The sequence below is a fragment of the Danio aesculapii genome, chromosome 20 (genome assembly GCF_903798145.1).
Source record: "Danio aesculapii chromosome 20, fDanAes4.1, whole genome shotgun sequence".
In the NCBI taxonomy this organism is placed as follows: Eukaryota; Metazoa; Chordata; class Actinopteri; order Cypriniformes; family Danionidae; genus Danio; species Danio aesculapii.
The window spans coordinates 46,948,499-47,020,587 of record NC_079454.1 but is presented as its reverse complement, the minus strand read 5'-3'; the positions used below and the strand labels follow the sequence as shown (position 1 = coordinate 47,020,587).

General features: G+C 35.4%; 3 protein-coding genes across 6 annotated transcripts; 1 reads left to right on the top strand and 2 right to left on the bottom strand.

Moving 5' to 3' along the window:
* Positions 1–1,982: 1,982 nt before the first annotated feature.
* Positions 1,983–14,283, top strand: bmf2 (BCL2 modifying factor 2). Of its 2 annotated transcripts, XM_056445508.1 has the most exons (4): positions 1,983–2,106; positions 4,640–4,983; positions 7,380–7,582; positions 10,807–14,283. In XM_056445508.1, the coding sequence occupies exons 2-4, from the start codon at positions 4,662–4,664 to the stop codon at positions 10,906–10,908; spliced, it is 627 nt and encodes a 208-aa protein (XP_056301483.1). In that variant the 5' UTR covers positions 1,983–2,106; positions 4,640–4,661; the 3' UTR covers positions 10,909–14,283. The 2 variants fall into 2 exon arrangements, with proteins under 2 accessions (XP_056301483.1, XP_056301482.1); XM_056445507.1 differs by lacking the exon at positions 10,807–14,283 and having other exon boundaries at positions 7,380–7,750.
* A 2,159-nt stretch (positions 14,284–16,442) lies between these two features.
* flvcr2b (FLVCR heme transporter 2b) lies at positions 16,443–62,263 on the bottom strand. Of its 3 annotated transcripts, XM_056481129.1 has the most exons (11): positions 61,360–62,257; positions 52,543–52,684; positions 46,520–46,660; positions 42,919–42,986; positions 40,809–40,912; positions 36,764–36,874; positions 35,356–35,461; positions 32,332–32,443; positions 29,565–29,620; positions 18,902–19,012; positions 16,447–17,426 (listed from the first exon to the last, which is right to left on the bottom strand). In XM_056481129.1, exons 1-10 carry the CDS (start codon positions 61,936–61,938, stop codon positions 18,944–18,946), a joined length of 1,488 nt encoding a protein of 495 aa, XP_056337104.1. In that variant the 5' UTR covers positions 61,939–62,257; the 3' UTR covers positions 16,447–17,426; positions 18,902–18,943. The 3 variants fall into 3 exon arrangements, with proteins under 3 accessions (XP_056337106.1, XP_056337104.1, XP_056337105.1); XM_056481131.1 differs by lacking the exon at positions 46,520–46,660 and having other exon boundaries at positions 16,443–17,426; positions 61,360–62,263; XM_056481130.1 differs by lacking the exon at positions 18,902–19,012 and having other exon boundaries at positions 61,360–62,256.
* Positions 62,264–67,077: 4,814 nt separating this feature from the next.
* LOC130213582 (trace amine-associated receptor 13c-like) lies at positions 67,078–68,064 on the bottom strand. The gene has a single exon (XM_056445307.1). It carries the CDS (start codon positions 68,062–68,064, stop codon positions 67,078–67,080), a length of 987 nt encoding a protein of 328 aa, XP_056301282.1.
* Between the last annotated feature and the right edge of the window lie 4,025 nt (positions 68,065–72,089).

Here is a 72,089-nt window from a genome sequence, read left to right as displayed (position 1 = left end):
AAAAGGCTTTAAGACCAAGCTGAATCATCTGTTGGCTGTCGCTTCGGTGTGACTTCAGCTAATCAGTTTTGGCCAATGCTAACAAATATTTTCATTTTACAATCTACCGTACGAGAAGTCATCTTTCGCTAATGCATTGTTTTTAAACAGAGAAAACATTTTACAAATAACTTTTATTCTAAATCTTGCACCTTATTCTTGAAACAAAAAAAATAAGCAATTAAAAGGAGTGAAGCACCAAAAGAGGACCATTCGAAATTGATTTGAAAACTATTTTGGCTATTGCTGTTATCCATGAGTTTAAAACTTTCACAGATTCCTGTTTTTTCTAATGACATATGATGTAATAAATATGTATTTTAAAAATAAAGAATTTCACATTTCTTCATTATAAATCTTTAGGAAATAATTTTGGCATATCAAAAGGTGTGGTTATGATGACCACCCGACAAGCTAATTCAGCAAAAATAATACTTAAAATGTCACTAAAATGCAGTATTTATATCTCATAATTAAATAGAAAACGAGGCGTACCTCGAACCATGCCTTTTATCAGACATTCTACGGGCCTGGTTTATGCAAAAGTCTGCAAGGCTGCCATTTTAAAGTTTCATCATGAGACTGAGGAATCTAACTTAAAGAGTCTGAAGGTAAATGATATTGCAAGTAATGTTAAATTTCTTGCACAGACTGATCATTTTACATTAAGTCAGGAATTTAGTTTTGTTTTGCAAGTATGTGTTTTTTTATTATTGAGGTAAAGTTGGTTTTATATTTGCAGATTCGTTCAGTGACAACTTGTGACACGCTCCTTTTATTGTTTACCACGGTACTTTGAATATTCGCCCTAAAATCACATGCAAGTATGACTTCAAAACAACATTAGCATTATAGGGTATATATGGAAGTATTTGGAAGAACTTTCCAAATTTGTCAGTAACCTGAGTCAAGCGCTTCCGGTGAACTGAATGCCAATACAAAATCGGTGTTTAAGGTCTGTTTTCTTTAAAAAATCTGAGATCTCCACTGCCTGATGACATCCGATATAAAGTGGGTCTTAAAATGTACAAGAAGTACTGCATTGAATTACATTTCCCCCCGCCATGTCTTTAAAATATGAAAATTTATTTTACACCAGCATATTCAATGGAGCTTCTGCGCTATCCTGCTAATCCTGCTAATGGGCGCGTGCGTGTAAACGGCTTTTCATCTCTTTTTACGCTTGAGCAACTAAATGAATGCTAAAGTCTATTTAGCTGATTATATTTTAATTACATTACAGCATCAATGCTGTAAAAGGAACCGTATAAAATGGAAAAAAAAAGTCACATTAACTATTCACCAGAAGTTTATCACTATGGGAAGAAACACTAGCTCTGTATACCCTATTTATTTGACTGTAAACAATGTTATTGGCTACTTTGATAGTCATTGGCTGCTTATATTAGAATTTGCAAAAAAATATATACTTTACTGAAATTATCTTATTAAAGAGAAAGTCCAAATGTGTCAAACCAACTTTATCTTATGTTTTTACTCTCAAAGTAGGCTACTGGAAGTAGGTTAACTTTCGTTTTATGAATCACTAAGAACCACATTTTCAGCTAAAACTATTTTTAATCTTAAAATAAATCTTAAAAGGATGGCTTGAGAGAGAGAAAATGAACAACTTTTCATTTTGGAGTGTACTGTCACTTTAAGATGATTTCGGTCGTGTTAAGTTCTTTAAAAGTTTCTTAATAAACCCAACATCAAAATGACGGCCATTTTAAAACCACCGACACTAATTCCAACACTTCTGATATGACACATCGTCCGAAATGCTGCGTTTGTACTTAAAAAGAGACTGACAAATTCAACACACAAACCCTGACTGACCTTTCCCTCGGGCACCAACAAACCCTTCGACTCCCGCCTCTTTAGCGTAATTAGCATATCATCCCGTGGCGTCAGCCAGGTAGGCGTGGTTTGCAGCGGAGGGCGCAGAATGAAAGCGGAGCGAGTCCGTGTTAGTAAATACAAAACCGAGTGAAGACGGAATAAAAGAGCACTGACACAAAAGCGGAATAAATACAGCACTGACAGACACATATTCAAGCACTGGCGGTGAGTTTCTGTCTTATTTGCTGCAGTTTCATTGTAGATAGCAGGCGTTTGAAAGAACAAGTGAGTCTATTAGTAATAAACAAAGTTTCAGTGATTTTATCTGTGAAAGAAAGTGACTGAAGTGTTAAAGTACAGAATGAAGATCCAAATCTGACATATTCATATTAGATGTTCATGTTCAGTGTAATTTTAACATCAAATATCATATAAAGAAGTCTCATTTGGTCTTGATATTGTGTTTTTACCACGTTAATTGAGGTAAAGTTGGTTTTACATTCGCACATTCGTTCAGTGACAACTCGTGACACGCTCCCTATATTGTTTACCATAGTACTTTATATATGAAGTCTGAAATCACATGTAAGTATGACTTAAAACAACATAAGCGCTATTTAATTGACCAAGAACAATGTGTACTTTGATAGTCATTAGCTGCTAATATGATCTCTCTACTCAGAATGTGCAATTGTTAGCAAAAATTATATTATTAAGGAGAAAGTCTGAATGTGTATGTATTAAACCAACTTTACCTCAATTTTTTACTATGGTATTACCCCGTGGCATATGTTTTAAATGGTTTGCTTTAAGAATTACCTGCTTAAATGAGCTTAAAATAGTAGTAATAGTGAAATACATCATAAAATGGCTTATGGTGGTATTTTAGGCTTATTAGGGTGATCTTTGATTAATCCCTTTCCAATAAACCAGTGTAAACAAGAGTCCATCTAAAACCTCAAACCATCTCAGACTGTTTTATCTGCATAGTTAACAGTGTAATCCTCAATAATCAACTATGATAGTCCGTCTATTAACAGAATCATACCTCAGAAATAGGCTCATAATGAGTTTTTAAATGATTGTTTGTTTTGTTGACTGGAGCATTTGTGCACTGCAAACTAATTAGACATCTGCTCGTGTCTGAAAACCCTCCATGCAATCTGTAAACTTGACTAATTTGGCTGTAGATGCTCCATTTTATAAACAACTATTCTCATCATGATGGCATCTCTACTAATCTGCTCTGTAACTCTCAGCTGATCAGATTATTCATGAGCAGACTTCATAAGCTGATTTGCTTTGTTATGATAGTGCAGGTTTGAATTGTAGTGCTTTCTGGGAAACAACGACAGCAGACTGAAACCTTCTGCAAAGGCCTTAAACTTCCTCTAGTTTGTTTGAGGCTCCTTTGAAATGTTGGCATTTGACGTTTTTGGTGGTTTTGCTTGTGACCATCTTAGTCATCACTCTGTTCACTTGCCAGAAGTTGCACTTAATCGCTGATCTACTATCAGGTTTTATTTGTTCATTGTTAAACCAAATACAGTGTGTATTTAAGCATCTAAATCACTCATAAGCATCTAAATCAGTAGTGGTTGTTAAATGTGGGTGAGCTTTTTCTATGAGATTCAGCACATGCATTAGATTACACACTGATGTGAACTGAAGAAAGAAGAAAAACATTGCTATGTGCACGTTATCAGAAGCAACCAATCATATTGCTGTGCATATTATGGCATGGAAAAATAAATATGCCTAACAGCCTTTAAATATAGAGCACTGACAGAACACTTGGTTTTTACCATCATTTGGTACATATTTAAAGGCACATGGTGGTAGATATTAAATATATAATACATTTAAATTTTATTATGTTGCATTGTGTCGCCACTTCCAATATTTCCAATTCCAAAATAAACTAGGATTGGGCGATATATCACAAAAATCTCATATCATGATATAAATCATCTCATATCTTAATAATTATATAGTATCATGATATAGTACAATTTCTGTAAATTAAATAATAATACATTAATAATAATTCATTATAAATAAAATTATTAATTAACAAATAATTAATTTGAAGTATGAAATCTATTCATTCATATGTGATCATATTTCTCGCTTTATTTAAAACTTCAGCGCAAATGTTTGATTAAAAATGTTGAAATAAAATAAATAATAATAAATAAATGAACACCATTATTACAGGTCCGTCATAAAATAAAAAATATTACTAATTAAAATGCAAAAATGTAAACATTGCATTTTTAAGATTGCGACTTCTCACGATGCTGTTATTTTGTCTGCATGCCCATGATTAATATTGCGCTCATATAAAATATAAAAAATATTAATAAAAACAATGTATTTTAGGACACAAAAATAAACAATAGAGCATAATATCAAACACTATACTTTTTATTGTGTTCATACGATATATATCATCATTCCTTCATTCCTCCTTTTTTGGTTAGTCCCTTTATTAATCAGTCACCACAGCGAAATGAACCACCAACTTATCCAGCATGTTTTATGCAGCGGTTGCCTTTCCAGCCGCAACCCAACAACGGGAAACTATATATCATCATATTGCACATGATAATGTGAACCATTGGTCCTGAAGCCAAAACAATGCACTAGAAAGAAAAACAGAACCTAAACTAAACTCTCCCGAGACTCATTTTTTCAAATAAAACAGAACCAAACGAAACAGCATGTGAACGGTGGCATAATCTGTGATATATTTCAGGGCGGTTTTGCTGACTCCGCCGATGGATGATGAGGAGGATGAACAGCTTCCTCGCTGCTGTGAAACGCCGCTAAGAAACAAGCGCTCAGAGAAGCGAGACGCCCACGGTGGAGACGTGGGACAAACAGCTCACAGACACGCATCCACACAGACTGCCGGCTCTGTCCTCAATTCAGCGAGAGACGCAGATATGGCACCGTTCCAGGGTTCAGAGAGAGAAGCATTATCTCTCTGCAGAGCTGTGGGTGCTAGGACTGCATTCAGGGCTCCCTGTGGAACCGGGAGCCTTGTTTCACTTACTATGGGCCCCGGAGCCCGGGGTGGGCCAAGAGCACTTTTTCATGGTAGGGAAACACAATGGGCATCATTTCCATGATTATGGCAATACAGTTGAAATGATTAACTTCTCTGAATATTTTTTTCACCATTTTCCTGTTTTCTTCAAACATTTCTAAACGTAATAGTTTTAGTAACTAAACTAATTTCTTTCATCTTTGCCATGACAGTCCAAAATATTTTACTAGATATTATTTTGAGATACTAGTATTCAGCTTAAAGGGACATTTAAAGGCTTAACTAGGTTAATTAAGTTAACTCGGTTAAAGTTAGGATAATTAGGTTAATTAATAGTTTGTTCTGTAGACAATCGAAAATAAATATAGCTTAAGGGGGCTAATAATATTGACCTTAAAATTATAAAATAAAAATAAAAACTGCTTTTACTGCTTAAGACTTTCTCTAGAAGAAAGAATATTATAGGAAATAAATGATAGTGTTATATTATTATTATTGTTGTTTTTATTAATATTAATAAAATATATTCTTTTAGAAATACACATTTGAAATGCATTTTAGAAATGACTAATGACATGTTATTTTTATGTTATAATATTTGTATTATTATTGATTTTTATTAGTATAAATAAAATGTACCATTTTAGAAACAGATGTTTAATATACATTTTAGTAATGACTAATGACATGTTATTATGTCAATGCAAAGTTTTATTATTATTATTGTTTTTTTCTTACTATTAGTGCTGTCAAATGATTAATTGTGATTAACTGCATCCAAGATAAAAGTTTGTATTTACGTGGGTATAAATACACACACACATACTGTATATAATATACAAAAGAAATACATTTACATATACATCATTCCCCAGTGATGTGTTGCAGCTAAAAGGGCATCCGCTGCTGAATAAGTTGGTGGTTCATTCTGCTGTGGCAACCCCAGATTAATAAAGGGACTAAGCTGAAAAGAAAATGAATGAATAAATGTATATATTATTTGTATTAAATATTAATATTTATGGCAGCACGGTGGTTCAGTGGTTAGCACTGAGCCAACAAGGAGCAAGGAGGTTGCTGGTTGGAGTCCCATCTGGGTCAGTTGGCATTTCTGTGTGGAGTTTGCATGTTCTCCCCGTGTTGGCGTGGGTTTCCTCCGGGTGCTCCGGTTTCCCCCACAGTCCAAAGACATGCGCTAGAGGTGAATTGAATAAACAAAATTGTCAGTAGTGTAAAATGATTTTTGCCAGTTGTTCATATTATTTATTTAAATTGAGCAGAATCAACAAAATTCTTGAGGGTTTTTTGGGACAACTTAATTTTTTTATATTCAATCCAATTAAATTAGCAAAAACAATTAAGTTACCATAATCGATTTGTGTTGGGACAACATGAAGAAATTGTGTGGAACCCAACATTTTTTACAATGTTTGAGTGTGTAGGTGTGTGAATGATTGTGTATGGGTGTTTCCTAATACTGGGTTGCAGCTGCAAAGACATCCGTTGTGTAAAACATATCCTGGAATAGTTGGCGGTTCATTCTGCTGTGGTGACCTCTGAAATAGAGACTAAGCCGATGGAAAATGAATGATTAAATATTTATATTTAAATATAAACAAGCACTCTATACAATAGTCCTGCACATATTTATAAACGCCACAAAAACACACTACGCACAGATATATTTTGTAAATAGAAACTTTTATTTTGGATGTGATTAATGATTTGACAGCACAAAATTACTATTAATAAAATATACTCTTTTAGGTATACTCGTTTTAAATGCAGTGTTTCTCAACCACGTTCCAGGAGGACCCCCAGCTCTGCACATTTTTCATGTCCCCTTAATCAAACACACCTGATTCAGATCATCAGCAGAGACTGAAACACCTGTAATGGCTGTGACAGACAAAGGAGACATCCAAAACATACAGCGTTGGTAGTCCTCCAGGAACATGGTTGAGAAACACTGTGAGATGCTATTACAATGTTAACGCAATGTTATATTATTACCGTTTTTATTACTGTAAATCAAATTATTATTTTAGAAATACACATTTCAATGCATTTTAGAAATGTTATGTTAATGCAATATTATATTATTATTGTTTTTATTAATATGAATAAAATTATACAATTTTATATGCATTTGTAGTAATGACTAACAGAATTTTTATATAACGTTAATGCAATGTTATTATTTTTTATCTCCATTAATAAAACATTATTTTAGCAATACAGATTTTAAATGTATTTTCCAAATGACTAAAGTAATGTAGAATATACTTGACCAAATATTACATGATACATAAATAATTACAAACTTATACAACGGTAATCCTTAATTATTTATGTAATATTATAATATAAAATAAAATTAATAATATAAATAAACAATTATAATTTGATACACCAAAATAATATAAACGTTGTTTTAATTTTGAAGGAAATGCTGGATTTCGTGCACACTTCCCTGCGCTGTTCGAACCTGCCCTGGATGGCTTACAAAACGCTGAACAGAGAGAGCAGGACGAAGGCAGACCCGAAGAAAAAGAAGACGATCGCGATGCAGGGATTAGCGTGGAGGTTCAGATTGGACGTAAATTACGTGAAATGGGGGATCAGTTTCAGCAAGAGCATCTTCAGCTGGTAAGAGTCATTCACATCAGACTGATTCATTTCTTCAAGGCCGCTGGGTTTCAGATGTGTGTGGTCAGAAACGGGCTTTTATTGTGGTGGTTTCAGTCACGATGCAAAATGACATCATTGTCTGCTATTTCAGTGCTGAATATGCAAATTCTCAAGAGGGAGCAATGACATCATTGTTGATTTATGCGTCCTGTTTACTTTTAGATTATATTAGAGATGAAACCAGATAGAGGATTTAGCCTACTAGATGATGCTTAACTTATTATTCGTGGTCAAATTATTAGTTTATTTGAGTAAATAATATAAGATATATGCGGATAAACTTTTTAAACATACAATTTTATAATATAATTTCAAACAAAATGGTCGGATGAGACTTTTTATAGTGGTAGATATGTCTTAAAATGCCATTAAAAGTGAAATGTTAGTATTATTTGTATATATATTAGACTTATTTATATTCATTCCTGTCTTGTCTTTAATTCAAAGTGACATTAAAGACAAGATAGGAATAATAAACTCACGCCCTCTGCATTATGGTTAACAGGGGTCTAAATTTAGGTTTATCAAGTGTTTAAAAGTATGAAAGTTCAGCATTTACCCATGCCGGCAGCAGTCGGTGTGTGTGTGTGTGAGCTCAGAAAGAGGATGTGAAGTGTGTTTATACTGCCTGCTAATTTTAGAGTCTGACTCAAACTCCACGTCAGCAGACATGTGACCACAATCTGAAATGTAGGCTAATGTAACACCTTTAGTAACACTCTGTGTGTGTGTGTATGTGTGTGTTATATGCTGAGCTGCTACAACTGAGACGTGTTCATGAATATGCAGATTGCACATGTTATAAAATATGAAGTGACATGAGCTCAGAATACAATCCAAAACTGAAACTTCATGTTCCCACAAGAGAGCCTAAGGGATGTTGAATGATTTAAAAACTTGAAAGATGACACTTCAATTAAGAATAAATGGGTCAGATAATAAGTTCATCTAACTCTTTTAGCTTGCCTTTGGTTAGAGAAGCTGCTTATGCAACACGCTGCAATAGTACAAATCCCGCCCGCACCGGACTCCTGATTGGTTGCTTTAACTGTCAATCAAACGGGGTTTGGAAGGAGAACGGAGTTTGAAGTGTAGATGTGTGTGACAGCGCCATCTCATGGTTGTTCACTGACAGTGAACTAAAGACACGAACACAACATTGACCCTGTTGACTTTCTTAAAGGGATAGTTCACTAAAAAAATGACGTACTCAAAATTTATTCACCCTCAAGTGGTTTAAAACAGAAAAGAAGATATTTTAAAGAACAAAATAAAATAAAATGTCTTCTTTTGTGTTTAACAGAAGAAAGAAAGTCAAACAGGTTTGGAACAAGTGAATTATGAGTAAATGATGACAAGAATTATCCCTTTTCTAGACAAATCTGGCATTATCCTTTATGATTTTTTTTTACTATAATTATTCTTTTATAACATTCTTTTATAACTTTTGGGGTTGGAACTGAAATATGCAGGACACCAGCCCTCCAGGACCAAGTTTGGGTACCCCTGGACTAATTTAATGCAACCAAAAATCACTATTTACTAAAAAATAAGTCACATTATTTAAGGTAAAATTATGTGTATTTTCATTAGGACTGCACAATATATAGTGTCAGCATTGATATAAAATGTGCTAGTCTGCAATAGTCACATCGCAGAGATCTGCAATGTAGTTGGGATTGTAATTGACCAGATATTAAAATTAATGGATAATTAGTGGAGTAATTTACATTTTAACCTTAGAGTGGAAGTTTATTACTTGCATGTGTTTTACAGGCCTGACTGTAAGCATTTAACGCCAACTTGAGCCATTTGGGCACAATAAAATAAAGTTTGTAGCTTCAAGATTAATTGAACATTATATAATTACTTACATTGAAAAAAATTATTCAAAGATGACTCCTTGGATTTACTAAATTAAGTGGTTGTAAACTATTTATTTGGGCTGAATTTAAACGAACAAATTAAGTTGAACATTACAATATTTATTCAGTTTGATTAAATTCATCCCATAAATTGTTTGCAACAGTTTTGCAGACATCTTTTTACAGTGCAATTAAAACGATACAGTGTTAATACAGGGTTTCTGCAAGTTTCACCAAGTTAAATTTAAGACTTTAAAGACATTTTTAAGACTATTACAAATGAAATTTTTGACTTATACAGGGCTAAATGCTAAGGATTTTATTTGAATATCACAGTTGAAAAAAGATTTTCTCTTGCCATATCAAAATATTATTATAATTTAATACATTTAATAATAAAACAATAAGAATTTAATAATAAAAATTCTAGCCAGGTCAGTATCTTCAGCAGTAAATAAGTGGAGAAGGTTTAAACAAATGTTACTGTAAGGTACGTAAATGAGACTAGAATTGTTGGTGATTGTATAGGTGTTAATGGCCAGATTGGGTAGCTATACATGAACAAAGCAAAATTAAGAGCTGTAAAAAGATTTAAGCCCTACAACACAATATTTCAGTAGATTTAAGAGTTTTTTAAGGCCTAAACCATAGCTTTTGAAATTTAAGACTTTTTAAGACCCTGCGTACACCCTGTGATATTATTATTATTATACAGTGATTATTTAATTTCTGCTTCTGAATACTGTTTGACTCCCCAGAAAACAATAAATCATTGATTATTTGCATCTTTTGTCTGTTTTACTTAACTATTTTTAATGATATTTAATGCAGATACGCTCCCTTACAGAATCACTCCAATTTATCTAAAATTATGAATGCTTTACAAGCTATTCAAGTAATCTGGTGAAATTGCATTCATATCGCAATGTATATCGCAGTGAATGAAAATATTGCAATGTCAGTTTTTTCCAACATCATAATTTTCATTATAATGCTTTCTCTTGTAAATTAAATGCAATATCTTCATTGGCTTATGATAAAATAGTCAACTTATGTTTATTTTTCTGCAGTTTTTTTCAAAGGGGCCAGATGACGAGAAGTTTTTTCTTTGTTAAAGCTATTGACAAAAGAAATGCAATCTAAAATCATTATTTTCATCATTATCAACACATTTTCAAGTGACATTATTAAAAGTAAACAGTACACATTGTATGGACTTCAATAATAATGCCTCCTCTCACTAATTAAATGCAATATCATTGGTTTATTCACAAAAGTCTACCTATGATTAATTATTTTTGGTTTATTTTTCTGCAGTTTACTCAAAGGGGCCAAATGGGTTTGTTCCAGCTCATGACGTCGATCTACAACTTCCTTTTTCCTCAAGAGAGACCCCAAATTGCAAGAGCCCACAGATGAAAGCACACAACGCACTTGTTCAGGACCCAGTCTGACTTTTGCATAAAGCTCTGACATGCGCAGATCTGGGTTAATGTGACTGAAAAAGAAGGTTGCCGCTGGTCGGAGACTTCTCTCCTTTTTCTGAAGAAGCCATACTCAAAGTGGAGCATTGGTGGAAATTTTCTGCTGGCCGCATATCAGTATGAGCATATTAATATTCTGCCTTATGTTTCCCCCAACGTACATTTACATATGAGTGGATCTCAGAGCAGTGAATGCCTTAAAAATCCCTCAGAAGGAAGAACTGCTTTAATAGGCAAAGAGCTGTGAGAATACTCAAGGTCCACATACAGTGATGTGTGCGTTTGAGTATTTGTGGTGATTTACATACACCTACTGAACCTGGACGCATCTAGAAGACTCCTGGTGTATCATGGCTTGTGCTTGGTTCACTGCTGTTATCCTCAGTCCTATTGAAGGACAGGATGGATAAGAGATGTAATCTAGAGGCCAGTAACACATTTCATAAACAACGGACACACAAGAACTGAAAAGGTTTGCAGAAAACAACTTAAACATCAGGTTTTACCTGTCTATCAATAATGAGCCATTTCCTAGAACAACATGGGGACTAATATGAATTTTGTGATTTCAAAATGTTAAAGATTGTGTTTAGACATGATGAAAACAATTCAGTTTACAACAATTCAGATATATTAGTTTGCCTTAATGAATTCTACTGTCATATATCTCACAGACTTTACATAATGCCATGGTTTCTCTCAGGCACTGAAGTATTACTTTAGAAATCAGTGTTCAAAACATCTTAGTAATTGGTGAAGATCAACTGTGCTCAAAGAGCAATACACCAAATCATCTTATACAGTTCAACTCAAGCGATAAATGCAATCAAAACCAACAAATCCATTATGAAAACCTATACGTTCTGTATTAGTATGTATATGTCAATTATAACTATGAAGAGGTTTATATTAGGCTACTGTAAATGTCTTAAGAGGGAATGCGTTCTCAAAGGGATATTTCGCTAAACTATTATTATTATTTCATCATTTACTCACCTTTATGTCATTTCAAACATTCCTGTATTACTTTCTGTATTTTCGTCAGGTATGGCGTCTTAATTAATTTTGGCGGGAGGTAAAGGAAGGCTGAGGTAACGACGAAAATCGTCTAAACCCATTCAAAACTAATAGGAAAACTTCCATCTAGGACGTTTATACATCCGCAAAAAATTCTATATGGCGTCTACCCAAGTTTGTAAATGATTACAGTTTTTATTTTAACGCGAATTATCCCTTTAAGCACGAGGACGACGATGAACTCAGATGTATTAGATTTATTTACAGAGCGCCCAGAGAAACGGTTAGCTCGCGTCATCACGTGACTTGCTCATGACCTGGCGCGATATGAATATTTAAGAGTTTGTATATGATAAGATTTAAAGCGAGGGATTTTATTTTCCATATATATATTTGTAAACTCACAATGTAAAGTGAAAGTAATATTAATATGAGATTTATAATTTAAGTTATTACAGAATAGATATCGTTCCATGCTTTCTTTTGTGGTACAATCTTCTGAGGTGCCTGTACTTTGCAGTTTACAATTTGACATGGTTTGCTTGTGCAATGCATTATCGATAGATTTAATCACAAATGTCGTCTGTACAATGTTATTAGAGACCATGAAGACGGTGTGAATATCGTCAGAGTCCACTCAATCCACATTATTATCATTCCGATCTACACTATCAGTCAAAAGTATGCAAACGGTAAGATTGGTGAATGTTTTAAGAGAAAGAATTTCATTTATTTGATATTAAAAAATAAAGTAAAAACTGTGAAATAGCCGATGATTACAATTATAAATGTTTTGTAATTTAATGTAGTTTTAAATTTGATTCCTGTGACTCAATGCTGAAGTTTCATCATCATAATAGCTTATATTCGCAATCTTTTTAATTATAAATGTATTAATGATTTAAAAAAGCTTTCAAAATTATAACTTTTACTTGGACTTTCTTTTTATATTGAAGAATCATAAAAGTAAAATGTAGGCCTCTTACAATTTCCACAATATGAATCAGGACAAAAGGTTTTCAGCACTGATATTTGCCATTATTAGAGATTTTGTACCAACAATAACTGATCATAATAGATCATATTACAACGATTTCTCAATGATCACCGAAGACTGGAGTAGTGATGCTGAAAATTCATCTTTAAATCACAGAAATAGATTAAATTTGAATTTAAATTCAATAACAAAACATTGTAATAACATTTTACTGTAATTTTATCAAATAAATGTAGCCTTGGTGAGCCAAATTAGTTTAAAACATTAACAAAATCTTACCGTTTCTCAGAGTTTCATTGATTTAATTCACAACAAGGGACTTTGTACATTAATCAATATTCCTCAAGATTGTAAATGTACCCAAATTCTCCCAAAGACTCTCTTTTTCCATAGGTTATAGGCCTACAAACCAATGAAAATACAAATTCAAATCATAAACAAAACTCTAATGAACAACAGCAAAAGCAAAAAACCCAATGTTCACAAAGTTATTTTTAAGAAGCAATCTCTTAACAATATACCTAACATTCTCTAAGAGATTGTTGTATGAAATTCCACTCATGTGATGCTGTGAAAAAAAAAGCAGTATGACCAAAAGAGGTTTTTCAAAGTGGAATAATGCAATAGCTGTACCTCAAACCAAACTTTTGACTGCTAGTGTATACGATTTCAGCTCATTTTCTCTGGCCGGAGGTGATTTTTCCAGTGCTGTGCTGTGCTTGTCCTGTTGTTCTTCAGACAGGTGTGCCTCATGCTTGTGTATTGGTAACAATGACACTTGCAGACAATCAAAACAGCTGAAGGTGCCTTAGAACAGCAGGCCGACGATGAGGATTTGATGCCAACATTTCGAGCACCCAAACAAACAGACAACTGTGGATTATAGGTCACAAATGAACATGTGGATTTTTGAATACCTCCACCTAAACACCAGGGAGCTCAAATAGACTTTGAATGAACAATGACGGACAGGAACAGGCTGCTGCTGCTGCCTCATTTATCTGAAATGCCCTTTCAAATGCACTTGTTTCAGAAAAAGAAGTCAAAAGAAGAAAAAAAAAAGGTCTAAAACGGCAAGCTGTTTTTACTTTTATTTTGGAATGTGTACGGGACGTTACTGCGGATTGTTTTTTAATTTTGCTACTTAAAGTAATTATACAGTTTGATAAATATATGATAAAATGCTGTTATAAAACTGTCAGATAAGATGTCTTTTTTACCTATATATCACAAATGCTGTCATATAAATGCTGAAACTTTTTTCTGCAACCGTCACTGCATTAAAATATTTATGGATACTCATTTGACCTCACCTTGCGATTATTTTTCCACACATATACACACACACATACGTACATATACATGTATATATACGTAAATATTCGTGAAATATTATTAGTCGAATCATTATATAATTAATAACATTATACTATATTAATATCATTATATTATACTTATATCATATTCATAATTATATAACAACTATAAATCTATAGTTAAAAATTGTGTCGGTGTATGTATGTACAGTTATAGTCAGAATTAATAGCCCTCTTTTGAAATTTATTTTTTACATATTCTGCAAATGATGTTTAAAAGAGCAAAGAAATTTTCACAGTATATTTGATAATATTTTCCCTTCTGGAGAAAGTTTTATTTGTTTTATTTCGGCTAGAATAAAAGCAGTTTTTAATTTTTTTTTAAAACATTTTAGGGTCAAAAAATTATTAGCCATTTAAGCTATATTTTTTCGATAGTCTACAGAACCATCATTATACAATAACTTGCCTAATTACCCTAACCTGCCTAGTTAACCTGAAATTGAAGAATCAAAATAAACAGAGGGGCTAATAGTTCAGGAGGGCTAATGATTCTGACTTCAACTGTGTGTGTGTGTGTGTGTGTGTGTGTGTGTGTGTGTGTGTGTGTGTGTGTGTGTGTGTGTGTGTGTGTGTGTGTGTATATATATATATATATATATATATATATATATATATATATATATATATATATATATATATATATATATATATATATATATATATATATATAACTATAGTTTTAGCTTTATTATTTAATTATAATTTTAGATATCTACAATTAGCTCTCTCTCTCTCTCTCTTTCTCTCTTTCTCTCTCTCTCTCTCTCTCTCTCTCTATATATATATATATATATATATATATCATATAAGTCAGAATTATTAGCCTCCTTGTTTTTCCCAATTTCTGTTTAATGGAGAGATTTTTTTCAGCACATTTCTACACATAATAGTTTTAATAACATTTCTAATATGTGATTTATTTTATCTTTGTCATGATGACAGTAAATAATATTTGACCAGATATTTTTCAAGACACTTCTATACAGCTTAAAGTGACATTTACAGTTAGTGACTTAACTAGGTTAATTAGGCAGGGTAGGGTAATTAGGCAAGTTATTGTATTATGATAGTTTGTTCTGTAGACTATGGGAGAAAAAAATAGCTTAAAGGGGCTAATAATATTGACCTTAAAATGGATTTTAAAAAAAATTTAAAACTTAAAATTAAAGACTTTCTCTAGAAGAAAAAATATTATCAGACATACTGTGAAAAATTCCTTGCTCTGTTAAACATAATTTAGGAAATATTTAAAAAAGAAAAAAATTCAAAGGTGGGCTAATAATTCAAAGGGTGGCTAAAACTTAAACTGTATTGACCTTATTCTTCAATGTGGAAGTGCGCGCGTTTTTGCGATTGTTTTAGAACTTCCGATTCAGCTGCCTATGGGAGAAATGACTAGGGATAATAAACAGCAGAAAACGTAATATAATAAGAAAATATCAGTTTGCAACACCAAGCAGCAAAACGAGCTGTTTTTAACGTCTAAAAATGAATGGAAGTTAATGAGACCGGAAGTCTCCAGCCAAAATGATTCAAATGGCTGCTCCCACTCGTACACGGAGAATAAGGTGTTATTTTTATATATTAAAGGTGCAGTAGGTGATCGTCTTCAGAAACATGTTTTGTTGTGCTAGTTGAAAGTCTCTTCACATTCCAATAGTAATGATTAAAGCAAATGATCTAAATATGTTTATATGTATTTTCACATTCTGGAAAAAGCAGAAGACTAAAAAATGTTTGTCCAATTAAATATTGCTGGGCCGATAATGATGGCGAGTGACATGATCTACTGGGTCTCTATCATCTTTAAGGTGCACGTTTATGATGGAAGGAGGTGTGGCTTTGGACGGCAGGGGAGGGACTGTGTTTCAAACATATTATGCTAACCGGTTAGCATTTAGGCAGGTCACCTAATGCACCTTTAATTATTTACATAAGCTAATTGTACATATAACAAGTATAATGTACTGTATAACTATGTAAAATTACAAAATAAAAACAATACTTTTGCACCATTTTTGCTTTTATGTAAATATAATGTGTTATAAAATACTATATACAATAATAACATTCAAATTAGCCTTAAATTACTGATTCTATATACCATATGGACAGATTGTTTGCGTATATATTCATTCATTCATTCTTTCATTTTCTTTTCGACTTAGTGCCTTTATTAATCTGGGGTCACCACATGGTTTACGCAGCGGATGCCCTTCCAGCTGCAACCCATCACTGGGAAACATCCATACACACTCATTCACACACATACATTACACACAATTTAGCTTACCCAATTAACCTATAGCGCATGTCTTAGGACTTGTGGGGGAAATCGGAGCATCCGGAGGAAACCCATGTTAACACTGGGAGAACATGCAAACTCCACACAGAAACGCCAACTGACCCAGCTGAGACTCGAACCAGCGACCGTCTTGCTGTGAGGCGATTCTGCTACCCACTGTGCCACCGTGATGCCCTGTATATATTCATATATATGCAAAAATATAAACAGGAAAATGCTTTAAATGCCAGAGTTTTAGTTTTATTGATTGCAGTTGGTTTAGATGGACTAACATTAGATGGATTAACTACAACACAACTATCAAAAACTGATTGTTATTCAGAACGTCTTACTGCATAATACTGATTAATTTAATGTTCTTAAGGGCTTCATCTTATTATTTTCTTTTTTTTTCATATAAACGCCTATAAAAATTGTCGGAAGAAAAATGTTAGCGTGAATAATTTAAATCATCAATTGATAAAAGTTTCAAATGAGAATATATCCTAAAGTCTGAGATGATTATTGATCAAGTAAACACAAATGCTTTCACAAACAAACACTCGATCAGTCCATGGCAGTTAAAAACGTACAACACAAAACAAACAAACACATATTTAACGCAAAGAAAATGTCAAAATCAATTGAAATTCAAGGCCGGGTACAAACTAAAAAAGAAAAACAGTGTCAAAAATAATGCTACATGATCCGTTCCATGATCATCCCAGAGTTTGGCTTCAAAATCTTGTTTGTCTTGGAGAGGTTTCCAAATGATCCTACAAAAACAAAACACAGCATTAGTAATAATAGATATGACAGTTAAACAGCGCCCTCTGTTGGCCAACCCAATTCATGCACACACCGCTGAGTTAGTGGGTTAAAATGAAGGTTAATGTTAGTACAACCAAACTACAATGCACACACACACACTCAACAAACACACACATGTTGGTATTGGTAGTTTACAGGGACTCTCTATAGGGAGTTTTTATACAGTAACAGATTATTATATGGTCTTACCTATGAGTATGTTCCTTTAATTAACTTTAGGACATCTTTGAGTATGATTTAGAAGTGTTTTGAATTTCCAGCAAACAATTTTGTGTTTAATAGACGTCTAATAGACATCTAAATGCAGACAGCTTGGCTAAAACAAGGCTAAACATGGTCTGTCAGTGAAAATCTAATAGACGTCTAATAAACATCTAAACGCAGACAGCTTGGCTAAAACAAGGCTAAACTTGGGCTGTCAGTGAAAATCTGACAGACGTCTAATAAACATCTAAATGCAGACAGCTTGGCTAAAACAAGACCAAACTTGGTCTGTCAGTAAAAATTGAATAGACGTCTAATAGACATCTAAACATAGACAGCTGGGCTAAAACAAGGCTAAACTTGGTCTGTCAGTGAAAATCTAATAGACGTCTAATAGACATCTAAACAACGTCTAATAGACATCTAAATGACGTCTAATAGACATCTAAACATAGACAGCTTGGCTAAAACAAGACTAAACTTGGGCTGTCAGTGAAATTCCAATAGATGTCTACTAGACATCTAAACGACGTCCAATAGACATCTAAACACAGACAGAAGACGTCTAATAGACATCTAACATAAACAGCTTGGCTAAAACAAGACCAAACTTGGTCTGTCAGTAAAAATCTAATAAACGTCTAATAGACATCTAAACGTACACAGCTTGGCTCAAACAAGGCTAAACTTGGGCTGTCAGTGAAAATCTAATCGAAGAAAAGCCCAAAACTAGACTAGTCATCAAATAGACAGATTAGAGAGACTTTATATGTGTAGTCATTCATTCCTGTTTATTTGATGACTAGTCTAGTTTTGGCCTATTCTTAGACGTCTATTTAATTTTCACTGACAGCCCAAATTTATCCTTGTTTTAGCCAAGATGACTATGTTTAGACGTCTAAAAGACATCTATTACACATCTATTAAAAACAAAAAATGCTTGATGGGTTACAAGAACACAAGGCATGTCCTCATTAACCATCGTAATAGAGTACAACTAGGTCATACCCATGTCGGTATACAAAAAAGTCCTTGTAAACAACCAAAACCTTTATGCACATGCACACACACACAGACACAAACACAAAGCTTAAGGGTGAAGTGTTCAGACAGAGCAGACGGAGATCATGAACATTAGAAAGCGCGTCTGAATCAGTGTATAGGCGATTGTGAAGTGATGGTGAATCAGAAGGGCTGATCTGTGTGTCGCCAATACCTGAACCACAGTGAGCATTAAAAGCAGGAAGTGATTGATTGATCACATGTGTGTGGAGGGAAGGAGAGACGTCCCGCTGTGATCCTGAACGTCTGACCTGCCCAGAGCTGCCTGTGGATACACACACATACATACGCACAAACAGACGCACAACCAAACACCAAAAAGCAAATACACACACAGAAAACACATGCATGAACACACAGTGACACACAAACAAATGCGCGTACACACAAAGACAAACGGACATGCGTATACAAACACACAAAGGGACATACGCACACACATGCACAGAGATACACAAACAAGCACACACATACGCACAAACACGCACAACCAAACACCAAAAAACAAACACACACACACACAGAAAATAGACACACACAGGGACACACAAACGAATGCACGCACACACACGGACACATGCATACAAACACACAAAGGGACATGCACACACACACATGCACACAGAGACATGCACACACATACAAAAACACACACATACAAGCGAACAATGGGATATGTACAGACGCACAAACATGCACAACCACACACCAAAAAGCAAAAACACACACAGAAAAAAGTCACAGACACACACGGGGACACACAAAAAAATGCACGCACACACATGGACATGCGCAAACAAACACGCAAAAGGACATGGGCACACACACACACACACACACAGAGACACAAACACAGATAAAAAAACACACATAAGCACACAAAGAAACATGTACAGACACACAAACACACACACAACCAAACACACACAGAAAACACATGCACGCACACACAAGGACACACAAACAAATGCGCGTGCACACACAGACACACGGACACATGCATACAAACACACAAAGGGACATGCACACAGAGACACACACACAGATACAAAAACACACACAAACGAACAAAGGGACATGTGCAGACGCACAAACATGCACAACCAAAAACACCAAAGAGCAAATACACACTCACAGAAAACAGACACAGACACACACAGGGACACACAAACAAATGCACGCGCACACACATAGACATGCGCAAACAAACACGCAAAGGGACATGGGCACACACACACACACACACACACACACACACACACACACACAACCAACCAAACACCAAATACACACAGAAAACACATGCACGCACACACAAGGACACATAAAGAAATGCGCGCACACACACACAGACACACGGACACATGCATACAAACACACAAAGGAACATGCACATACACATGCACGCAGACAGAGAGCACATGCACAGAGACGCACAAACACAGATACAAAGAACACACACAAACACACAAAGGAACATGTTCAGACGCATAAACACACACACAACCAACCACAAAAAAGCAAACACACACAAAGAAAACACATGCATGCACACTCAGGGACACAGAAACAAATGCGCGGACACACAAAGACACATGGACACGCGTATACAAACACACAAAGGGACATGCGCACACACATGCACAGAGACATACAAACACAGAGATGTGCACACAGACGCACATACACAGATGCGCAAAGACACGAACACGAAACAAAAACACACAGGCAAACGCACAAACAGAAAACACATGCACACACACACAGATATTCACAAACACACACACACACCCACAGAAACACATGCAGAGAGATGCACACAGAAACATAGAGACACACAGACATAAGCACAAACACACACACATTCACGCACACAGAGAAACACAAACATACACAGAGACACACAAACACACACACACATGAACATATACACACACACACACACACGAACGCACACATCCAGGTTTGTGAACATGAATGGATTTGGACAGATAAGCCAAAACTAAAAATGACATGAGCAGAAACGTGGAAACAAAGCTTCAAGAAAAGAGTGGGACAAGTGCAAATATGGAGAGAATTTTTACTGCTGTTTGATGCTTTTGGGTCAGTAGGATTAAAACAAACTATATTGAGAAAGAGTGCATTTAACGGATCAAAAGTGACAGGAAAGATATTGTGCAATAGATTGTGTCTTGTTTATTTATATGTATTTATTTTCGTATTCTGGTGAAAAAAATAAATCACCTTTACTATGATTTACAGACATTTAATGTTTTAATTATCTTAATTTAAATGATTAATTTCTTAAATTATTATTTAATTTTAATTTGTCTATTATTTTGATCAAATGAATACTCTTTCTACACAACCTGACAAAAGTCTTGTTATCGATTCCAGTTGTAAGAGCAGCAAATAATAACTTGACTTCTAGTTGATCATTTAGAAAAGTGGCAGAAGGTCGTTAAAACGGCATCCCAATCATCACAAATACTGCAGAAGACCTATTGGAACCCACATGGAGACTGTAACACGGGGAGTGACAGAGACAACTGAGGTTTAGGATCCATGGCAGGTTTATTCAAAGTCAGGGAAGCAATGGTCAACACAGGTGCAAACAGATGTATAAAGGCAGTCCAGAATCGTAGTCAAACACAGGCGAGTGGTCGGTAGACAGGCGGCAGACAAGGAGAAAGGGAAACCAGGCAAAGATCAAAAACACGGAGGAACAAGACTAAGGAAACCGCGTAGTATTGTCACTTTACAGATAACAAGACTCGGCACAGGAAGTGAGTGTGTGTGCTGTTTAAATAGTGTGTGTAATCAGTCTTTGACAATCCTCAGGTTGTGCAAGTTTAATCAGTCAAAATGAGAAAGCATGTGCGTTTGTGAACGGAGTGCATGTATGAAAATGTAGTCCATGAATGGCGGATTTGTAGTCCATAGGTTATTGTGAAAGTGAGTGCTTACCAGCGACCTCTGGTGGTTAGAGATCGCTGGTAATCATGACAGACACAAGATTCTCACAGAAATCAGTCAAGTTTGGTGAAGGAAAAATCATGGTTTGGGGTTACATTCAGTATGGGGGTGTGTGAGAGATCTGCAGAGTGGATGGCAACATCAACAGCCTGAGGTATCAAGACATTTGTGCTGCCCACTACATTACAAACTACAGGAGAGGGCAAATTCTCCAGCAGGATAGCGCTACTTCTCATACTTCAGCCTCCACATCAAAGTTCCTGAAAGCAAAGGAGGTCAAGGTGCTCTAGGATTGGCAATCCCAGTCACCAGACATGAACATTATTGAGCATGTCTGGGGTGAGATGAAGGAGGAGGTATTGAAGATGAATACAAAGAATCTTGATGAACTCTGGGAGTCCTGCAAGAACGCTTTCTTTACCATTCCAGAAGACTTTATTAATGAGTGATTTGAGACGTTGCAGAGATGTATGGATGCAGTCCTTAAAGCTCATGATGGAGTCAGACACAATATTCATTCTTTTTCCACTGCAGCATGACTTTATATTCTATACTGGACATTATTTCTGTTAAGTGACAAGATTTTTGTCTAGGCAAAGTCAGACCTTACTGTCCTAATGAAATAATTAAAATCAAGGCATGATCATATTTTATTTTGGTAAAATAAGTGTAATCTAGAGGCCTTTGCCTTTCATATAAGCCACTACTGATATCAAATGATCAACTAGAAATCAAGTTATTATTTGTTGTTCCTAAAACTTGGATAGGCGACCAAGTTTGTCAGGTAGCGTATGAGCATTAGATTCTTGATAGACTACCAACCTCACGATAGTAGTGTACATGAAAGGAAAGAGGGAAACTTGAACAAGATAATGAGAAGACGGAAAAAAGGGTGTGGATGGGAAGTGATGTATGGAATCAGCAACATTATACAGCTTTAAATGTAAATATGAGTGGGTCAGTGGGTGCAGAACAGGATGAAATGTGTTTCTAGAGCTGGAATTTCATCCAATCACAGCACCGGAGTGTCAACATAAAGCTTCAGAGCACCACAGGGCCAAAACCCCTGAAGATAATGCAAGATCATGGATGTGATGATCCTGCTGCTAAAACAACAGCTCACAAACTAGAACAACATACTCATGTACAGTATAGATTTAACACTTCGCTGAACCACATGACCGGAGTTCAGGCTCAAACACCAAAGTACAGTCATTTTAGCCATTTACAGTATGTAGTGTCTGCAGCACATGTTAGAGGCTGTAAAAAAAACAATCTACAGCATCAAGCGAGTAGGGCTGCACAATATATAGCTAAAGGGTCAACATCATGAACGTAAATATGCACATGCGCAAAAGTCACACTGCAGGATCTGCAATGTTAGGGTTATAGTTTTATACAATTTAGAGCACATCAGATTTGTGGAGTCACTGCAGAATTGAAGCGAAATGGAGTGAAAGTTTATTATCTGCATGTTTTTTTTAAGTTGTTTTCTACTGGTACATGACAAAATAATACAAACAAGTAATACAAATGGGCAGCACGGTGGCGCAGTGGCAGTTGGCGTTTCTGTGTGGAGTTTGCATGTTCTCCCCTCGTTCGCGTGGGTTTCCTTCAAGTGCAACGGTTTCTCTCACAAGTCCAAAAACATGTGGTATAGGTAAATTGGGTAAACTAAATTTGCCGTAGTGTGTGTGTGAATGAGTGTGTATGGATGTTTCCCAGTGGTGGGTTGCAGCTGGAAGGGCATCCGCTGCATAAAACAAATGCTGCATAAGTTAGTGGTGCATTCCTCTGTGGTGACCCCTGATTAATAAAGGGACAAAGCCGAAAAGAAAATGAATAAATATTACGAATTATCACTGGCAGGCCTACTAAATGTAAAGCCAGGATGTATACAGTGGTTACGATGTACAAAAGTACAATATTATAAAGAAAACCTGGTGAGTAGTTTTAATGTGCATGTGTTATTAAGGCCTCTGACTGTGTACGCATACAGGCACAAGAAATTGTACCACTTGTATCCTCAAGAGAGATTTATTTTATCGAATTATTTTTACAATGAAGACTCCATTTTGTGTTGTGTTTTACATTTTAATATTTCTATTTCTGTCTCGTAATATTGTTACTGCATTAATCTGATCAAAGCTGCATATACACTGCTGATTTTGATGGTCAATTTGTGACAGTATCTGTGTTTTTTAAGGACCTGCTTACATTATGTTTTAAAAGTGACTCGTATCCGATTGTCTGCATTTACACAGCACACAATGACAAGAAATTGTATCCTTAAGAGAGATTTATTTTATCGAATTATTTTTACAATGAAGACTCCATTTTGTGCTGTGATTTACATTTTAATATTTCTATTTCTGTCTCATAATACTGTTACTGCATTAACCTGATCAAAGCTGCATATACACTGCAGATCTTGATGGTCATTTTTGACTGTATCTGTGTTTTTTAAGGACCCGCTTACATCATGTTTTAAAAGTAACTCGTATCCAATTGTCTGCATTTATACTGCACACAATGACAAGATGCAATTACCAGGAAAAAAAAAAAGAGCGGGCGCTGACTGACAGCTGATAATAAAAGAGCGCCCTTTTCTCCATTTCTGTATTTAATCTGTGGGCAGGGTTTCATTTGTTTTATCATTTTGACAAGTTGTTTTACAATAGTTTATGACAGAAAAGTTCTCATTTGGACATCATCTTTTAATCTGGGCCAGTAGGCTTCTTAATGTTGGGGTGATTTATGCACGTGATGTATGCGACAGTTTTATATACAGTAGGCTATTGTTCATGTGGCCGACATTGCACTCTCTTTCTCTCTCGCTCATAAACATGCTTGAATACTTGTACTATATGACAAAATAATTAATTTTTTTGGTCTATTATATGAACTGTAAAGTTTGGGGCTCTGTTGAAATCTGTTCTGAAATGAAAGTGTCAGACTTGACGTCATTCTCTATGGTTTTTATTGGCGCATGACTCACATTGACAGGTGAAAATCCAATCTACCTGCTTACACTGCAAACACGAGGGCACAGATCCGATTCATATCAGATAAATTTCCACATATGAACAAGGCCTGAATCTGAGTAAATCGGAATCCATGTGATTTGTTCCTGCTTACACGTTCATGGGTCATATCTGATCTGTGCCACATAGGAGAAAAGAATCGGAATTGTGTCACTTTAACCATGCAGTGTAAATGCAGCCCAAGTGACAGTAAAGGGATGAAAAGAGCAACAAAGCAATAAAAATCGACATTTCTTTTCTCTTTTTGTACATTAGATTGTGTCCTTTTTCATTCATCTATTTCCTTCGACTTAGTCCCTTATTTATCAGAGGTCACCACAGCGGAACGAACCGCCAACCATTCCAACATATGTTTTATGCAGCAGATGCCCTTCCAGTCGCAACCCAGTACTGCGAAACATGTGTCTTATTTATTTATAAATAATATTGTTAATTTATTTATGTTTTTTATGGAGGAAAATGACTATCACACACATTTACTACACTATATAAAATTACATGATCAGTTAGTCCTGACAGCATATGTTTTTAGGCCATTGCAACTTATTAATCTAAGTTATTCATGTATTAACTTAATTTTATAAGTTATGCAAGCTATTTTAAGTCAGTTTAACATGATATAAGTTCAATGGACTCATAAGGTTAATTTGATTCAGCTTAAAAATTTAAGGCAACCAGGATGATTTTAGTGTATGATTTTCAGACATTTAAAGAGCCCATATTATACATGAAATAGGGTCATATGTAGGTTGTAAGGGTCTCCAACAATAGTCTAATATGCATGCAAGGTCAAAAAACACCTTGATGGTCTTATAATCTGCATTTATTTTTACCTAATTATCCCAGCGACTCCCATATGAATCGTTCAGCGATTCATTTGTTCCCAACCCCCTCCTCAGCGCGAAGCTAATATGCGCTGATTGGACCGATGACAGCCTGCTGCGATTGGTCGACAGTGACAGGCTTCAGCACGAGACAGAGTGAAATGCCCAGCTGGTAATCAACTATATAAAAGTAGTCACAGTGCACACACGCTTCATAGTGTAAGGCTTTTTTCACACACACACACACACAACCCTCCTCTTTATGACCCAAAATTTGGTTTGGATATAATATAATATAATATAATATAATATAATATAATATAATATAACATAACATAACATAACATAACATAACATAACATAACATAACATAATATAATATAATATAATATAATATAACATAATATAATATAATATAATATAATATAATATAATATAATATAATATAATATAATATAATATAATATAATATAATATAATATAATCATAGATGACACATTAATGATGGCCCATTAATGGATTTGGTCAAAATAAAATAAATTAAACTAAAATATTGATGACACATTCATGATGACAATAAAACATAAAATAACAATAAATTATTATAATCCTCGATGATGGGTTAGGCTATAATAATATAATATTAAATAATAATATAATATAATATAATATTTAAATATAATATAATATAATATAGTATTTAAATATAATATATTATAATATTTAAATATAATATTTAAATATAATATAATATTTAAATATAATATAGTATAATATAATATAATATTTAAATATAATATAATATAATATTTAAATATAATATAATATTTAAATATAATATAGTATAATATAATATTTAAATATAATATAGTATAATATAATATAATATTTAAATATAATATAGTATAATATAATATTTAAATATAATATAGTATAATATAATATAATATTTAAATATAATATTTAAATATAATATAATATTTTAATATAATATAATATAATATAATATAATATAATATAATATAATATAATATAATATAATATAATATAATATAATATAATATAATATAATATAATATAATATAATATAATATAATATAATATAATCAGTTTGGTCAAAACAAAATAAAAAACAAAATAAGGCTTTTTTCACACACACACACACACAACCCTCCTCAGAAGAACTGGGGAGATCGACGCGAGTCTCCTAGCCACTTTACCTGCTCTTTTTCTCTCCCCCTCTCTCTCTCTCTCTCTCTCTCTCTCTCTCACACACACACACACACACACACACACACACACACAAAACGCTCCTCAGAAGAACTAGGGAGAGCGACGCGAGTCTCCTGTCTCCTAACTGCACACACTCGACCTGCTCTTTTTCTCTCTCACACACACACACACACACACACACAAACACACACACATCACGTTCCTCCTCAGAACTAGGGAGATCAACACGTGTCTCCTGTCTCCTAGCTTCCGATGGCCATAGCAACGACAAACGGCAGTGGAACGCGAGCTCACAAAAGCCTTTAACGTTAAATCCGTAAACAAAGCGGCACGCGTCGCGTTTTTAACGTGGCTTACATGTGATAAGAGAATATAAAGAGTAACCGCGTGTACTGTACCAGGTTAACAAGTAACAAAACACAATAAATACATAATTTGCAAGCTAGAGTAAACGAGGCAACAATTTTAATCGCACTTACTTACACTAGTGAATAAACCTCAACCACTGACTCTTCACAGTTTCATCTTTGGGTAGAGACTGTCAATATTATCCATCTGAGCACAGCGTGACTTCATTCGACCGGCGGCGTCTGTGTGTGTGTGTCTAGTGTTTTTTCTGTGTTAGTGGGCGGGGCCGCAGGTTTCAAATCTCCCTGGTTTGCGCGCGTAACTACAGGCGAGGCTTGTGTTTCGTGGCCGCGTCATCGCGAAACACCTAATGACTCGTTATCAAGACGACTCGTTTGAAGAACTATGAGTCGACTCTTTTATAGATGAATCAATAATTTTAAACACTGTACACTTACAGATTTAAGCCTTAGCTGGATATTTCACTTCACTTAGAGCTGTGTTACACACTACATGGAAGGGCATTTTCAAAAACCCATAATATGGGCTCTTTAAGGTTTCATTCATTGTTAATTTTGTCCATTATTAGAGTTTCTGCATGTTTTACAGAGTCAAATTTAAGACTTTTTAAAACTATTTAAGACCATTAAGAATGAAATCTCAGACTTATAATGCTTGGAATTTTTTCTAATGGCACGGTTGGGCCAATGAATAAGATTTTTCCTTGCCTCATCAATTACATCTTAGCCAATGCCTATTGATAGATCCCAAACTCAAGCACTGGTCATGTTTTAATTATATTTGATTATTAATACATTTTTTAAATAAGACAATATTTTACATAATAAGATTACAAGAATAATGCTAAATGTTTTTGTTTGTAGTAGCAAAAATGTTATGATCGCCTCATTTTCATTCATTCATTTTATTCCTCTATTCCCGTTTATGTAAAACACTTTGAATTGCAGTGTGTATGAAATGTGCTATATAAATAAACTTGCCTTGTCTACAGAATCATCCCAATCAATCTAACTTCTTTTTTAAATTGTATTCATATTGTAATATGTGGTGGAAAAAATAAATATCCCAAAGTCAGATTTTTCCAATATCGTGCAGCCCTACAAGTGAGTGGAATATTATCAGGGTTTTTCCTGCATAGAAAATTATGACGGTGGTCACCTACATCAAATATGGCACCACTTCCACCTTTTAACAAACACTATGAAGGCAGGAATGGTTATCCACAGATCCCAAGTGATGCTCAAGCACTGGTCGTGTATTTAATTACATTTTATAATTTTTAAAAAGGCGACGCAGTGGTGCAGTAGCTAGCACTGTCGCCTCACAGCAAGAAGGTCGCTGGTTCGAGCCTCGGCTGGGTCCGTTGGCGTTTCTGTGTGGAGTATGCATGTTCTCCGCGCATTTGTGTGGGTATCCTCTGGGTGCTCCGGTTTCCCCCACAGTCCAAAGACATGTGGTATAGGTGAATTGGGTAGGTTAAATTGTCCGTAGTGTATAAGTGTGAATGAGTGTGTATGGATGTTTCCCAGAAATGGGCTGTGGCTGGAAGGGCATCCGCTGTGTAAAACATATGCTGGATAAGTTGGCATTTCATTCTGCTGTGGCGACCCCTGATTAATAAAGTGACTAAGCTGAAAAGAAAATGAATGAATGAATTTTTAAAAATAAGATCATATTTTACTTAAGATTACAGGAATAATGCAAAATGTGTTTATTATTATAGTAGCAAAAATATCATGATCGCCTCATTTTGGGCCAGGAAAACCCTGTTTATTTTGCTGTTTTTTTGTCACTAAAGTTATTTGAAACATTCAATTCCAGACTTTAGCTTAATATTATCAGGGATTTTCCTTATAAGAAAGTGCTTAGCTACATGAAATTTTGCACCATCTCTGCTTTATAAAAAAATTAGAGAGGCAGTAATGGCTATTGGCTATAGATCCCAAACTCAAGCACTGGTCATGCATTTAATTACATTTGATTACTAACACATTTTTTAAATAAGAAATATTTTACATAATAAGATTACAAGAATAATGTTAAATGTTTTTGTTTGTAGTAGCAAAAATGTTATGATCGCCTCATTTTGAGCCAGGAAAAACCCTGATTATTTTGCACTATTATTTGTTATTTGCCACATTCAAGTCAACATTTTACTTGTTTATTTTCTATTCACACAAAGTAATTTTTGCAAATTTTATGTGATGCACAACCCAAAATGCTTTGTCTCATCATTGACCCGAACAATGTCATTGACAAACAATATTTTGTGAGTATATCAGGGTCTTTAATCTGCTATTGCTCTATCTGATAAGTATAAAGTGTTGGATAAAGTCTTCTTGACCTTCTAGTTTGATACTTTGATACTCACAGCTGATTGTGCTTGCTGGTTTGCCAGCTGTCTGCGCAGATCCGACTTAATACAGCCTGAGATAAAGAACAGAAACACAATGAGACATGCAATAATATCCTTTTAACAGAGACTAAGATGACTAATGTGACCTGTGTGCTGTGCTCCATCTGATCAATCATTAAATTATGAATATAAAACAAACAAATCCCTTAAAGAGCATGCTCAAGTCAGATAACATCCCAAAAAACTAAAATATATTAGATCTAAAATATGTAAAGTCTTTTTTATGCATTGTATAATCGTGTATACAAAAAAGAAAATCAAACACAGAGAGTCTCAAAAGTCCTTTTGTATGAGGAACTACTTTCTTCCGCCATTCAGTCACATCTGCAGCTGACGTCAGAACAGCAGAAACCTTTGCCACTTCACAAACGTCACTTTAGAGCTAGTATTTGAATGATTCTCTGGCGTAATGTCTAAAATAAGGACAAATCAGGTGGTTTTGCTCACCTTTTAACATTATAAGGCTCAACAGCCGATCTCCTTGCATAGTTGCAATCTAAACAACTACATTCTTGCCTAAAAAAGCCTCAAAAGTGCATTATGTTGTCCAACAGCTGCAATATTTGTCAAACTGTAGTGAGTTTATTGATCTGCTGTTACTCTATGTGGGCGGAGTAATACACAAGATGAAGAGGCTGTACGAGTTCTGGTATTGCAGAATATTGCACAGCTATCAGCCAGTCAGATTCGAGAACCAGAGAAAACTGTTGTATAAAATAAAATAATAATAAAAAATAATAAATAAATAAATAAAATAAAAAATAAAATATAACAATCATCGACGACATTCTTTATGACCCAAAATTTGGTTTGGATATAATATAATATAATATAATATAATATAATATAATATAATATAACATAACATAACATAACATAACATAACATAACATAACATAACATAACATAACATAATATAATATAATATAATATAATATAATATAATATAATATAATCATAGATGACACATTAATGATGGCCCATTAATGGATTTGGTCAAAATAAAATAAATTAAACAAAAATATTGATGACACATTCATGATGACAATAAAACATAAAATAACAATAAATTATTATAATCCTCGATGATGGGTTAGGCTATAATAATATAATATTAAATAATAATATAATATAATATAATATTTAAATATAATATAATATAATATAGTATTTAAATATAATATATTATAATATTTAAATATAATATAATATTTAAATATAATATTTAAATATAATATAATATTTAAATATAATATAGTATAATATAATATAATATTTAAATATAATATAATATAATATTTAAATATAATATAATATTTAAATATAATATAGTATAATATAATATAATATTTAAATATAATATAATATTTAAATATAATATTTAAATATAATATAATATTTAAATATAATATAATATAATATTTAAATATAATATAATATAATATTTAAATATAATATAATATTTAAATATAATATAGTATAATATAATATTTAAATATAATATAGTATAATATAATATAATATTTAAATATAATATAGTATAATATAATATTTAAATATAATATAGTATAATATAATATAATATTTAAATATAATATTTAAATATAATATAATATTTTAATATAATATAATATAATATAATATAATATAATATAATATAATATAATATAATATAATATAATATAATATAATATAATATAATCAGTTTGGTCAAAACAAAATAAAAAACAAAATATTGACACATTCATGTTGGCTTAATTTAATTTAATTTAATTTAATTTAATTTAATTTAATTTAATTTAATTTAATTTAATTTAATTTAATTTAATTTAATTTAATTTAATTTAATTTAATTTAATTTAATTTAATTTAATTTATTTAATTTAAGACGACACATTCATGACGACTAATTAGTGGGTTTGGTCAAAATGAAATAAAATAAAATGAAATAATCATTGATGATCCCATGATGATGACATGGGCATGTAGCGTAACGTAACGTAACGTAACGTAACGTAATATAATATAATATAATATAATATAATATAATATAATATAATATAATATAATATAATATAATATAATATAATACCACTGATGACATATCCACAATGACCCATCAATGGGTTTGGCCAGTTTTACGTGGAGGATCAATCTCATTGGACTTATGACATTTAAATTAACCAAGATTCAAAGTTTAAAAGTACGCAATTCATCTTTGCACCTCCACACATCAATGTTATATGAAGGACTATCCTTTCTTCACATGAACTCTTACAGCCTGGAAAATTAGTTGAACATTAACCAGGAACCCTTTACATAATAAATGAAATAACTCAAGTCAACATTATCTCTGTGATTAACAAATTGCATAAGTTTATAACATCAATTACAGCATGTGGCAAGAGAGATCTCATTTGGCTAATTAAACCCTGAAGGATTTTAGTCATAACTATCCACAAAAAGTGATGTTTGTTCACTATATACACAATCAAATGGAGTGTTTAATGGCTCATGCATTAACTAAAACACCAAACACCGTCTTTCATAATGTAATTCATGCAGCATGAATTTTAATTCACAGCTTTCCAGGAATCATTATCATAGAAGCCAATTGTTGAAAGCAACTGTAGTTGACTTGACTATAAATTAGAGGTTATATAGTATAGACGCTTTGCTGGACTAAAGTGAAACAAAAAGATGAGGATTAAGTGTTTGGCACCTGTTATAATGGTTCCAATCAGCAAAAAGGCACACAGGAACAGATTTCCAGCCAGTGTACTGAAAGAGTCCATGATTTTCCCCTGACAGATTGTAAATATGATCCCAAACACCTGAATTAGAAACACAATTCAATAGGATTGTTGGAAACTCCATATACAGACAAAATTGTTGGTACCCTTCAATTGTCCAAGCCATTAGTTTCATTAGTTTACCTTTTTTTTAAAAATCCTGTGAAATGTAAATAACAAATTGTATCTATAATATATTAGCTCGTGTGCTCCAAACACAGTGACAAAATTCACGTTTAGAGAATATAAAAGTGATCAAAGCTTGCAGTTTTTCATTTCCAACTAAACGGATCAATGATTTTTTTTACATCACCTCATACTTCAGTTTCTCATCAAATCTTCTGACCAATCAACTGCCCTCTAGTGTCTGACATGCCCCGCCCCCTTCTCATTGGCTTTTCATTTGAAGCGCTTGAGCTCAACCCTTCTCATTGGCAGAGCTGTGATTAAAACAAAAAGCTATCGGATGTTTTTAAAAAGAAGAGGAGCTACTCTATGTCCCGCCCTCTCTTCATTTTTCAGTTGAGATGACATCAAACATCGAATAAAAAATGCACATTTCAAAGCACTTCCCAGGACTTGTAAGGCTTCTGCTGAACAACAATTTGAAAGCAATATCTGATTTTCATTAGCTTATTCTTTATTAATCGTTACTTTTTTCAGTTTCAAGTCATTTCAGTGATTACTATACTTTTTTTCCTTCAATGGAAGGGTACCAAAAATTGTCCAAATCTGTAATTGACAAAAAAGCAGCACTAAAAAAAAAGACAATGGACCCATTTCACAAGCCTGTTATGACATCAGCATCTTAAATCCTTAAAAGTTTTTAACATTTAGATAAAAAAAAAAATTCATATGAACATTTTTATGTATTTATGAATGTATTATATCAAATGACAAAAAACGAATTACCGCTTATGCAAGGCGTTTCTAACGCAGCATCTATGGGGCAGGACAGTAAATTAGACGTCATTCTCGCTTCTGGTTGCCATTATCAGTCTCACACTATTTTTTCTTTTTTCTGAATGTCTTTATAACATGATTGTGGAATTTTATTTTATTTTTGAGCAAATAAGATTTTAAAAATATATATTTGCTGTACTCTCCCATTCACTGCACTCTAAGTTTACCCAACAATGACAACTTCCGTTATTGAGAAACCCGGAAATGTGAAAAGGCTCTATAGTGTCATTATTTAGCTCAAATCAGTTGTGTTGTTTGTTTCTGTAGACCTACAGCAAAAATACTTATCATTATACAGTTACATTTTTATTCAGTTCATTTAATAAAAATGTTGATGTTGGTTCATCTATAAAGGATCAATACAAAACACAAAAATATCATCATTCAGTTCAAGTTTTTTTTCTCACCAATTAATGTCAGTGTTTTAACATATTAAATATATTATGTCAATAGCTAAGGGCGCACTCACACTATGCTATCCGAACCATGCCCAGGTGCATTTCCCGGTTCGTTTGACAAGTGTGAGCGCTCTAAATCGGGCTCAGGTGTGGTTCAGTTGGCTGGCCCTGGCTCGGTTGAAAGAGGTGTGCCAAAGTGCTGCGCGGTTCAGCCCGAAACTGAAGATGTGTCATCACTTTTAAGTTACTGTTTCATATGGATTTATTAATTCTTACTTTTCAATGAACACCAACTGTCGTAGTTTATTAAAGATACAAATACCTCGCTGCACGACAGCTACACCTTCAACAAACCTCCTAATACCGGCAGTGTGATGACTTTCATGAACAACTTATGAGCGTCAAAAGTAATGTCACTGAGTCGGCGCAATAGCCTAGTGGGTAGCACGTCAGGGCGTCACGAGTTCGAATCCCGGCTCGAGGACATTTCCCTACCCTACCCCCCTCTCTCTCTCCAACTTCGCTTCCTGTCCGAAATACTGTCCTATCTAATAAAGGCAAAATAGGCAAAAATAAATCTTTAAAAAAAAAAGTAATGTCACTGCATATCAAGTAACTAAAATAGTATAACTAAAGTAATCTCTACTGTGCTAAGCGAAAGAGTTTCTTTTCCTGTTAAACTTAACAGTCGCATCATCGATGATGTAAGTGTGCTCAGATTCGAAAAGCAAGATGCAGTGTGAGTGCAGGCCGTTGGGGGAGAGAGAAGGGGGTTGAACCGCGCTTTGGCTAGTGAGAGTATGCGCTACATTTCCATCCACTATATATATATTCATCCCCTTTATTCATCAGCGGTCGCCACAGCGGAATATACCGGCAACTTATCCAGCATATGTTTTACACAGCAGATGCCCTTTCAGCTGCAAACCAGTACTGAGAAACATCCACACACACTCATTCACACACATACACTACGGACAATTTAGTTTATTCAATTCATCTATAGCACATGTCTTTGGACTGTGGGGGAAGCCGGAGCACCCAGAGGAAACCCACACCAACACGGGGAGAACATACAAACTCCACACAGAAATGCCAACTGACCCAGTTGGTATTCGAATCAGCGACCTTCTTAATGTGAGACAACAGTGCTAACCACTGAGACACCGTGCCACACCTACATACATTATATATATATATATAAATATATGTACTTTTTTAAAATTATGTTTTAGGGGTTTTTAACATTTAAACAACATGAAAGTGTAGAATATTGACAACAACAAAAGTGAAAACTAAAGTTGTGACTTAAAAAATGCTGTCACACATTATTATAAATACTGTGTCAACACAACTGATGTGAGATGAATAATGAAACTACTTATCTTTTACCTACTTGGCTGCTTTGGCAAATTCTGAATGTATCTGTATTAAATCGATGTGTTTTATAAATAAATTTGGCTTGACTTGCATATAAAACTCGAAGTAATTCACAAATTAGAAATAACACATTGTACATGGATGATTATCTGATGATTTACTTTATGGATAATTTTTTTAACTGTACATAAAACCTCACAGTCCCACACAAACCTGTGCTGAGCAGTTCAGTAGTCCTGAAGACGTGCCTTCAGACTCTGGGTACGTCAATTCAACAGCAAACTCAAAACCAAGAGGAAGATAACCGGTCATGAAGAACCTGCAGAACACATTATTACAACATTTATGTCATGACAATAAAAAAACTCAATAAAAACTGAATTATTCACCCCCCCCCAGTTTATTTTTCTCCAATTTCTGTTTAACAGAGAGATTTTTTCAGCACAATTCTAATCATAATAGTTTTAATAACTTATTTATAATAACTGATTTATTTTATCTTTGCCATGATGACAGTAAATAATATTTGACTAGATATTTTTCAAGATACTATATGCAGCTTAAAGGGCAATTTAAAGGCTTAACTAGGTTAATTAAGTTAACAAGGCAAGTTTGGGTACTTGGGTAAGTTATTGTATAATGATGGTTTGTTCTGTAGATATCGGAAAAAATATATAGCTTAAAGGGGCAAATAATTTTGTCCTTAAAATGGTTTTTAAAAAATTAAAAACTGCTTTTATTCTAGCTGAAATAAAACAAATAAAACTTTATATAAGATGCTTTCCGGAAATTTTATATAGAGTTTATCTGGATTTGCTGGATTAATTAGGTATAGTTTTTAGTACACCTTTCAAATTAGTTTTATTCTATAACTTTGATTTTTTCCAAATTACTAATAAATATATTGTCATTTTGAGAAAATGACACTTTGTTGTGTCTGAAAATCTGGGTTATCAAACCAAATATTGATTTCTTAACTCTTCTGAGGTTAAAAAAAAGGTATTGTGTCGTCTAAAAACAAATATACACATATCTGAAAACATGACAACTTTTCCTTAATTTGTGAAAAAAATCTATATAATCGACTTAGTTTTTTTTAAAATTTGGAATAAACGTCATAATTACTTTAGAGAACTTCCACTATATAATTGCACAACAATCTACATAAAATCTATTATGTTTCAAAATGATTGCATATTTACCTTATGAAATTACTTATAAATAATTACATAGCAAATTAATAGTAATTAGGATTTTGCATTTCATAAAACATGGAAAAATATTATCGAAATAATGACTTGCATAATAATAATAATTATGCCAGCATTTTATTTGCTGAGCCTTTTGTTATAAAATAAATGACAAAACAAAAGTACAACCAACAAGAACTTCTACAATAGAAGAAAATCGGATGGATGGATGGATGGATGGATGGATGGATGGATGGATGGATGGATGGATGGATGGATGGATGGATGGATGGATGGATGGATGGATGGATGGATGGATGGATGGATGGATGGATGGATGGATGGATGGATGGATGGATGGATGGATGGATGGATGGATGGATGGATGGATGGATGGATGGATGGATGGATGGATGGATGGATTGTCATACCCAAGAGCTCCTGCTGTGATGAAAACCACCCACAGGTGACCCAAATCCAAGGTAAAAGCATAAATCACCAAACCCACAAGGGACATCAGATACACCGCTAGAGTGGTTTGTCTGTGGAGACATTACATAATGCAAAGATAAGATATTTAATCCTGATCAAACATGCAGATCTGGGTATGATAAGGTGAATGAGTTTCATCACTTGATTCATGAAGATCCAGAAAATATAATTTCAGCTGCATTTATAAAAAGTATTTGTAAAATCTGAATCAAACACACTTAATAACTTTAGCTATTTACACTTCTTTAAAAAATATTGAGTGGAAAAATTGTTGGTTTTAGTGGAAATGGACAGCTGTGGGATAACTTTAAGTTTTGTGATAATATGCCTACATTTTCACATAACAGAAGTGAGGTAATTTATGATTGCTTCATTTTTAATTGTGAAGATTGGTTATTTATAATATTCAAGTTATTTATAATATGAATTAAATAATATAATTATATAGGGGCTGACATGCTGGCTCAGTGGTTAGCACTGTCACCTCAGCAAAAGTTCCCTGGTTTGAGCCTCGGCCGGTCAGTTGACATTTCAGTGTGGAGTTTGCATGTTCTCCCCGTGTTCGCATGATTTTCCTCCGGGTGCTACGGTTTCCCCCACAAGTCCAAAGACATGCGCTATAGGTGAATTGGGTAGGCTAAATTGTCCGTAGTGTATGTGTGAAGAATGTGAGTGTGTACGGGTGTTTCCCAGTGCTGGGTTGCAGCTGGAAGGGCATCCGCTGTGTAAAACATATGCTGGATAAGTTGGTGGTTCATTCCGCTGTGGCGACCCCTGTTGAATAAGGGACTAAGCTGAAGGAAAATGAATGAATGAATAATTATATAGTAATAACTTATATATTAAATTACAAATAAATAAATACTAAAATTTATGAAATCAACTGAAGATTGAAATTTAGGACACGAAAAAAGTAAAAGATAAAATAAAATCTAAATCAATTTATGGGATCTGTAACTGATCAAAACAAACAAATCTAAAAATATAGATATCTAATACAGATCTAAAAAACTCTAACAAATGCTGCTCTCTTGAACTTTCCATTAAAACAAGAATCCTATAAAATCTCACTAGAATTTTGGCAAAGATTTGAAGCAGCACAACTGTTTTCAACAATGGTTATTATACATTAAACAACATTGAATACTGTAGGAAATGTAAAATCATCATTGGACCACACAAGTGTAAATTGTTTGATATTTTATACATTTCTTAAGTATTTAAGACAGCATGGTGGCGCAGTGGGTATCACGTTCGCCTCACAGCAAGGTGGTCGCTGGTTCGAGCCTTGGCTGGGTCAGTTGGCGTTTCTGTGTGGAGTTTGTATGATCTCCCTGTGTTGGCGTGGGTTTCCTCCAGGTGCTTTGGTTTCCCCCACAAGTCCAAAGACATGCGCTATAGGTGAATTGGGTAAGCTAAATTGGCCATAGTGTATGAGTGTGAATGAGTGTGGATGTCTCCCAGAGATGGGTTGCGGCTGGAAGGGCATCCGCTGCATAAAATATATACTGGATAAGTTGGCGGTTCATTCCGCTGTGGCGACCCTGGATTAATAAAGGGACTAAATCGAAAAGAAAATGAATGAATGAAGTATTTGAAATCTGTATAATTGAGCTTTCGGTTGATGCATGGTTTGTAAGGATTAGATATATGGCTGCACAATATATCGTTTCAGCATCAATATCTCAATGTGTGTGTTCATAATAGTTACATCACAGGATCTGCATTATTGAGGGATTATAGTTGATCAGCACAACAATTGAGAAGACATGAGATTTGTGAAGTCATTGCAAAGTATAATCATAACAGAGTGAAACCTTATAATTTGCATGTGTTTTAAGGGCATTTAATGGTAAAGCAGTTTAAAGTTTACAGAGTTCATACACATTTTTACTACTAAAATTCCATGATTTTTCCAGGACTTTCAAGTAAATTTTCATGACCTAATGGTTCTCGGAATGCATATGTACATATACAGTTGAAGTCAGAATTATTAGCCCCCTGTTTATTTTTTTCCTCAATTTCTGTTTAACGGAGAGAAGATTTTTTCAACACATTTCTAATCATAATAGTTTTAATAACTCATTTCTAATAACTGATTTATTTTATCTTTGCCATGATGACAGCACATAATATTTGACTAGATATTTTTCAAGACGCTTCTATACAGCTTAAAGTGACATTTAAAGGCTTAACTAGGTTAATGAGGTTAACTAGGCAGGTTAGGGTAATTAGGCAAGTTATTGTATAAGGATGGTTTGTTCTATAGACTATCAAAAAAAATTTGCTTAAAGGGGCTAATCATTTTGGCCTTAAAATGGATTTAAAAAAATTAGAAACTGCTTTTGTTCTAGCCGAAATAAAACAAAAGACTTTCTCAACAAGAAAATATATTATCAGACATACTGTGAAAAATGTTCAATTTCATTACAACATATCATAAAACACAAAACAAATCTATTTAGTTTGAATTTAGTTTATATATCTATAGTATGTAAAATGTATTTAGATAATGCTTTCACATGGCGCTTCATTCCCGCTGTGGCACTCGGAAATTGAGACTAATTCATTCATTCATTTTCTTTTCGGCTTAGTCCCTTTATTAATCCGGGGTCGCCACAGCGGAATGAACCGCCAACTTATCCAGCACGTTTTATGCAGCGGACATCCATACACACTCATTCACACACACATACACTACGGATAATTTAGCTTACCCAATTCACCTATAGCGCATGTCTTTGGACTGTGGGGGAAACCGAAGCACCCGGAGGAAACCCACGCGTACGCAGGGAGAACATGCAAACTCCACACAGAAACGCCAACTGACCCAGCCGAGGCTCGGACCAGCGACCTTCTTGCTGTGAAGCGACAGCACTAAATTGAGACTAATCCAAAGGAAAATGAATGAATGAAGAAACTCTTAAGCAGCATTCATAATGTGAGACCATGTTTTTGGCCAAAGACAAAAAAGAAGTCAAGACAACTAACTTATATTCAACTTTACAGATATTTGTTAAACTAATTTCCATGACCTTTTCAAAACTTTGTGGGGATTTTTTTACCCAAAAACTTTTCCAGGCCTGGAAAATGCCATGTCAAAATCCCATGACTTTTCCAGGTTGTCCATGACCGTATGAACCCTGAGTTTAGCTTAAAGCATTCAGGCACAAAGATGTACAACATTTGTAACCTTAATGAAGAATCATTTTACTGAATTATTTATACAGTGAAGACTATACAGTGTTATTTTACATTTCATTATTCAATTTCTGTACCTGAATACTGTTTAACTTTCCAGAAACCATAAAGCGTGGTTACTTTGACTTATTTCTTTGCTCTATTGTAATTATTCTTGCTTGAAATTTGTTTATTATTTTTTATTCAAGTTTCACACACTTACAAAATCAACCTAAATTCAAGATGTTTTCCAAATCTAGCTATTCAAGCCATCTGGGGAAATTGTATTCATATCGCAATATAAAACTACATGCTGCAATATCAGATTTTTCCAATATCGTGCAGCCTCAATTAGTTAATATTTGTTCAAGATACAGCTATTTGAAAATCAAACACACAGCTTGAGTGTGTTTGATATACGTATATATATGTGTTATATGTGTAAAACATGTAGGAAAAGCATCAAAATTAAACAAATGCAGTGAACTTTAGTTTTTTCATGGTGTGAAGAACACATTGTCACTCATTCAGCTAAATAACAGAAACATCCCAATGTCCAGGAGGGGAAGACATGCAGCGACAGGCCAAACACACTTAAACAAAAGGTCACAGAGCTTGTTGGGTCAAAGAGGCAAACACCTGGGCAAACACACTAAACCAAAGCACATGAGCAGACCCACAGGGGGGAAACACACTCTCTAAAAGCATACTCCCAGGAGAAAATGAAGACAAGCATTAATGGAGCGATGTTGCTGTCTGAAGGACATTACAAAAATATGTTGGGATTAAACTTTAGACTCTTACTTGTAGGTCTTAGATCGGTCTAACCAGATCCCACAGATGAGGGAACCCACCATGCCAGCGATCACGATGGTGAGGCCGATCCTGCCGGCGTTCACCTCCTCGCCCTGTTAAAAACAGAGACACTTTTCAATACTTTTAAAGGTCCTGGGAAATGCTTTGAAATGTGCATTTTTTATTTAATATTTGGCATAATCACAACTGAAAAATAAAGAGAGGGTGGGACAAAGTAGCTCCTAACCTTTTAAGAAACAGCCAATAGCGTTGGGTTTTTAACAAAGCTCTGCCAGTGAGAGTGACTGAGCTCAAGCACAACAAATGAGAAGTAAATGAGAAGAAGGGGGCGGGGCATGCCAGATACTAGAGAGCATTTGATTGGTCAAGATTTGATGAGAAACTGAAGTATGAAGTGACGTGAAAAAAAACATTGATCGATTTTGGTGGAAATCACAAACTGCAAACTTTAGATGTTTATATGAGTTTAATAATTTCTAAACACAAATTCTGTCACTGTGTTGGAGCACACTAGCTAACAGACATCCTTAAAGCTAACAAATACATTTTTATTTTAATTTCATGGGACCTTGAAACACCACTTTCATCTAAAACTCTTGTTTACATTAATTTTGGCCATTTAATCACCTGATGTATATATTTAAAGATTTTAATGTTGTGAAGAAAAAATCTAATTATGTATAAAAAGCATCGTCAATGCACCGTGATGTCGAATTGAACTGAATCGATGGCATAATAATCGCAACTGAACCAAACAGTGAGACCAGCGTAGGTTCACACCCCTAATGCATAGATTAGACTTTGGCATGCTAAAATTACTTGATTTAGATTTTGTGTTATGTCCACGTGCCTCCTCATTCATTTCACTTTTTGTGTGTTGTGTATGACCTTGCTCAATGAGCATGAGCAAATGGGTTGTGCTTTCATAGTGTTGCATTGCAATTAGCGCTCAACAGTAAGGATTTACCAAATTTTGGCTTTTTTATTTTAGCCACAAAATTAAAATAATTCAAATTTTTCAAAACAAGCTAAGTATAGCTTATAAAGCAGGTGAAAAAACATACTGTGTGCCATAATGAAGGGATGATCACATATACAAGGTTAACATTAGGCCTATTAATAATCTGTTTAAAGAATGGTTAAAGTGAAAGTGGCAACCTTTGCTGCTTCTCAAAGCAGCAGGATTGTGGGTGCGCGAACATCGCTTTTGTCCGGTCTATTTCAAAGAGAAGCCATAACATCAGTTGCGTTTCTAGGCGCTGTTGCTTTTTGCAAGCATTTAAACAATCGCACACATTACAGCAGCTGTGCACATGACACTAAAGTCCTCATCAGTGAGTGTGAGTCTCTCCATGTGCCTGATCATCCTCTCATTCGGTATTCACCTACCTTTTTTTTGCAAACACAGTTGTTTTTGTCAGTCGTGCTGCTTCATGATGGGCATTAAGAAAACTACGATTTAAAAATGATTCTCAATCCGCCAGAGTGGCTAGTAGGTGTGGTTGTCTAGCCCCGGTTTGTAACCCATTAGACCCAACACTGACCATGAAGCCAGAAATTATTATTATTTTTTTATTGTAAAAAAAGCACATGAAATTTAACATGAAATTACACTTTTTTTCCATTTCAGTGGTTAGCACTGTCACCTCACAGCAAGAAGGTCACTGGTTTGAGTCCTGGCTGGGCCAGTTGGCATTTCTGTGTGGAGTTTGTATGTTCTCCCCGTGTTGTCGTGGGTTTCCTCCGGGTGCTCCCGTTTCCCCCACAGTCAAAAGACGTGCTATAGGTGAATTGGGTAAGCTTAATTGGCAGTGTATTGGTAGTGCATGAGTGTATGAATGAGTGTGTATGGGTGTTTACTGGGTTGCAGCTAGAAAGGCATCCGCAGTGTAAAACATATGCTGGATAAGTTGGTGGTTCACTCTGCTTTGGCGACCCCTGATATATAAAGGGACTAATCCGAAGGAGAATGAATGAATGAATGAATGATTTCAAAATGAAAAACAAACATTAACTTCCATCATTATTGCGAATCATAGTCATAAATCACTGATATCCCTTCAGTCGTTGTGCAAATTGATGAATGAAAGTGACTTACAGGATAGTGTTCAATGATCATCCGGTTGAGAAGTGTACTGACAGCATAAAAACAGCCAACATTCAACCCTGAGGAAAGACAGAAGAGTTAAGAACCATTGAAAGTATAAACTCATGTTTAAAAAAAGACTTCTTGCTTCACACTATTGATCTGATGTACATCAGCTAAGCACTAAGCATCGTGACATTTCTGAAGCAGCTGTAAATGTATACAGAGCTTTGAATTCCAGCAGCATTATTTCTGTCAATGTTCAGCCAGGATATATGCAGTTACAGGCTTGCCATGCCAGTTTTACACAGGTGTCTGTGTGTGCACAGATGGATCATAAAGTCAGGTAATATAGTTCACGCTGGCCGTGAAAAAAAAGCAATCGAGCAGTTTTTCTGTTTAGAATAGACTTTAAATTTTTGTGGAGGTGACATATGGATTTTTTATTGACATAGTTGAGCACCTGCATCTGAAATTAAAGTTTATGTCATCAAAAGCCATAGGCCCCGTTTACAATAATACTTTTTAGTTTTAAAATGCATAAGTTTTGCTACAGTTACGCCTTCTGTTCAAACTACCCTGGAGTTTTCGAGCCCCAAAAACGAAGCGTTTTGGAAACGTATTTGGGTTTTAAAATCTGCTCCATGGCAGAGTGAATGGGGGAAAACAGAGACATCTGAAAATGGAGGCGTGACTGCAGATATTCACCTGCCAGGCTGGGGCTTTTTCTCAATATTAAGTGCACAAAGTTCAGTCTTGCCGCCTTTCCCAGTAAGTTCAGACTTTGCAAGTTTATATCAAACTCCTAAGGACATGAGGACACGTCAAGTGAATCTTCAAATGTAAAAGCAGTGTACTTTTATAACATCATTCACCCTGGCTTAACAATAAAATGAAAACATGACATAAAGCACCATCTCTTTTAATTTTTTGTATTAAAAACTTGCATATTTATATGACCGTCGTCTTCACTGTATGCAAGTTTATAACAAAGCGGAGTCTAATAACAGCCTCCTTTCATTTTCATTGAAAAATATGAAACATTAGGCTCACTGTGTGTGCTTAATGTCTGGCTATTTGTACACAATAAAGATTATCAGAGGGAAAAAAAAATGAAATAGCCGTCTCTTTTGCAGAATATAATAATCAGTAAGATATAATTTAAATAATTAATAATAATTATAAAACTATAAGCACAATAAGTTTATAAAATATAGGAAATTAAGGCAAGCAATCGGTCAAACGTGTGGAATCAGTGTACATGATTACATAAATTGGGTTTATTAACTTATCTTTGCGCTCAGCCAAAACAGTTACCTGAGAACAAGTAAGCTAATAGATTCAAAAGATCGACTCATTAGATAAAGGTCTACAACATAAGATGAATTATACATCACGTTTAACAACTACAGAGAGATGAGATCCAGTGGCAGATTCGGGATGGACTGACCGACGTTTGGCTGCTCAAAGCCGGGCAGGTGTGCTCAGAGCTCCCGCTGACTACCTGGAACTCAGACGTGAGAATACGCTGAAGCAGCTTTTGGCACATGCCAGAGTGCATGTATGGCCACGTGGTTTTCAGTGGTATAGTGTGGATGAAGATCTTTTCAGAAACGCTAGGTAAAACGGCAGTGTGGACGCTGATCGTTTCTCGATTAGTGTAAACGGGGCCATAAACACAAATGTGTGTGTGCGTGTGCGTGTGTGTGCAGCAGTCAACATTTGAAGTGGATACAAAACTTTATCAAAGTTGTCCTAAAACTACTGAACAACACCCATTACAGTCTTAAGACAATTTTGAAAACTTTTTGATCCACTTCAAACTGACTACTAAAATAAATAAATAAAAACAATATGAATAATATATATACAACATGTACAACATCCATACAACACCATGCAAAACATGAAATGTTCTACCCAAAGTCTATTTTTGTCTATGAATAGAAAAGAACAAGATTTATTTGAAACAGAAATCCCACTGAACATTATGAATATCTATATTGTCACTTTTAATACATTTAAAGCATGCTTTTGTAAATCCAAATGTACTGATTGGAAATTTATTGTATGTGTATGAAAAACTTAAACATATATACATACACACACACATATATATATATATATATATATATATATATATATATATATATATATATATATATATATATATATATATATATATAACAAATGTTTCTGTACCCTTTCTGAGACATGCACCCTGCCAACAATACCTGCCAACAATATTCAGGTTTCAATATATGAATTTTACATCTAAGAGTCCATCCATCCATTTTAATTTTTTTTTTGCCCAGTTAATAGTGCACCACATGACTGTGACTGTATAAACATCTTATGCCAGCAGCAGGGAAAAATTGTGTTTAATAAGCGAGTTTTAGGAGCTTGTTCAAAACTCAACATCTAATTATGAGCAGCAGCAAAACATTGATGCTTACATGAGCAAAAACCACAACTAAAATTTGGTATAACAGTCGAGATTAAGATCTTCTGTGGCTTCTATAGTGTAAAAAAAAAAAAAAAGTTATATATATATATATATATATATATATATATATATATATATATATATATATATATATATATATATATATATATATATATATGTATTAGAGCTGCACGATACTGGGAAAATATGTGAAATGCGATATTGTTGTTGAGTGTTGTGATAATGATATTTTTACGATTTCTTATGAACTTGCAAAACACTAGTTTATCTGCAATTTAAAAAAATCATTTATTTATGTAAAGGTCATACTAAAATAAACAGGTTATAGATATTTTTCTGAGCTAATTAAGTCTAAACAGCTATGGCAAGGTGCAAACATTTACAATTTACAACACTACAAATGACTGGAAACCTCAGTGAGAATTCAGATTTTTATTGGCTGTTGTTATTTTCCTCTCTTGTCTCCCACAATAGTGTTAATTTTCAGCTCTAGGTTTACCTAACAGCAACTACTTAATGAAGATTGTAAAGGCCCCATTATCACGATAACAATGATTTAGTGATATATTGTGCAGCCCTAATATAAATATGACTTTGTTTACCTACACTTGAAGTCAAAATGTTTCGCCCTCTTGTGAATCTTTTTTTTTTTTTTCAAATATTTCCCAAATGACCTTTAACAGAGGGCTTTTTCACAGTATTTTCTATAATATTTTTTCTTCTGGAGAAAGTCTTAATTGTTTTATTTCAGCTAGAATGAAAGCTGTTTTAATTTTTGTCAAACCATTTTAAGGTCAATATTATTAGCTACCTTAAGCAATCTTTCCTTGAAGGTCTACAGAACGAACCATCATGTTCAGAAATGTGTTGAAAAAAATCTTCTCTCCATTAAACAGAAATTGGGGAAAAAAATATAAAGGGGGGCTAATAATTTACAACACATGGCCGTTTCTAGACTTTTTGTTCACCGTAGGCGAGACCCAACCAAATTGAAGCTTACATTAGCAAAAACCCACTGACTACTGAACTATTCGTGCTCATGTTCTCAGTAACAAACTAAGACTGTGTGTTTAAATGGGAGCAAGCATAATGAAGCCCAGTTTGTGGTGCTGAATGGCTCTGTTGTGTTGAGGGAGAGACGTTCACCGTAAGTGATGACGAGGAGGATAAAGGCTTTGTTGCGTAGCAGTCTGAGGATGGAGGCCGTGTATGAGTAGCTCTCTGGAGAAATGCGCCGAGCCGCAGCCTGAGCGAGAGTGGGAGGAATCTCCGGACGCTCCTGAAACACTGAAATAAAAAGACAAAAATCTCAAATAAAAATCTTCATTTAAAGACAGAAGATCAGCTTCATTTTGGAAATGGATGCTTAAATATTAAGAATTATTATTATTAATAATTAATAACCTTTATTAATTCTAGATAAATTGTTATATTCATATTTTACATATAGTTAACTAATAATTGCAACCCAGGCTCATTCTGAGAACGTAGTCCCGTGGACGTTTCTGGAGACCGCGAAATACGTAGCCAGGGGTACGTCCGGCTGCATTTAATTTTTTTAAGCGAACGCTGCGGGGTGCTGTGACGCCGTTCCTTTCGGCGCTTGCCGGCCGGCCGCTCGCCTCCGTGTGGAGGGCTTTCCCGCGTCAACCAGTTTGTCCGGTTAGCTCTTCATGTACTTTGGCGGACTCGAGGCACAGAAAGGGGCTGACCACGACGACGACCGGGTTCGAGTCCGGGGAAGAGCGGTTCCAGAAATCAGGTGAGAAAACAAAATCCAAAAAATAAAGCGAACCAGTTCGTCACAGGGTGAGAATGTGATCAAAATCCGAAAACGTGGTAAAAATCAGACGAGGGCTTTTCTTTTTCTGGACGGCTTTTGTGAATCGTCGTTGGTTGGGTTTAGGGATGGAGGAGGGTGGGTCAGCCGATTGGCTGGTCGCACGGTCAATCATTCTGTCATCCAGGCAGACAGGCGGAAGGTCGTTCGACAGCGGCCTCTAGTGGGTTTACGCGAGGACGGCGCGGGAGAAAGCGCGCACAGTGGCCTCTCGCGGATTCGCGAAAACAAAAACTGCAAAAATACGTACCTCCCGGGACGTATTTCGCGGTCTCCAGAAACGTCCTCGGGACTACGTTCTCAGAATGAGCCTGGGTTGAATAATAATTATTACTATTATTATTAACTATTAATACGAAAAATATAAAAACATAAATGACAAGTGTAAATAAAAATAATGTAATTAAATAATAAAAATGATTTAAATTATAATATTAAAATATAAATATAAAAACTTATATAATAAATTATATTTTATTATATTTAAAACATCTAAAAGTGACAAAAATTGTGCAGCTATTAGCCTGTCTGAGCAGAGCAAAGATGGCAACAGAGACCACATAATAATCCCTTAGAGGAGGAAAACAGCGTAATTTCTAACTACAACTGATCAAATTATTATTAAACTGGTAAATGACACACTAAGTCGATCTCTCTCTTTTGTATGTTGTAGTGCTGTATTTATCCCATAGTAATTGTAGTGTATTGAGTGTGGGATGGGACTCTCATATCAGCAATGTATATATTTTGTGTTGGCCACTTTTTGTATAACCCTGAGTTACTTTTCGGTTGGCCATCTATTTCTAATGAGTCTCCTGTTTTCGTTACAGCAGACTAGTTCAGTAAAAAGAAAGAAAGAAGAAATGCCTGCATGTGTTTTTCCTTTTAGCAAATGCCACAGTAATCTGGTAGTGTTTGCTTTGCTTTGGCTTTTTCGGGGTTAATTATGGTGATGTCCCGATTGCAACAGAGAAATACTTGGAAATCTCTGTAGACTGATGGCATTTCATGCCGTTTAGCCTTATAATTTTAAAATGTGAGTAAAATCACCTGCTTATCACTTTAGACATTAGAATCATTCAAATACTAGCTCTAAAGTGAAGTTGGTGAATGAGCAAAGGTTTCTGCTGTTCTGACGCCAGCTACAGATGTGAATAAGTGGCGGAAGAAAGTAGTTCCTCATACAAAAGGATTTTGAGACTCTCTGTGTTTGATTTTCTTTTTTATACACACGATTATGCTGTCGAGATGTTGTATATATGCAATATCACACTCGTAGCAGTGCGATATGGCTGTATATCATCACTGCGGCCGCCAACGCACGCCACCCACCAGTGCTGATATACAGCCATATCACACTGCTACTCATGTGATATTGTTCATATACAGTATATATATATATATATATATATATATATATATATATATATATATATATATATATATATAAAGAGTTCAGATGCAAAAACCTCTAAAAGCCATATATATATAACTATATATAACTATATATATATATATATATATATATATATATATATATATATATATATATATATATATATATATATATATACATATGGACAACATCATGTGACATCATGTGACATTATGTGACAAAAAATAAATAAATAATTAATAAATAATTATATAAATGATAGACAATATCATATGACAAGGCTGATTAATATAGAAGGACAAGAATCGAAAAGGGACAAGATAAGGACAAGAAAAAAACTGCAAAGTAATGAGAAAATGCATGATTGACTTACATGTATATTTAAATCCCAGAATGCATAGGAGGAAAATCATCAAAGATAATAAGCTTTTTGGCACATATATATTAGGTTTAATCATTTATATACCAGAAAAACATTAGAAAAAAATTATCAAATCAACCTTGTTTTTTGTTTTCAAAACAATTTCCAGTTTGTTAGTGTTGAAGTCCCAGTATTTGGTGCATATGGGTGGAAGTGTGCATGAATTCACTGTGTTATTACATCTGGGGATGTTTGTGTTTAAGTAAAAAATTAGTGGTTGTCCTTAAAAGTGCAGGTTACTGAACTCTGTGTTATTTGCTTGATCAAATGTGCACTAGATATTAAGAACTCCACAGCAGGATTTGAGCTGCTAAACACCACAGTCTGCTGTTCTTGTCTTTTACTAAAAACAAAAAGTGTACAACATACTAGCAAAACAAATCATTTTTTAAAAAATTAAGAGAACCGTTCACCCAAAAATGAATTAATGAACCATAATTTAATTTATCTTTATATTGCTGGATGAGTTTGAATAACAGTTTTACTTATAGGGAAAACAAAGAGCAATATTTAGCCAAAAAAAAGTTGTGTTTTACATTACAAAAATATCTACAGATTAAAATATTACAAAAAAAAAAACACACAAAAAAAAACAAAAAAAAAACGTACATTCATTCATTCATTCATTCATTTTCCTTCGGCTTAGTCCCTTATTTATCAAGGGTTGCCACTGACTATTCCGGCATATGTTTTAAGCACCATATGCCCTTTTAGCCGCAACCCAGTACTGGGAAACACCCATATACACACATTCACAAGCACACACTCATACACTACGGCAAATTTTGTTTATCCAATTCACCGATATCGCATGTCTTTTGGACTGTGGGTGAAACCAGAGCACCCATAGGAAACCCAGACCAACACGGGGAGAACATGCAAACTCCAGACAGAAACTTCAACTGACCCAGCCGGGGCTCGAACCAGCAACTTTCTTGTTGTGAGGTGACAGTGCTAACCACTAAGCCACCGTGACGCCCCATATAGCACAATTATTTATTTATTTATTTATTTGAAAAGTAGTTTTTTAAACAAACAGTTATTGATTGTTATCTATTATTTCTTCTATCATCTATATAAAGTTGTTCAACTTTAAAGAAACATCTTTGCTTGTAAGAAGTTGAGAACAGAACTGAATGCATGTGAGTGTTGCTCAAAATCTGGGTTTTGAGATCATATCAGGATCAAAAAGAGCAGCTCAGCATTTAAACTACTAAGAGACGTCGGTTGAAAGTGAAAGAAGAAAAAAACATGTCATTTCCCCTTCTGTCATTTGTGCTAAAGGTCAGATAATCATCAGCACTTTCATGTCTACAAACTTGGTCCCATTTCTTGTTCAAACTGGAAGAATAACTGATTAAGACACAATAAAAAAAACTTGTGGCAAAACAATAACATGTACTAAAATGACAAAGATCACCTGAGGTGAGCTTGAGCTTCTGCTATAGTAGCATCGCACACGTGTCTGGCATAAACTCAATTATATACAGTGCATCCTGAAAGTATTCATAGCGCTTCACTTTTTCCACTTACATGGAAAAATGTTATATTTTATGTTACAGCCTTATTCCAAAATGGATTAAATGAATTTATTTCCTCAAAATTCTACACACAATACCCAATAATGACAATGTGAAAAAAAGAGTTTTTAAATAATTTTTTTAAATAAAAATAAATAAATAATAAACCTGAAAAATCACATGTACATCAGTATTCACAGCCTTTGCTCAATACTTTGTTGATGCACCTTTGGCAGCAATTACAGCCTCAAGTCTTTTTGAATATGATGCCACAAGCTTGGCACACCTGTCTTTGTGAATTTTTGCCCATTCCTCTTTGCAGTACCTCTCAAGCTCTATCAGGTTGGATGAAAAGCAACGGTGTTCAATAGGATTTAAGTTTGGGCTCTGGCTGGGCCACTCAAGGACATTCACCGAGTTGTTGTGAAGCCACTCCATTGATATTTTGGCGGTGTGCTTTGAGTCACTGTCCTGCTGGAAGATGAACCGTCGCCCCAGTCTGAGGTCAAGAGCACTCTGAAGAATTTTTCATTCAGGATGTCTCTGTACATTGCTGCATTCATCTTTTCCTCTATCCTGACTAGTCTTCCAGTTCCTGCTGCTGAAAAACATCCCCACAGCATGAGGCTGCCACCACAATGCTTCACTGTAGGGATGCTATTCGTCTGGTGATGAGCGGTGCCTGTTTTCTCTAAACGTAACGCCTGGCATTCACTCCAAAGAGTTCAATTTTAGTCTCATCAGACCAGAGGATTTAGTTTCTTATGGTCTGAGAGTCCTTCAGATGCATTTGGCAAATTCCAGGTGGGGAGTGGCTTCCGTCTGGCCACTCTACCATACAGGCCTGATTGGTGGATTGGTTGAGATGGTTGTCCTTCTGTAAGGTTCTCCTCTCTCCGCAGAAGAAAGCTGGAGCTCAAACAGAGTGACCATCGGGTTATTGATCACCTCCCTGACTAAGGCCCTTCTCCCCCGATCACTCTGCTTAGATGGCTGGCCAGCTCTAGGAAGACCTGGTGGTTCCAAACACCTTTCACTTATGGATGATGGAGGCCACTGTGCTCATTGGAACTTTCAGCCTTGTGCCTCAAGACAATCCTGTCTCGGAGGTCTTAAGACAATTCCTTTGTCTTCATGCTTGGTTTGTGCTTTGACATGCACTGTCAACCCTGGGACCTTATATAGACAGGTGTATGCCTTTTCAAATCATGTCCAATCAACTGAATTTACCACAGGTGAACTCCAGTTAAGCTGCCGAAACATCTCAAGAATGACCAGTGGAAACAGAATGTACCTGAGCTCAATTTAGAGCTTCACAACAAAGGCTGTGAATACTTCTGTACATGTGATTTTTCAGGTTTTTTATTTGTAATACATTTGCAACAATTTCAAAAACTCTTTTTTCCACATTGTCATTATGGGGTGTTGTATGTAGAATTGTGAGGAAATAAATTAATTTAATCCATTTTGGAATGAGGCCGTAACATAAAAAATTTTGGAAAAAGTGAAGAGCTATGAATTCTTTTCAGTTGCACTGTGTTAGTGCTATACTCAGAACAAAGAAGTATAAATGCTCACAATGGTGTTGGCTACTTGCAAGGTATGAGCCATGGGGTACGGCAATCAGTTTATGCAGAACTTAAAATTGGACTTTAGACATAAGGATGTGGCCAGCAAAATAAACATTGTAAATGTGGATTTTACACAGACTTTAACTTTGATCAAACCATGTTTATGTTTATTTATAATAAACATTTCTTTTGTCTTATTTGCCAGATTTTCTTCTACACTGACTTGATCTAAAATATTTTGGGATTGTCTTCTCTGTAAAGAACATGATACATAAACATGGTAGTTCAGCTTAAAGAAAAGATCTCATAAGACAACATAAGTAAGTTGTATGTTTTGGAGCAGCCTTCATTTCTGAAACATGGATTAAAATGTTTTGGAAAGGATCATTAACATGACATCATAAATGATGTTTGCACTTACCAATGACAACCAGCACGAACAGGAATGTGGCCACACCTGCTGTGATGTAGAACATAACTCTGATATGAGCCGCCAACTCATCCAGATCGTCCACATTGGGAACCAGTATAGGTGGAACGAGGAAGCCAATGGCGATGCCCAACTGAAAGAAAAGCAAAACATCTATGAGGTTAAAAACGAGAAAGTACAATACACTACCATGCTCAATAATGTTCATTCTGGTGACTGGGCTGGCCAATCTTGGAGCACATTGACCTTCTTTGCTTTCAGGAACTTCGATGTGGAGGCTGAAGTATGAGAACGAGCACTATCCTGCCGGAGAATTTGCTCTCTCCTGTGGTTTGTAATGTAATGGGCAGCACAAATGTCTTGATACTGTACCTCAGGCTGTTGATGTTGCCATCCACTCTGCAGATCACTCATACTAAATGTAACCCCAAACCATGATTTTTCATTCACCAAACTTGGCTGATTTCTATGAGAATCTTGGGTCCATGCGGGTTCCAATAGGTCTTCTGCAGTATTTGTGATGATTGGGAGGCAGTTCAACAGAAAAATCTACCTTCTGCTACTTTTCCAAATGATCAACTAGAAGTCAAGTAGGGTTGCACGATTCTGGCAAAAATATGAATCACAATTTTTTTTTGCTTAAAATCAAGATCACAATTTTCTCACGATTCTGTAAATGTAAAATAAAGATTAATATGATTAGCCTATTATTATTGTTAATTCTCAAACATATGGTAAAACAACAATAACAATATTAGGTCTATGTGTAGCTCTACTGTTGCTTAAAATGCTAAATTTTGTATAGCCATTATGGTGGACTTGAACAGACTTTCAATATGTCCTGTTTGTTTATTCACAGTAAAATGATGATATCAGAATAAAACTATTCATAATTCTGAAGTTGATTATGTTTGTTTAAGACATGTGCTTTTCATCTGGACACATTTGAGGTGCTGATTAAAAATAAAGTTATTAAAGAAGTGAATGAATTTAAGTATCTTGGCATAACTCTAGACATTAATTTAAAATTTGATAGTCATGTTAAAAATATGAGTAAGAAAGTTAAGCCAAGTCTAAACTCTTTTTGTCTTATTAGAAGGTTTTTAACATATCATACTGCAAAATGATACATGCACACAATGATATTCTCTCACTTGACGTATTGCATTACATCGTGGTCACAAGCCTCTTTAACTACATTGAAGCCTATTGACTCAATATATAAACAAGCAGTTAAAATTATGGACTTAAAGCCTATGCGATGGCATCATGTGAAGTTTTATGTAAACATAACCTTTTTAGTTTTGATAGTTTTATCAAATTTAATTATCTTAAATTGGTTTTTAAATGTTTAAATAATCATGTTCCAATGCTGTTTTCTGATTTAATCAGTAGGCATCAAACCTCTCACAGAGTTACACGGGCAACTGCTAATGGTGACTGTCTAGTGCCAAAGTGTAAGACCTCTTTTGGCCAGTCTGTTTTCTCTGTAAAGGGAGCCAAACTGTGGAATGATTTACCTGTTAGCTTAAAATCAGAAAGTAATCTGAATATTTTTAGTAGTGTTCTTAAAAAGTGGTTAAAAGCAAAACAGCAGTGTTTGCACAAATAGTCTACTGTTAGTTTGTTGGATCATGTCGCCTTTGCTTTTGCCTTTGCTCCAGTAATTTTATGTAAAGAATTATGATGCTGTGTATATGTTTTTATTATAGTTCCATTTTGTCAATTTTGTCAAGCCTCCTGTGGACAGGTGTTGAGAATTAGCAAGTTTGCTAAAACACTTAAACAAATGCATTTGGTTGTCCAGTGTAATTGTGATGTCCATGTCAAATAAATAAATATATAAATAAATCTGTAATTGACAACATTATTAGACCATTATATTTCTATTATATATAGGCTAGGGTTGTTACCCAGGTAGCAAAGAATTCTGGCCCAGATTTGGCATAAATCTGGCACAGCAGGCATTTATCCGGCACTGGCATACAGCATGTGGGCCAAACTGGTTTGGCAGAGGTGGCACCGTCTTTAAGGTGGCAAACAATACTCGGGCCAAAAGTAAAATGTAGTATTTGGCCCAGATGTTAATACTTGATATGTGGGCCATGTAAATTTGGCCTGTCCTGACCCACATTTAAAATACATTTTTATTATTTTAAAATAAAGAAAAAAATTCTACCAATCAGGTCACTTTAAGAAAAAAGCTCACTCATAGCAAGCCTAAAGTGCAATGATTTATGGGTTTATCAATTTCATTGCAGTCGTGACACACCAACATATCTGGCCCATTTTAGGCTCAGTTATGGGTTACTAACTCGGCTGAGACTTGGCCCAGATATGGTCCGTGTTTGGCCCTTGTCTGGAAGCCAGATATGGTCCAGTCATGTACCGTAATTCACTGCGGCATTTGGGCCAAGCAAAAGCTGATTGTGTGGGCCAGAGCTGGGCCAGAGATATTTTGCTATGTGGGTATACTGTACACAGTAAACATTTATTTTCATCCACAACACTATGTGTTCGATATGAAAGAAAAAATATATCAAATGCTTGTCGTAATCAACTCTAAAACGCGATGATCATTTAAATGATGTGCGCACAGGTTTCACTTTCACTTCCGAGTGCGGCTCATGGCTGCTGTCACTGTGAGAAAAAGACACATACATGCAAATCAAACCTCCCGCACGACCCTCAAAGGATCGCTCTGTGCAACAAACTGAACGTTATTTACAACTTTATTACCTGTTATTCACAGCCTATGCAGGTTCTGTTCAGTAAAGTAGGCGTCATTTGCATGCATGCGCACGTTCTCGGCAGTAAACAAACAGCTCGCGGTCAGCTCACGTGTGATTTTGCGACCATGAATACATCATTACATGAAGACAGAAATGACATTTTTGGGTGAATTATACCTTATAAATACAGTACGTGACACTTTTAACGCCATTTGAAGGTGTTCATGTTGCTATAAAGACTTGTGCGACTGCCTTGCTTCTCTCCTGACTTTGAAAATATAATTGGCTGAATCGTAGAAAAGCTGAATTAAGATGGTATGTAGGGTCGAATCCAGATTGTGATCTTTTTTCGATTAAATCGTGCATCCCTAAAGTCAAGTTACTATTTGTTGCTCTTACAACTGGAATCAACGACAAGACTTTTGTCAGGTGGTGTACATGGCATTCAGTCAAAACTAAAATCATTCAGACACCTTCAACATTTCTGACATTATTACAGTTTATTCATAATAATTAAAAAAAATTTAATATCAACTAGATCAGTGTTTCCCAACCCTGTTCCTGAAGGCACACCAACAGTACACATTTTCAACCTCTCCCTAATCAAACACACCTGAATCAACTTATCATAACATCAGAAGAGACTCCAACACCTGAAGTTAATGGGTCAGAAAAGGGAGACATCCAAAATATATACTGTTGGTGTGCCTCCAGGAACAGGGTTGGGAAACACTGATCTAGATAATGTCAGACTTTCTGATAAAAATTATGCTGTATGAAATTAATATAAATAAACCTGTTAACCAGGTTCATGCAAACCTGAACTTTAATATTTTCCCAGACTTGCTACACCTGTTGGTTTTTAGCCATTGTTTCCCAGGTAGCAAAGAATTCTGGCCCAGATTTGGCATAAATCTGGCACAGCAGGCATTTATCCGGCACTGGCATACAGCATGTGGGCCAAACTTGGCCCTGGTTAGGCAGAGGTGGCACCGTCTTTAAGGTGGCAAACAATACTCGGGCCAAAAGTAAAATGTAGTATTTGGCCCAGATGTTAATACTTGATATGTGGGCCATGTAAGTTTGGCCTGTCCTGACCCACATTTAAAATACATTTTTATTATTTTAAAATAAAGAAAGAAATTCTACCAATCAGGTCACTTTGAGAAAAAAGCTCACTCATAGCAAGCCTAAAGTGCAATGATTTCTGGGTTTATCAATTTCATTGCAGTCGTGACACACCAACATATCTGGCCCATTTTAGGCTCAGTTATGGGTTACTAACTCGGCTGAGACTTGGCCCAGATATGGTCCGTGTTTGGCTCTTGTCTGGAAGCCAGATATGGTCCAGTCATGTACCGTAATTCACTGCGGCATGTGGGCCAAGCAAAAGCTGATTGTGTGGGCCAGAGCTGGGCCAGAGATATTTTGCTATGTGGGTATACTGTACACAGTAAACATTTATTTTCATCCACAACACTATGTGTTCGATTAGAAAGAAAAAATATATCAAATGCTTGTCGTAATCAACTCTAAAACGCGATATGATCATTTAAATGATGTGCGCACAGGTTTCACTTTCACTTCCGAGTGCGGCTCATGGCTGCTGTCACTGTGAGAAAAAGACACATACATGCAAATCAAACCTCCCGCACGGCCCTCAAAGGAAACTGAACGTTATTTACAACTTTATTACCTGTTATTCACAGCCTATGCAGGTTCTGTTCAGTAAAGTAGGCGTCATTTGCATGCACACGCGCGTTCTCGGCAGTAAACAAACAGCTCGCGGTCAGCTCACGTGTGATTTCGCGACCATAAATACATCATAACATAAAGGCAGAAATTAAATTTTTGGGGGAATTATACCTTCTAAATACAGTATGTGATACTTTTAACACCATTTGAAGGTGTTCATGTTGCTATGAAGACTTGTGCGACTGCCTTGCTTCTCTCCTGACTTTGAAAATATAATTGGCTGAATCGTAGAAAAGCTGAATTAAGATGGTATGTAGGGTCGATTTGAGATCGTGATCTTTTTTCGATTAAATCGTGCATCCCTAAAGTCAAGTTACTATTTGTTGCTCTTACAACTGGAATCAACGACAAGACTTTTGTCAGGTAGTGTACATGGCATTCAGTCAAAACTAAAATCATTCAGACACCTTCAACATTTCTGACATTATTACAGTTTATTCATAATAATTTACAAAATGTTAATATCAACTAGATCAGTGTTTCCCAACCCTGTTCCTGAAGGCACACCAACAGTACACATTTTCAACCTCTCCCTAATCAAACACACCTGAATCAACTTATCATAACATCAGAAGAGACTCCAACACCTGAAGTTAATGGGTCAGAAAAGGGAGACATCCAAAATACGTACTGTTGGTGTGCCTCCAGGAACAGGGTTGGGAAACACTGATCTAGATAATGTCAGACTTTCTGATAAAAATTATGCTGTATGAAATTAATATAAATAAACCTGTTAACCAGGTTCATGCAAACCTGAACTTTAATATTTTCCCAGACTTGCTACACCTGTTGGTTTTTAGCCATTGTTTCCCAGGTAGCAAAGAATTCTGGCCCAGATTTGGCATAAATCTGGCACAGCAGGCATTTATCCGGCACTGGCATACAGCATGTGGGCCAAACTTGGCCCTGGTTAGGCAGAGGTGGCACCGTCTTTAAGGTGGCAAACAATACTCGGGCCAAAAGTAAAATGTAGTATTTGGCCCAGATGTTAATACTTGATATGTGGGCCATGTAAGTTTGGCCTGTCCTGACCCACATTTAAAATAAATTTTTATTATTTTAAAATAAAGAAAGAAATTCTACCAATCAGGTCACTTTGAGAAAAAAGCTCACTCATAGCAAGCCTAAAGTGCAATGATTTATGGGTTTATCAATTTCATTGCAGTCGTGACACACCAACATATCTGGCCCATTTTAGGCTCAGTTATAAGTTACTAACTCGGCTGAGACTTGGCCCAGATATGGTCCGTGTTTGGCCCTTATCTGGAAGCCAGATATGGTCCAGTCATGTACCGTAATTCACTGCGGCATGTGGGCCAAGCAAAAGCTGATTGTGTGGGCCAGAGCTGGGCCAGAGATATTTTGCTATGTGGGTTGAATCATTTTTGGGTATAAAATGTCACCGTTTACTTTTTATTGCTATTTTTACTTTTACACCCACTAGTACAAATATAAACAAATCTATTTGAATAACTGATTAACTTTTTGTTTTTACTGTACATATTCAACATGCAAATACAACACTTCTTACAATGCAGATTAATTTTAATAATAGTTTAAGCACAAATACCAGCACTTTTAAAATTGCATTCGCTTTCTCAATCCACTACCTGGTTTAGTCTGATATCATTTGGATTGTGTCAATACAAATTGGGGAACTAGCATGGGTTGTGTTCCACTTAACAATGGGACACTGAAAACTGCAAGGCATTTGGGTGGCTGCACATTAAAACATCCCTAGTATTTAGTAATCAACAACACTGTTTTGGTTAAAAACAGGGGTTTATAAATGAACCCATAGAGAAGATCTCGTTCTGTAAGAATCTGTCTGTGAAATCTGTAAACAAACATTCTCAAAATTCACCAATAACTTCAAGATTTAAGACTCAATGAAAACATTTGTACATGTATACATATTTTAAAATGTGTGTAGGAACAAATACATTAAATGCAACATGCAAAAATTGCTTTATTATTGCATTAAGATTTTAAACACAGATATCAAATCGTAAATATAATTCATAATATTATTACACAATAAATCTGAAAAAAACTGGCATTCGAGGTGATATACCAATACAATGATAAGTGTATGTAGAGCTGGACCGATAAACAATATTATATTAAATCACAATAAAATTTATGTCAATAACAATGATAAGCATTGGACTTTTTTGCTCTATATTGATATAAGAGCCAATCGTACAGATGAAAATGCAACAATGGAAATCTAGAAGTGTGTTGATATTAGAGATGGCCTGAATTTTCGGCCGCCAAAAATTATCGGCCACTGAAAATCGGTTATGCTATGCTAAATCTGGAGGAATTAACAACTGATGTTAAAATATATATAATTATTGTTCAATATGGAAAAGAATTAATCGAGACTGCATTTTTGCTATATCGCCCAGCCCTAAGGGTATGTATAAACAGGTGGATTTTTCCTCTGTGTGTACAAATATGAAATTATCCATGCAATTATTAGTGCAATTACGATGGTTCAATCATATTTCAAAATTTAAAATTTGTACATTTATAAGAATATCCTAGTCAGCAAAATACATAATAAAGGTGTCTTTCATTTAAATATCCAAAAAACTTTGACTTGAACTCTCCATTTAACGAAAACATGGGTTCATCCAATGAGCATTTACTGGGGGTGGGACTATTTTTGCTGACCAACAAGGTGAGTCACCCTGCAAACCTGTGTGATAACAGTAATTTTTTTTCCTCTGATTGCCCTTAGCGTCGCATAAATTGTAGTATAATTGTACAGTACAGTTAAAGGTCCCATGAAGTGCTTTGAAATGTGCATTTTTTATTCGATGTTTGCCATAATCTCATCTGAAAAATAAAGAAAGGGCGGGACATAGAGAAGCCCCTCCCCTTTAAAAAAAAACAGCCAATAGTGTTTGGTTTAATCACAGCTCTGCTCTCCACCTATTTTAATGTGTATTTTGGATATGCGCATGAAAAGAATCTTTTGATGGAAATGCCAAGATGCGCATAAATAAAAATGCGCATTAAAAAACATATGCGCATAACGGAGTAGGATAAACTTTTTATTCAATAAGAAAAGATGCGCATGAAATACGATGGAAACACTTTTACCGAACAAATTCCAGTATGTGCATTAAAAAACGTCATGTGGCTTTGTTATAATAGATCATTTGATGATGAAAATGTGTGTGAATAGACAAACCAGCAGGCTGACCACATAGTAAAACATCTGAAATGTTGTTTTGGTCATTCCAAACCGCCGTAACCATTTCAGTATTAAGCTGCGGTCACACTAGAGTTTCTGTCATACAACGTTGCGAAAAGAGGCAGGACTAAACAAGATGATTAGACATTTAAAAAAGCGAGCGATTGGTCCGTATTTTAAATTCCTGTCCAGAGAGGTCATGTTTTGACCCTCGATTGCTCTCACGCAGTCAAGTGATGCGATTTTGCAGGTCAGAGTTCACCAAACTTGAAATTTACACCACAGCGAACTGCAAAATTTGTCGCACGAGCTTGCGTTTCTGTTCTGACACATTTGCGTGTGCATGAATGGAAGTCTATGGGGAGAAAGGTTGATATATATAAAATTATTATTATATTATAAATGTTATTATATTATTAATGACCTCCAGAACAGTCAAGAGAATCTGTGCTCCGCGTCTCACACCTTCAAACACCACCACACATTCACTGCGTGTCGGCATTGTCTCCTGAGGCGCAAGACGTTTATTAAATAAAGAAAAGATTGACATAGCTTCTACTAACGCAGCTAATTTCGTTTTTACTCTTGATATTTGGCGCCAGTTAATCAGGAAGTGACGATTTTGTTCTCTTCAACTCGTTGAATGGAAACGCTGCTTTATTCACACGTCTTTTATGCGATATTCCAGTTTTCTGCATAAATTTAATTCGCATTTTTGAATGGAAAAAGCTAATGAGAGTGGTTGAGCTCAAGCGCAACAAATGAAAATCAAATGAGAGGAGTCTTGAAGGGGGCGTGGCATGTCTGACATTAGAAAGCATTTGATTGGTCAGAAGATTTTATGAGAAACTGAAGTATGAGGTGACGTCTAAAAAATTGTTTGGGGATTTATGCAAGTGACAAACTGCAAGCTTTGGATGTTTATATAATTTTTATATCTTCTATATAACTTTCATATATAACTTTTTATATAACTTTTATATTTGTCACTGTTTTGGAGCACACTTGCTAATAGATATTCTTAAAACTAACAGACTAACATCTAAAATGTTTTATTTTAATTTCAGGGGACCTTTAAATTAACAAAAATATTGCTATAATCTTATTAAATCTTACCTGATTTCCGAAGACCCCAATGGAGCATGCTGTGGACACCTCATCTGATCCGAACCACACCGATGCGATCCGCGAGGGCATCCCCAATATAAACACCTGAGCCACGGAGCACGTGAACTGACCAAGAAATGTCACCGGGAAAAGGTCCGGTCTGGCGCTGGCCACCTTGATCCACGTGCCCGCGCAATTCAGAGCCGCGGCCACGAGCGCGATGACCCTCAGACCCTTTTTATCCAGTAGCCACGAAACGGGGAAAATGAGCGGAATGTATGTCAACATGTAAATCATGGACATCCAGTCTATTGTGAAAGAGTCCACGCCGTAGAAGCGCATGAAGATATTGTTGATGATTCCGTACTGAATCCATTGATAGGAGTTGCAGAGCGAATATGAGCTGAATAAACACACTATGACCCATCTCTTTTTATATAAACGCGTTTCTGGCGTTGTGTAGCGATGTTTAAAATTCACCTCAGCATCAGTTTTTGAGTAATATGTATTGTCATTCACCTCTCCGTCCGCTGGCTTCGACTCATCGCCCATTTTCACCCGGTTTAAGTCGTTAAAACGAGTGTTCATTCATTCATAATGAATCCCAAATGTCATGTTGAGGAGAAGCCTGTCAGTCAATCTAGAGGAACTCACTGCGGTACTAAACAACATGTCAAACTATATTATAAATAAATACTAACTTTTAAATAAATAAAATATGAAATATCGCCTGAGTTTAAACACCAGTTAATAAACTTGCCATTTTAATACGATAGAGTCGCTGCTTAGTTTCAGTTAAGCGTCCGGCTCCAGCAGCAGAGACTCCTCAAACACCCGTTAAAAGTTTCGCCACAGTGATGAAGCTCCAGTCGAGAAATAAACGACTAGAAGAGAAATTACACACACTATCTGTATTCAGAAATGGGCGTACTTTAACTGTAAAGCCGTTGTCAGTCATGTGACACTCTTGAGCTCGTGTGCAGCACATGTGAAAAATTAAGCCACGCATTTTGCGCGCCCCCTGGTGGCTGAATCCTGAATCTCATTTGCGCTTGGCCTTTTCACCTTATCTCCGCGTATGAGTGGGCGCCGCCATTTGAATCATTTTGGCTCGAGACTTCCGGTCTCATTCCCTTCCATTCATTTTTAAACGTTAAAAACAGCTCGTTTTGCTGTTGGTGTTGCAAACTGATATTTTCTTATTATATTATTCTACTTTGTCTGTATAGTCATGCAAACACTTGTTTGTAGAGTAAGTAGTTTGACTGTTTTCTGCCGTTTATTATCCCTAGTCATTTCTCCCATAGGCAGCTGAATCAGAAGTTCTAATACAATCGCAAAAACGAGCGCACTTCTGCACTGAAGAATAAGGTCACTAGATATCGCAAACGGACCCTGAGCATGCGTCAATAGCGCCGCCACGTTTGTACAGTGATCCCAGGACAAACGTCATAGACCCTTTTCACAATGACGTCACCTCACTTCCCCCTATCGGCAACGCAGTGTATTTTTAGTTCCGGTTTGCCTTGAATGAATGGCAGACTTCTCTGGAAAACTTAAAACTGAAAATATTAACATTGCACGATGTTATTTAAGACTGTTAAAGAACTGTGCATGCGTTTCTCTTTCAATACTGAGCTGCTTTCTGGCTTTGAAAATGATTAAGTTATTAAGAATAGGAATAAGCTATTGTTTCTCAAGGAACGGATATGTTTGCAACCTTTTCAATCATTAATTAAGTTTATTGAATTTTTGTTTTATTTTATTTGACCAATAATGGATTATTTTTGCTTTGATTCTGCTCTGAATATAAATGTATATGACCTGTTTTATGTAAATGTTCCAGCATAAGTAAAATTCTTTATTAAATCTTCACATATATGTGGTATGTCGTCTATAAATGTAATCAGTTTTATCAATTATTATTTACTGATCCATTAAAGTTTTGTTCAGTTTCTCCATTTGAATGAATGAAGACAGTGTCCTGCTGCCACTGGGTGGGTTTAATTTGTGGGAGTAATGGGGGGTGGGAGTAATCAGTTTTTACTTCCAAATAAGGTAAAGTAAATTAATTTAAAATATTACACTGGTACTACGCTTGCAATGTGTTCATTAAAAACTTTAAAAGGCCTTTCACCACAATGTTATTTTTGTAATACTGAATATGAAAATGTATGAAAATATCAGATACTGAAAATGTAATATTTTGTACATTTACCCACACGGAAAGAACCTATATAAACACTGATGTTTTAATGTAGATTTTGATATAGGTTTTTAATATATGTGACAAATAAAAGATTGGCCATTTTCCTATATTATATGTATATATAACTTTTGGAATAAGGTTTCAGAGTTGATTTATGATTCATTTTACTAAATAATTAAATTAGATGAATTGCATGATTCTTTTTTCAATTGTAAAACTTGCTATAATACAACCGATAATGCTTTAAATTAAATTATCTTGGGAACTTTCACACACATAAAGCAAAAGTAACGTCTATTAATCCCTCCTTTAATTGTTTCTGTAAAGATGTAAAACTATTTTAAAATTCTTTGACCTCAACTATGTGAAATAAGAATGCTATAAAAAAATCTCTAATAATGAAAGAAATTATCTGTTCAAATTAATATTTCGGTAACACTATGGCTCAGTGGTTAGCACTGATGCCTCACAGCGAGAAGCTTGCTGGTTCGAGCCCCGGCTTGATCAGTTGGCATTTTTGTGTGGAGTTTGCATGTTCTCCCTGTGTTTGCGTGGGTTTCCTCTGGGTGCTCCAGTTTTCCCCACAGTCCAAATCATGCGCTATATACCTATGTACTGGGTAAGCTAAATTGTCTGTATAGTGTATGTTTGTGAATGAGAGTGTATGGGTGTTTCCCAGTGATATGTTGCAGCCGGAAGGGAATCCGCTGCATAAAACATATGCTGAATAAGTTGGCGGTTCATTCCACTGTGGTGACCCCTGATTAATAAAGGGAATAAGCCGAAGGAAAATGAATGAATTAATGAATTTAATATTTCAAACATGACACCCACTCTCATTTTTAAATGGACTTTATTTCTTTTTCTTTGTGTTCGTTCTGTATCACTGACTAACTTTTAAATGACTGTTACATATGGCATCTTACAATGTTATACGAGTTCTGTGTTATCATAATAAAAAAAGAAGAAAAAAAAGGACTGGAGTCTCTGATCCGTCGAGCGCCGCCTGGTGGATAAATTCATTAAATACATTGAAAACATTTCTATGAAGCTTTAGTTTCTCCAGTGACTCCATTCAAGGGTCTATGGAAGTTGAGGCAGTGATGGCGCCCTCTGTAGGCTGGAGTTTTTATTTTTTAAGGGCTATATTTTGTAAGGGCTATATATATATATATATATATATATATATATATATATATATATATATATATATATATATATATATATATATATATATATATATATATATATATATATATAATTTTTTTTTAATTCTTTTTTTTTTTTTTTTTTTTGGTGGCATCAGTCTCCTCAGATAAAAAATGTACTCAGTTAAAATAGTCTGGTTAAAATACCCCAACAATATAACCCAACAATAGTGTACTATAGCACCTTCCCAACTATAGGTTATTTTTTACCCAGTACATTGAGTTATTTTGATTAAATGTAAATTTATCCATTCTGGTATTATTGCTACTATTACTAATACTACTATTAATTTTATAATTATGGCTGTGTAAATAAATAACATACAGTTTACAAAAATATTGAAAATGCTTTATTTCCAGGTCATTTTAAGTTCCAGACACTTTTGTTAAAATAAAACAAGAATCACAAACAATGAAGAAACCTAACAAAGTCCAGACAAACTGTGCAAGCAGAAAATCCTGTGTTGATTGAGCAGAATATGGAGATCTGCGTGCTGTAGAGGCTGCCCAACAGCAGCAGCAGGCTTCACTCAGTTTCCACAATGTACAATACATTTAAACCACATTTAAATGCTTCTAACAATGGTCTTGCTTTTGGTGCCACGCACTCCTCTCATGATAACGAAGATTTTGTACTTCTGGATTTTATCCCAAAACTCCAGAATATGATGGATTTGCTTCTGCTGCTCCTACTCCTTCATACACCAAATTATGTCTGCCAAATGACAGTTTCGATCACAGTTACAACAACTATTGAGAATTACATAAGTCACACATTTGGGAAACATAAAATGTAATGTCTATTTGCACGAAATTGAACATAAATATGTAAAATGGCGTGGAATGATTTTCTTTATTAACAATGCTTGAACAATTTCATTCATTAATTTTCCTTCGGCTTAGTCCCTTTATTAATCAGGGGTCGCCGTAGTGGAATGAACAGCCAACTTATCCAGCATATGTTTTACACAGCGGATGCCCTTCCAGCTGCAACCCATCACTGGGAAACACCTATACACACTAATTCACACACATACACTACGGCCAGTTTAGTTTACCCAATTCCCCTATAGTCTTTGGACTGTGGGGGAAACCGGAGCACCCGGAGGACACCCACGCCAACACAGGGAAAACATGCAAACTCCACACAGAAATACCAACTGACCTAGCCGGGGCTAGAACCAGTGACCTTTTTGCCTTTGAGGCGATTGCGCTACGCATTGTGCCACCGTGATGCCATTTTAGAAATAGTATTTATTTATTTATTTATTTGGCGACACTCAGTGGTTTGCCCTATCACCTCACATCCATTAAGGTTGCTAGTTTGAGCCTCGGCTGGGTCAGTTGGCATTTCTGTGTGGAGTTTGCATGTTCTCCCCGTGTTCATGTGGGTTTTCCTTCGGGTGCTCCGGTTTCCCCCACAGTCCAAAGACATGCACTATAGGTGAATTGGATAAACTAAATTGGCCATAGTGTATGTGTGTGAATGACTGTGTATGGATGTTTCCCAGTGCTGTTTTGCAGCTGGAAGGGCATTCACTGTGTAAAACATTAGTTGGCAGTCCATTCCACTGTGGCAACCCCTGATGAACAAAGGGACTAAGCTGAAGGAAAATGAAAGAATGTCTTTTAGACTAAAGGAATATACATCGTTGGCAGTATGAAATATTATTGGAACCTTTGTCTGAACAAAATATCTTGGCTGTTGACTGGTGTTGTTTGCACTATAAAAAACATCCTACTGCCTTAAATTGTTTAGCTGAATCAAATGAAATTTTACAATCTCAACTTTAGTAACATTAATCAAACTGACTAAAAATATTATGTCAAACCATATATAACAAATAAAAACATTGAAACCTGATTACTTATTAAAATAAGATAAAGAAACACAACATTTGTTGTCATAACTTTTTGTGATATCAAGTCATGTGTGGTGTCTACTTAATTTATTGCTTATTTAAACAAACATACTGTTTTAAACCCTGTTATACACATTTATAGCACAATTATTTATACAAATATATTAACTTGATCAATCAATGTAATCAATGGATCAGTTGCAGTGATTGTTGTTCAAAACTCATTTCATATTTTTACCTGTTTTGCATTTTAACATTTATTTTGTTAAACAACCTCAAATTGCATTTGTGTGACGTGAAGGAATTGAAAATATGAACAATACACTGGCTTAAAATGAAAACAATATCTACTGTATGTCTGCATGCTAATACTTAGTACTATATTGCAAAACATAATAATGCATGTATTATGAAAACAGGAAGAGGGAATTTAATTTATTTGTGTGACTTACATCACATTCATCAGCGAGGAGTCTTTATTAAACACTTTTAATGTGAAAATTAATTTGACGCTTTTTTGAAACCAGGAATAGAATAAAGCGTAAATTATAGGATTAATGGTGGAGTTCAGGAAGAAAAATATCACAGCAACATCTCTGACTTGAAATGTGTTTTCACCATTGTATGGAATCGCTAAAGCAGTAATATAATACGGCAGCAAACACAAGAGAAACACAAAGACCAGAATCCCCAGCAGCATCGCAGCTTTTCTCTCTGATTTGTCGCTGATTTTGTTTTTCGAGGATTCTGTGCTGTTGTGAACCTGAAGGGCTCTTATAGCAGTCGCATGTTTCTTAGCAATGACAAAAACATGAGTGTATAATATTATAATGAGTGTACACGGCATTATAAAGACAATCAGGAGATCAATGATTGATGAAATCCCATCTGTAAAGGCAAAACACACTGCTGGACACACAACATCAGTGAAGTTTCCATTAACATAGAGAAGAGTGACGTTATAAATGAGTGAAAATAACCAGTTTAGCAAAGTTGCTATACAGATCACAGTCAGTGAGATTTTCTCTGAGTAAAAAAAGGGGAAACTCAAAGCCAAAAAGCGATCGACAGCTATTAAAGCCACAGTGTGAACAGAAACACTTGTGGCCTGAAAATTCACAACTTTAAAAACCAAGCACATGACTGATCCAGAAGTCCAGCATGATTCAATGACCAAAGACAAATGAAGTGGTATCACAAAAAACCCAGTGAGCAGATCAGACGCAGCCAAAGAGAGGATGAGGATGTTGGCAGGTGTGTGGAGCTGCTTGAAGTGACTAACAGAGATGATGACCAGCAGGTTTCCACACACGGTCAGAAGAGCCACAGCTGCTGCGGCCACATACAGAATCACATAGACAGATAAAGAAACAGATCTCTCTGGACATGAGTAGTCCTCGCAGATATCAGTTTGGTTCAGTGTTGTAAGCTTCATTGTGAAGCATTGGGAGAGTATGGTTTCCTTTCCTCATGTGAAGTTTAATAAATGCAAAACCACAGAGAAATAGTTTTAAATACACTATTTGTGCCTCCACTAGCTGTGAACGGCTTCTCACTGAACACATTTACTCTTAAAGACGTGATACGACTCACACTGCCTTTTATACACTTGACATGTTGACTCTATTTCGGCAGCATCAGGGGAGAAGAACATTCAGCTGAGAGATCAACTTGTTTAGACAGGTTGTGCAGAGATTTCATTCTGTGACATTGTTGAAGTAGATTTAGGCTTACATGAAATGTATAATATTATGTTTTCAGTATTGTAACTCTAAGCTACACATACACTGTTTACATCTCCATGTTTTAGTATGCTTTCCATTTGACATGCAGAAAGCATTTACACTTTACACTGGGAGGCCACAGGAAGCCATTTGTAAATGTCAGGAAAAGGCTGTTAATAATGTTGTAAGGCAAGCACAGGTGGATGTATTACTGGACTGTCCACAAACATACTTAGCATACTAATGTACACTACAGCGGCCCTGAAAGTGTGTCATTATTTTCATGCCAAGCAATCTGTTAAAGCAGGCGGTTCATTCCGCTGTGGTGACCCCTGATGAATAAAAAGACTAAGCCGAAGGAAAATGAATGAATGAATCTGTTAAAGCAAAATTACATATTATACTTGCATTTATTTTATTGACTTGACATAAAAATGAAAGGACTGTTTCTCAACCGTGTGTAATGCAGGCCTATAAACTAAGATTGCTTTTCAGTATGGCAGATCTTACACTAAATAGAGTTAACTTGTTAAGGAGCCCCTATTATGGGTTTTTGAAAATAACCTTCCATGTAGTGTGTAACACAGCTCTAAGTGAAGTGAAATATCCAGCTTAAATCTGAAAGTGTACAGTGTTTAAAACTATTGATTCATTTATAAAAGAGTCGACTCATAGTTCTTCGAATGAATCGTCGTGATAACGAGTCTTTAGCCGTTTCGGCGTGACGTCGATACGAAACTTAAGTTCGTATCGACGTCCCAGTTGTTGCGCCGCCAAACCCGGGAAAATTTAAACCTGCGGCCCCGCCCACTAGCACAGTAGCAAAGAAAAAGAGGCTAGACACACACTGTAGCAGACGCCTGTTGAATGAAGTCACGCTGTGCTCAGCTGGATATTATTGGAAGTGTGAGAGAAAGTTAGTGTTATTTTCTCTACCCAAAGATGAAACTGTGAAGAGTCAGTGATTGAGGTTTATTTTTGCAAAAATACCTCAGCATTATAGCCCAGCCTGTGCTGTTGTAATCTACATGCTTACAACCGAGGATTCGTCGGCCGTTTGTTATGGATCAGTGGATCATAGATCAGTTTCTTCCTCCATTTCACAAGAGTAAGTGCGATTAAAATGGTTGCGTCCTTGTTTTCTCTAGCTTGCAAATTATGTATTAATTGTGTTTTGTTGATAAGCCGTGGTGGGCATTTCACTCTGTCTCGCGCTGAATGATGTCAGTGTCAACCAATCGCAACAGGCTGTCATCGGTCCAATCAGCGCAGATTAGCTTCGCGCTAAGAAGGGGTTGGGAACAACTGAATCGCTGAACGATTCATATGGGATTCGCTGGGATAATTAGGTAAAAATAAATGCAGATTATAAGACAATGACAGTGTTTTTTGACCTTGCATGTCAAAATATGACCCTATTTCATGTATAATAGGGTCTCTTTAACAAAGGTTCGGCGGCCTCACTCGACGCCTCACTTTGTCTTCTTAACCAATCACCTACTTCCTAAAACTTATTTCCAGAGTTCACACTTAGCTGATAATTGATTATGAAGCTTGTTTGGCACGCTGTCCCGGGAGAGAGCCCTGAGCTCATCAGATCTTCAAGCCCGGGGCTCCTTCCCGTTTGCAGGGCGAGAGGGGAGTTTGAGCTCAGGTAGATCTCGAGAACTCCCCTGCTGTAGTAGCTAATGAACAGATAGTGATTGCTCTTAAGAGATAACGACTTACTAGGAGCTTGTCTATGGTGCCGATTTGGATTAGTCAATCAACTTAAGTTGCATGTTTTTTGGACGGTGGGAGGAAATCGGGAGACCGGAGGAAACCCACGCGAGCACGGGGAGAACGTGCAAACTCCACACAGAAACGTCGGCTAGCTTAGTAATGACCAGAACCAAAGACGTTCTTGCTGTGAGGCAACAGTGCTAACCACTGGGCCACCGTGCCACCCATCTAGGAAAGGAAGAGGAGTAGGGGTGGAAGGGGGATTCTTCTAAATGAAGATGACTGTGGTGTGAAACCTAGGGCATATATAGTGGTTTAGAAGTCATCTGATTGGTGAATCATAAATTGGATTAGGCGGGGCCAGCCACAAGCAATCATAAGCATGTGATCCTCTCAAAATTAGTTAATAAATAAACTTCACTTAAGGCAGACCAGCCCTCTAGCACTGTTCTTCTCGTTTTTTCGAAACCTCCCTCCCTCCCTCTATTTCCTCGCTTCCCATTCACAATCCTATATCCCTCTTTTCACTCCTAGGTTGAATTGGGGGGTCCAATCACTCTACTAAAATATTACAGAGAGAGTATCCGCACTCTAAGTCTCTGCAGAACGCCCGCTCAACCAAACTACCTACCTACACTGTTTATCCTCTTACTTCCCTTGCCTTTCATCCCAGGTGTTCTCTTACCATTCCTTTCATCCCTACATTCCTACAATAAAGTCTAGCTCTAAGTGTGGCATGTGCCATTGATTGCTCCATTTAACACTCACTCACTATCCTTCGGCTTAGTCCCTGACAAAGCAGGGGTCACCACAGCAGAATGAACCACCAATTACTCTGGCATATGTTTTATGTGGCGGAATGCCCTTCCAGTCGCAACCCAGCATTAGGAAACATCCATGGTGCGAATTACAAGGAGGTTTGGGGGGAATTGATCCCCCCTAATAACGCTTGATCCCCCCCTGAAGGACATCAAAACAAGATGTATGGGGGGTTAACCTTTTAATAGTAAGAAATAGCTCTCTTCATTTAGCTTTCTTAAATATTAATATTAAAAATATAAAATATTAATATACAATTGACCCCCCACCCCCCAATAGGTTCATTCCACTGTGATGCATTCAATCACGCCAATCAAGGAAAAATATCATTCAACAGTCTGAAACTCGCACTGATTAGCACCTTAAATATTTACAAAACACACTTCTTGTAAAATAGGTGTTTATTTCTGCATGTAGCTTAAAAAAAGAAAATTTAGACACATCATTTGTATAGTTTGACCTACTGTAAACTCTAAAATAGTCACTAAATATCCCTCAAAAGACTGAAAACATACATTTTATTACTATATTAGATGTAACTTAAATACGTGATGCAGTGGCGCAGTGGGTAGAGCTGTTGCCTCACAGCAAGAAGGTCACTGGTTCGAGCCTCAGCTGGGTGAGTTGGCGTTTCTGTGTGGAGTTTGCATGTTCTCCCTGTGTTCGCGTAGGTTTCCTCTGGGTGCTCCGGTTTCCCCCACAGTCCAAAGACATGCGGTACAGGTGAGTTGGGTAAGCTAAATTGTCTGTAGTGTATGAGTGTGTATGGATGCTTCTCAGAGATGGGTTGCGGCTAGAAGGGCATCCGCTGCGTAAAACATGTGCTGGATAAGTTGTCGGTTCATTCCTCTGTGGTGACCCCAGATTGATAAATGGACTAAGCTGAAAAGAAAATGAATGAATAATTGAATGTAATTTAATACTTTCATAAATTTGATTACCTAAGGCATGTATATTAATGAAACAGTTGACCCCCCCGATCGTCAATGTATAATTTGCACACTGGAAACATCCATACACTCTCTCATTCACTCACACACTACGGACAATTTAGTTTATTCTACACTGCATGTCCTTGGACTGTAGGAGAAACCAACGCAAACATGAGGAGAACAATCAAATTCCACACAGAAATGTTTCCTGGCCCAACGGGGACTTGAACCAGTGACCTTCTTGTTGTGAGGCACCATGATTT

Coding starts and splice junctions, on each gene's coding strand:
- bmf2 (XM_056445507.1), top strand. CDS start 4,662: ATGGATGATGAGGAGGATGAACAGCTTCCTCGCTGCTGTGAAACGCCG. Junction 4,984..7,379: donor GCCAAGAGCACTTTTTCATG/GTAGGGAAACAC, acceptor TTAATTTTGAAG/GAAATGCTGGATTTCGTGCA.
- flvcr2b (XM_056481129.1), bottom strand. CDS start 61,938: ATGAACACTCGTTTTAACGACTTAAACCGGGTGAAAATGGGCGATGAG. Junction 35,462..36,763: donor ATCACAGCAGGAGCTCTTGG/GTATGACAATCC, acceptor TGTGTTCTGCAG/GTTCTTCATGACCGGTTATC. Junction 19,013..29,564: donor ACCAGCAAGCACAATCAGCT/GTGAGTATCAAA, acceptor GTGTATCCACAG/GCAGCTCTGGGCAGGTCAGA.
- LOC130213582 (XM_056445307.1), bottom strand. CDS start 68,064: ATGAAGCTTACAACACTGAACCAAACTGATATCTGCGAGGACTACTCA.